We start from the raw sequence: 60,948 nt of genomic DNA, 5'->3' as shown, positions 1-60,948 counted from the left end.
CCCGCCTCGGTCCACGTCGCCCTTTCCCCGGCCAATGCCCGCTCCCGCCGCCCGGCCCGGCCCTCTCGCCGGCCGCCCGCATAGGCGGCCCGGGCGCCGGAAGTGACGCGCGGCCGGTTTCCTAGACGACGACACCGGAAGCGGGGGGTGCGCCGGCGGCGGAGGGCGGCGGTCCTGGCTGCTCGGTGGCCTCAGTGCTCGGCCGGCTGTGCGCGGTTCGCAGGCCCTGTCCGCTCCGCGCCTCCGCCCGCGCCCGATATGCGCCCCGCCGCCCGGGCGTAGCGCGGCGCGAGCGCGCAGCCCGCGGGATGAGCACGGCCGGCGGCCGGGGCAGCGGGTGTCCGCGCCCGCGGCCAGCGCCCGGCAGCCTGCTGGCGGCCGCGGCGGCGCTCTGCCTGCTGGCCGTCACGGCCGTGTGCGGGGCGGACGCCGCGCCCATGAGCCGGGAGGAGAAGCAGAGGCTCGGGTAAGGGCGTGCGGAGGGGAGGGTCCGGCGCCCGCTGGGGCCCCTGACGTTGCACCGGGTCCCGGCGGCACGCTGCTGCAGGAGCCCGGAGGAGGTGCACCTGCTCCCCCAGCCGAGAGGCGTGTCCGCGGGAGGGACGGGGCCGGTGCGGCTGTCGGCCGGGCTCCGGGCGTCCAGCTGGGACGGCGGCAGTCCCCTGCGGCTGAGGTCGCTGGTTAGGCCCCCCGGGTTAGCCAGCCCCCGGCCCGTGAGGCTGCGCTCCTCTGGCCAGAGCTCCCGACGTTTCGGTCGTGGTACCCCCAGCTGCCCGCCCGGCTCCGGGGAGCGCGCTAAGGGAGGGGACAGCCGGGTAGGCGCACGCGGAGGGGGCACAGCCTGCACTTTGCCCCGTCCCGCCTGCAAGCAGGAGAAAAGGCGGGCGGGCCGGCCACGTCCCTGGTGCTGGAGTGGACAGAGAGGACTCCTGTCCCACTGACTGCTTCCTTTAGACCTAGTCAGCTCGTGGTAAAATAGCAGTAGAGATGGCTTGATGGAACAAGATGAAGTGTCAGCCATCGAAACACAACTGCCTTTTCCGAGAGTTTTTACTTGGAAGAGAGCCGCTTGGTAACTCATGCTTGATCAGAATTAGAATGGCAGGGAGAGAGAGATCTTCCACCTGCTGGTTCCCTCCTGAAATGGTTGAACAGCCGGGGCTGGGCCAGGCCAAACCCGGGACCCAGGAACTTGGGAAGGGCAGGGAATCCTGCACTTGGGCCACCTCTGCTTCTCAGGCGCGTTGGTGGAGCTGCGTCCCTGGCCCTGGACGCTGGAGTCCTGAGCCGCGGCTTCACTGGCTGGGCCACGGCACCTGCTCCCAGGATGGATTTTTAACTGGAACTCTGCAGCCAAGTTGGCATGAGCTTTTTAGCTAAGCTTTTGGAATCATTTCCCAAAGTGAGACTTGTTCCTCAGGTCTGTCGCATTCTGTCCCATCAGCCGGCCCCCTCTGACTAACCCTGCGAACCCCAGAGACTGACCTGGCTGCCTTGCGCTCTGGGAGTTTCCCGACATCTGCAATCGGATTCATTAGTCCAAATAATGACTTATGATACGAAGCAGAACGTGTCCCACCCTTCTCCCTACACCCCCAAACCAAACAGATAAGACAAGTTGTGAGGCGAGGGCAGTTGTGGTTGCTTGCAGTTTGTGGTGTGTGGGATTTGCCAGGTCCTCCGCGGTCATGGCCTTCAAGGAATGCATTAGGGTTGGCTTGTTCGGGATTTTAGTTGTTAGGACAGTGAATTTTGCAAAGTTATCTTCTTTATTGGAGAATGAAATATAGGAGTCCACTTTCTGTCCATGTTGGCAGATAGTCTAACTTTGAAAAAAGCTGACTTACAGATTGTTTAAAATAAGTAAAGCTGTGGATCTTGTGCTAATATGCTTTTGTCTTGTGGCTGCTTCTGTTTGAGATAGTAATTATTGGGCTGTTCTGCGCTGACACATGACTTTGTTAAGACTTTGATGTGTAAGTCTGAGCATCTGTCCATGACATGCGTGCCCTTTTAGGTCCCTGCTGACCCTGGGCTGTGTGAAGGGCTGCCTCCTGTCAGCAGTGGTTGACCTTGACCACAGCAAGGTCGGCTGGGGTGCAGGTGCAGTCTCTGGGTTTCCAGTCACTGGGGTACTGATGTTATGTGGAGGAGAAAGCCTCCATTCTCACCTTTCAGCACAGGTGCCTGGGGGACACTGCAGTGGAGGTAGTTATATCAGACAGGTGTCTGGGGGACACTGCAGTGGAGGTAGTTATATCAGACAGGTGCCTGGGGGACATTGCAGTGGAGGTAGTTATATCAGACAGGTGCCTGGGGGACATCGTCAGTGGAGTTGCAGTTATATCACTGATTTTATGGGTTAGTCACCTGCAGTGGTCCAGGGCTCCTGGAACCTACGCCCTGACTTTCTGTAATCGGGTCCTCCGGAACTGTGCTCTGTGGGGAAACTTAGGAAGAGTTTTTGTCCTGGCAGAGATGGTGACATCTTGTTTTTAATGATGAGGTGTTTCCGGTGGCGGTTATACATAAAAGTTGTTGGGAGGTTTTTCAGTTTTCAGGTTGGAGTGTTCTGGATTATTTTTAGCTATGTTACTTATTATTAGGACCTGGAAGTTAGTTATTTTCTCGTAATTTTATGATTATTAAGAGTTCCTTATCTTTGACTACATTTAAAAAAAGTTTGATTAATTTGAGCATCAGGTTGAGACTGGGCTCCCATTGCCTGGTCCATTGCCTGGATGCCCCAGAGGGATGGAAGCTGGGGACCGGGACACCAGCCAGGCCTCGCCAGCCAGGGAATCCAGCCCATGGTGCTCACGGTCTTCACCAGCGACCCAGGCCCTGTAAGTTGGGGTACAGGGGTCTTACAAGGCCCACTCGCATCTTAAAGATGACAACTGCAATGCAGCAGGAGGCCCTATGAAAATGTCACCTGTTTGAACTTTGGAAAAGCAAGTGTTAAAAAGACATTTGTTCGGCTGTTCTTCTGTAGTGAGCTAGTTAGAATTCTGACCTCTGTCCACAAGGTAGCCCTCACACCCCTCACACCCCTCAAGCCCTCCTGCCCCCTCAGCCCCTCGAGCCATCAAACCCTTCTGCCCCTCGCGCCCCTCAGGCTCTCCAGGCCCTCCACCCCTCACTCCCCTCACTCCCCTCAAGCCCTCCTGCCTCTCAGCCCCTCATGCCCTCTCGCCCCCATGCCCCCTCAACCCAGGTCTTTAAGCCCGTTGTGCCCCTCATGCCCCGACGTGTGGTGCTGGGTTCTGAGCCCAGCCCAGGGTGTTGCTCTGGGCAGGGCGGCTGTGCCTTTAGTGAGCCTCCGTGCAGCCCTGGAGACGCAGCTGGCCAACACCTGGGCTTCTCTCTTTGAGCAGGAGTTTCCTTGCCACAGAAATGGCTACTGTTTGGTTTTTGACAGCTTTTTGAGAGAGAACAACATAAAATACATCTTTTGTAAATGTGAAAAGTTTTGAAAATGCAAAATGGATGTGGAAGCAGGTTTGGTGGTCTTAGCTTAAGGGGGATGTCAGGGGCTTGATGGAATGCTGGTTCCGGTCAGCCCACCGTGAGGCCTCAGGCTCGGGAGGGGCGGCGAGGGGCCCCTGGGCGGAGGTGCTGCCAGCAGCTGTGAGAGACTCGGCACCTGCAGGAGGAACAGCTGCTTGGTCAGTAATGACTCCCTTTCTGGTCACCGAGTGCACCCACAGTTCTCTCGGGTGAAAATCACGAGGCGAATTGTACCCGAGTGAGAGGAGCTGAGCTGCCCGTGTGATGCCAGGCCCTGGCTGCCAGCTGGCGTTGTCTCCTGACTTTTTGTTTGTTTCTGATTGGTATGTTTTGTAAGGAGAATTAATTTTTTTGACAGACAGTAAATAGACTATACTTAACTGTTTCCCATTTCTGCTTTTCTAAATTAGGAATCAAGTACTGGAAATGTTTGATCATGCCTATGGTAACTACATGGTAAGTGGAAAGCGTGTTTTTCCCGAGTTTCTGGGAGCTGATTGCTGTGAGCACGGGCACCTGGACGCACGAAGCTTGGAGCACCAGCTTGTTTTGGACAGAGGAACAAGGATTTGAACCATATGGCTGCCGCAGGCCTTGGGGAGGCAGTTCATTGAGGAGATAGCCGCAAGTAGGTTATGGACCGCTTGGCGCTGGCAGCAGGCTCGTTGAGTGCTGGGTACAGCTCCGTGTGTGGGTATAAGCAAAAACAAAGGTGTTATCGCTGACTTTAAGGGAAGTTATTCCCTTAATTTAAAGATGATATTTCTAGTATTGTTTCATAGTATTGTGAAGAAAGTGGAGTCAGAGAAGTGCTGGGCCATCTCTATGCACGTTGCCCCTCGGGAAGCTGCCCCGAGTGTGCCCTGCCGTGTGCACGGCTGACCCTGTGCTGGACTGTCGGAGAGCTGTGTGACAGGGCCCCTTGGGGAGAAGAAGTGAGAAGAGTGAGAATTCACGTGTCCAAGGATCTGAGAGAAGTTCTTGAAAGGGGCATTAGGAGAAAACTGCATGCATTGTCACATTTTTTTGCACCAGATAAATACCCCGGTCTGTTCCCCGTGGAGGCTTGAAGTCCCCTCATGCTGTGGTGTGTGACTTTAGTGTGCTGGTGCTGAATTCTGTCTGTGTGGATTTACACTTCCCCGAGTCACGTCCCCACAAACACAGCACAGTTCTAAAGCACACGACAGAATCCGGGTACCTCATATTTGAAGCTAGTTGGAAATCTTTTCTAGTTTGTATGTTCAAAACCTGTTGGCTTTCTGAGAATGAGAAGTGTGTAGGTTTTAGAGTCCTGTGTCATAGTTACTAACTAGGCCAAAGCCAGGAGCCAAGAGCTTTATCTGGGTCTCCCACGTGGGTGGCAGGGGCGCAAGCACTTGGGCCATCCTCTGCTGCTTTCCCAGCTGTTAGGGAGCCGTGGGTTGCAAGTAAAGCAGGTGGGACTTGAACTGGTTCCGTATGGGAGGCCTGCTGTGCCATAGCGCCGGCTCCCTCTCTAATTTCTTTGTAGTTATTGTGCCTGGACCATCAATGCCGACTGAATTTTTTTTTTTGAAATAGCTGAGTACTTAGACCAAATCAAATAATGGTTTTTTTTTTTTTTTTTTGCATTTTATTATGGTGGTACGTCTGACTTTTAAACTCCAAGGAATAACTGCATAAACTTCATTAACCGTTAAGGCACAGAACCCTTCAGGGTCTGTAAACCTCTTGGCCTTGTTTTCCCTTCCGCCCATGCCTGCTGAGTGCTGTCGCCTTTACTCATTTCTCAGCCATCTCTCTGACAGTTCCCGCCTGCCGAGGTATAGGGGCTTTCTCCAAAGTCAGGCTGGATCCTCTGGGGTGGCTGTGCCAGATCCCTGAGAAGTGGGGGCAGGGGCCGCCTGCCTCCCCTGGGGTGTCTGGCTTTGGGGCCTGGCGGCTGCAGGCACATCCACACATATGTCCACGTGTCCCCCCATGACTGTGCCATCTGCTCTGCTCGTCATCGGGGTTGGCCTCTGAAGCATGTGCATGTTGCATCCCAGGTCGTGCTGGATGTGTGCTATTCCAGCGTTCTGCTAAGAGTGGCGGGCTCTCTGACAGTCTTCCCCCGTAGAAGGGGCCTGTCGCTGGGGCCCGGTTGTTCTGGCTCAGCCCTCCCTGCAGTGCAGCAGGAATTCTCGTATGGTGCCTGGCCTGCAGGTCGTATTGACGGCGATGTTCTGGCCACGCTGTCTGGCTGGACCTGGCTGCCCACTCAGGCTGCGATTTGCCCACGGTGAGTTGCATAGATGGCGTTCTCAGTTTCCGAGGCAGCGGGAGCCTGTTGTCTGTGCCACGTTGGCAGGACCTTCCCCGGCCCCAGGCTGCAGGGGCACGGGCTTCCCTTCGTGTGTTCTCAGCATTGTGGGTGAGTGAGTTTGCAGGATAATTTTCACGATGAGAACGTCTCCCGCAGAGCCCTGAGTTTAAACAGAGCTGGTAAGCCTAGTTTGCTTGATTTCATGAAAGAGATGATTAGTCTGTATAATCCAGGCCACATGTATCTTCCTGTGGATTCCTAAATCTTTTTTTCTTTCTTAGTGATGCTTCTCTTACCCTTTGGTGTCTCTTTATATGTTTTTTTAGGGACTTGGGTTGTGGCATAGTGCACTAGACTTCACCTGAGGTGCTGGCATCTATGTGGATGCTGGTTCATCCCTAGGAGGCTCTACTTCCGACCTAACGCCCAGCTGGCATGTCCGGGATGGTGGTAGGGGACGTCCCAGGAGCTGGGAGTCACTCCTGCACGAGGCTCTGGCTCCTGGGTCCTGCCTGGCCCAGCCCCAGCACTGGTGGCTGTTTGGGGAGATGGACCAGCTGATAGAAAATTCTCTGTCCTTCCTTTTGTGTAATTCTTTTACATAAATTGGAAAATCAGTGCTTCCTAACACACAGTTCAGCATTCCAGCCGTCCTGCTCTGTGTCCTGGGTTAGTGTGCACACACGGTTCTGTGTGCGGCTGGAGTAGGTTTTGCTTTGCACCTGAAACAGCCGTACCAGTCCCTGGAGTCAAAGTCTGTTAGCGGTGAACGGGTGTTGAGGTGGGAGGATGTCAGGGCCAGTGTGTGAGGCCCCTCCAGGCTGGCCCGTGGCTGGCCCTGCTCCTTAGCCTCTGCTGGCCAGCACCCTCGAGAGTTCCCTCTCCCCTGTCCCGTCCCAGGCTTTGTGCCATATGGCTCCGAGGGTTTGACTCCAGGGGAGAAATGCAAGCAGTGTTACCCACAGGGAAGAGCCTTCCTGGGGAGGGGCTTGCCAGTGCTCGGGTCTGGCTCTGGGGCAGCCTTCCAGGTCTCCTGCCAGTCTTAGGTGCCTTCCTCGTGCCCTCCCAACTTAGTGGCCTGGAGCTGCTTTTCGCCACCCTGGGGGTCCCTGCCCTGGGAGGCGCTGCGTATGGCGTCACTGGCTTAGGGTCTGGCCTTCAGCAGGGCGCTCCCCAAGGCTGTGGGTTTCAGTTACAACACAGTTTGTTCAGTTTCTGATTTTGGCTATTTTAGGGAGACATTTCATTGGGATGTTAATTGGAGTTTAACAGGACTAATGACGAAAGTCTTCCCATGTGCTGATTTGCTCCTTTGCTGTTTGTCTCCTTTTTTTCTTTTTGAAGATTTATTTATTTTTATTGCAAAGGCAGATATGCAGAAACAAGGAGAGACAGAGAGGAAGATCTTCCATCCTCTGATTCTCTCCCCAAGTGGCCGCAATGGCCAGAACTGAGCCAATCTGAAACCAGGAGCCAGGAGCCTCCTCTGGGTCTCCCACGTGGGTGCAGGGTCCTGAGCCTTTGGGCCATCCTCAACTGCTCTCCCAGGCCACAGGCAGGGAGCTGGATGGGATATGAACTGGTGCTCCTCTGGGGTCTAGGAGATACACAGTGAGGATTTAACCATGAGGCTATCGTGCTAGGCCCTGTTTTTGATGAAGCATTTGATGCAATCTTTTTCATTTTAAAACAGGTCATTTGGTGTTACTGACTTGTTAAAGTTATTGAATATTAAAGCTTGTTCCTTTACCTCTGTGTCCCTGGAAGCACTTGGCCTGTGGTGAAAGTTGACTCAGGCATCTGTAGTGTGGCTATGCAGCTGCGCAAGAGCTGTGTGCCTGTGCCTGCAGGGGGCGCTAGGCTCGGAGCTGGGTGTGTGGGTGTCGTGCTGTCTGCTTAGTGCGGTTGCAGGAAGCCCTCGGCTCACGTGACTCAGCACCGTTTTATGGATTTCCTTGTGAGAGTGTTTGGGCGTGTTACGTTAAGTTGACCCCTGAGCATCTTACATTTCTGATATGATTGTAATTGTAGCTTTTCTGCTCTGCAGTTCTGCTTGTTGATGTTACACAGACATCCTGCAGCTTTGCTAATTGCTTTGTTATTTCTAGTAGCTTGTTTGGGTCTAAACCTTAGGATTTTCTACCTGGTCTAGCAAGTCATCAGCAAAGAAAAATTTCAGCTTTTGTCTTTCCGGTCTGTGCCTTTTGGTCCTTTTTCTTGTCTTTCTGTGGTGGCTTGTGCCAGTTGTTTACAAAAACCAAACCGGTTAAGATGTGCTGAAGAGTTGAGCCTGGTGCGATGGCTTGGTGGTTGATTCTTGGCTTGCTGTTCTATGTGGGTGCTGGTTCGTGTCCCAGCTGCTGTATTTCCCATCCAGCTTCCTGCCTGTGGCCTGGGAAAGCAGCAGAGGACGGCCCAAGGCCTCGGGACCCTGCACCCGTGTGGGAGACCTGGAAGGAGCTCCAGGTTCCTGGCTTCCAATCGGCTCAGCTCCGGCCATTGTGCCACTTGGGGAGTGAACCAGAGGATGGAAGATCTTTGTTTTTCCTTCTCTCCATAGATATGTCTTTCTGATAAAAAGAAATAAATCTTAAAAAAGAGGTATTGAAGAATCTGGAAGCTTTCAGTTCCATCTGACGTTGAGAGCAGACTTACGTTCACAGACGCTGTCCTTTGCAGTGGTTAGTTGAAGACGTCAGGGCGTCCTGTTTTTGTCGCTCCTGTCCGTTCTGTCCCTTCTGTCCCAAAAGGACAAAGTGTTTATGAATCTGATCACCTGGATAAGTGGACTCCTAGACATCTGAAAAATGGGTTGAGTTAATGTAGAGGAGGAATAAAAGGAAACGGGGGCCTGGCGCAATAGCCTAGCAGTTAAAGTCCTTGCCTTGCACATGTTGGGATCCTGTTTGGGTGCCGGTTCATGTCCTGGCTGCTCCACTTCCCTTCCAGCTCCCTGCTTGTGGCCTGGGAAAGCAGTCAAGGACTGCCCAAAGCCTTGGGACCCTGCACCCGTGTGGAGACCTGGAAGAGGCTCCAGGCGCCTGGCTTCAGACTGGCTGAGCTTGGGCCATTGTGGTCAGTTGGGAGTGAATCAGCAGACGGAAAATCTTCCTCTCAGTGTATCTGACTTTCCAGTTAAAAAAAAAATAGGAAAAGCAGTAGAGGTGAGGTGTGAAAACAGAAGTGAGAAGGTGCGTGGTTTCCTGGTTGTTAGCATGCAGTATCAGAAGGTGACAGGTGGCTGCTTGTCATTTGGTTCTTTCAGTTCAGGGAGGAGTGTCTGCCCCAACGCAGGGACCTGGAACAGAAGGCCAAGAATGTACGCAATATTGAAAATTAAGTGTGTTTGGCATTTCTTGTAACTTGCTTTATGATGATTTTTTTTAGATTTCTTTTTATTCCTGTGGAGGGAGAGGCATAGCGCGGGTCCCAAGGGCCGCGGCTGCCAGGGCCGTCCAGAGCCTCCTCCGCAGGCTCTCGGGGAGCTGTTCTGAAAGGGGAGCAGCAGGCACTCTGGCAGCCTTGTGGGGAGCAACTTGCTCACCCCCTGTGCTCTTTGGTTTTGCTGAGATCTGCCTCTGCCTGGCTGTGGCTTGGCTGTAGCTCAGCCTTGACTGGAGCGTTTGGAGGGGCACCGTGGCACGGAGGGTTCCCTGTTGTCGGCTTGTACTCTGACTGCCGTCTGCGTGCCTCTGTGCTCTCCCTTGGGGTGCTGACGGCTGGGTCTTCCTGGCTGAGTCACCCCTGCTGCTTGGTTGGCCGGAGAGACCCCGGCTCCCCCCGCGGCTGGGGAGCCTGGGCTGGAGGGCGGGGCGCTTGCCACGGAGTGCCACGTCGGCATTGCTTCGGGCCTGCCAGCTCACCTGCAGAGTGCTTTGTGGTTAACCCAAAGAAAGGGCTGTGGTTGTATTTTTATCTTGAACCTTGAAACAAAGGGGCACAAAGTACCTGGTTCAAAACCCCCTCATTTGATTACCCTGGTTTCTGATGTTTAAATAGGTCAAGGTTTGAAGTCCGTATTTAGAGTTTAGATTCATGTTTAGTTTTACACAGGGTTGTTTGCGTATGCAGGTGTTGTATAGAGCTAAAAATAATGTGAAATTTTCTAAACGGTGACTTAAAATAGAAACTTACTCAAAATTAACATTGGAATAATCCTTGTGCAAAGTATCTTTCAAAATACACTAGCAGCTTGACTTCTGAGCGTTTCTGTGTATTAAATATGAAACGATAAAGCAAAGCAGTGTGTGGTCTGGGAAGTCATTAGGAATCTGACAGGCAAAAGATTAGGAGTTGATGCTGGCGTTTAGGTGAGTATTAAAATGAGCACGTGCTTTGCTGGGCTGGGCCCTCAGCAGTGCCAGATGCCATGGTCCCGGCTCCTCAGCCCGGGCAGGTGCCCGCAGCGCTGGCCTCTCCTGGGGAGTTTGGCGCTGCCTGTGCGTGCCCTTCCTTTGTCCTTCCGTTGACCGTGTGTTGGTCTGCTGTGTGAGCGCTTGAGCTCAGCAAGGAGCAGGAATCACATGCAGATGATTTACAAGGTGCAGAAGACGCGAAGAGGCTCAGACCCAGGGCCAGTGCAGGAACTGAGTCGTGTCACGGCAGGGATGTCCTGACCGTTTCCTGATCCTCCAGTGGAAGTGAGGCACAAGACAACCAGGAACCCCAGAGGACACTGCAGGCGAGCGGTGGGCTGTGGGGAGAGCGGCTGGGAGGCTACAGAAGCCGTGTGCGTCAGCCTCACTCGGCAGCCACCTGGCACTGGTGTCAGACTCTTGGGAGTGCCAATGGAAATGCAGAGTGGAAAAGTTGACAGTGTTGAGTGTATTGTAGCTCAGAGTGTTAGGAAAGGGTAGGACCCCCCATGAGGTGGGCACTTGGTTGGCCATGCCATCCCTCTGGCTGCTCAGCCCTGGCTGCATGGCCACACTGCCCTTCCGTCTGCAGCTGCTCCCGGTGTTTATTAGGGAAGTTCCTGACAGGAAGCTTCGGGCAGCCTCGCCTCTGAGTGGGACTAGGGTGGCCTCCTTGAGTGTCTGGAACAGCCTCACGGTAACATTCCAGGACGGCTCTTCTTCCGGGGGCCTGTTGATGCCACCATGAATGTCACTTCATAGTTGGTGTAATTGAACTTTGGTCTTTGTTGGTCGATGCCCTTTCAAGGATCTCTGTGTGTAAACCGACACAGGGCTGTCAGCCTTGGCAGGGAGGTGGCACAGTGGCACGCTGGCTCTGGCGATCGGTCATTGAGAACTCGGAGGCGATGTCAGGAGCCCTCGCCAGAAGGAGCACCTGTCTGATGGAGTGAGTGCTTTGAGAACTGAGGAGCAAGTGATGAAGTGTGCCTTACGCAGTTGCCACTAGTGTGCCGGGTAGCTGAAATTGGGACAATGTTGGGTGTTTATTTGACTTAATTACAGTAATTGAAGCTTGTGCAGAGGGAAGCCCAGCCAAGAGCAGACCCCTGACGATGACCTCCCCGGCAGAACCCGCGGAGGCGGGGCCAGGTGGCAACTGGCTGGCCCGTTCTTGGCAGACAGTTGGTGGTGTTGTCCTGAACTGGGATTCGCGGTGAACCAGTGGCTCTGGTCTTTCCCCTCCGCATGAGCCTGCTGCATCAGGGCGGTCTTCAAGGGACTCTGTGAGGACAGCACAAAGCTCTGGTCTGAAGGTGGGAATTCTCTGGAAGCAGCACCTGACCTAGAGAGCCCGTGGGGCTTGTGGCTGAGTGCAGCCAGAGGCCATGGCCGAGGGGCTTGGTGCCCACGCGGGATGCTGCCGCCGCCGCTGCTGCCGCCAGGGCAGCTAGAGTCTCAGAGCTCATGTTTCCAGTCCAGCTGCAAGCTCAACACTGCCGTTAAACAGTTTACTCAGCATCTCGTTGAGCTTACCCTAGGTGGGAAGGAAGATTCCTGCATGTATTTAATCACCATCTAGGCTAGAAATGATCTGCTAATTAAGTCCTAAAGCCGCAGTCCACATTGTGGAGTGCCTATTAATGAACCAGTTTATAGTGTGAAGTGATAGAATGGTAAACTCTGTTTCTCTCTGGAAGACCAAATTGGTAAAGATGCCAGTTATTTTCAGATGAAGCTCTTCCTGTCAAAACTGCTCTGTGGGGAGAGGGAATGGGCCTTGTGGAATGTGGTGCCAGCACCCCAGATCTAAGCATGAATTAAGACCTGGCTGCTCACTTCTGATCCAGCTCTGCTGATGCACCTGTGGAGGCAGCGGCAAGTGGCCCAATTATCTGGGTCCCTGCCGCTCAGGTGGGAATCAGGATGGTGGGCCTGGCTCCTGGCTTTCCGCTGGGCCAGCCCTGGCTGTTGCAGCCATTTGAGGAGTGAGCCGGCGGACAGAAGGTGTCTGTCCTTCTGTTAGGAATTGACAGATCTTTCTAAGAGGTCAGTAGGATTCTAAGGACATTTCCAAGTTATTTAGAAAGGATATCGAGAAAGGAAAGGTAGGACCATGACGCGAACCACTGTGGAGTGAGTAGGTGCGTCGCAATCTCAGCAGCGCGTTTGGATGGTGTGAAGTGGCAAAAGGGAAGGCTTGTGTGAAGAAAGCTACCTGGAGGTGGGTACAGGGCCTGGCAGCTGAGGTGCTGGTACCTCTGTGAGGGCAGGTTCTGGCTTCTGCCCCTCTTCCAGCCTCCCAGGGAGATGGCAGGGACTGGCTCAACTGCTTGAACCCCTGCTGCCCACCCGAGGACACTGCACTGAGCTCTTGGTTGAGTTCTTAGCTCCCACTTCTGGCTATGCCAGCTGAGGCCATTGAGGGCATTTGGGGAGTGAATTAGTGGATGGCAACTCACTGTCTTGGTGTCCTTGCTTTTCAAGTAAAACAGCGATTTTAAAAAAGCGATACTTAGAAAGTGGACTGTTTAGGGGGTGGCAAATGTATTTACATTCCTAGTGAAGGTCACGTTTAAACAGTTGGAGAAACATTAGCCAGGGTGAAGCAGAGAGGGAACATTCCAGGAAATAGGAGAGGAAAAAATGACAGCAAGGGGCACCTGGAGACTGACAGACACAGGAAAGCAGTGGACTTAACAGTGTGGAGTTGCAGTGACCGATACCTCAGTGGCATTCAGTGAGTGGCAATCTGAACTGCACCAGCAGCTGGAACTCTACCAGCAAAATGTGGAAAGGGACATTCACCCAGAGCTCAGGAGGTGAACCTAGACAAAGAACTGCCTGTTCTGCTGGTCTGTCTGATTTGACCAGCAGCAGAGAAAGAGCAGCGAATCCCAGACAGGCAGTGCAGGAACAGGGTGGGTTATACAGCGTGGTTCGCCCCCTAGAGCCGACTCGGGCACCATTTTGTGTAGGAAGGCAAAGGCTATGGGACAAGACTGCACATGCACTGAGCTGGGAGTGAACTCATTGCTGGCTCAGTGAACTGCAGCAACATAGCATTCTACAGGCTCCACCCAAGATGGGTCAGGTTAATCCTCAGACCTGATGGCCAGCAGATCAAAAACACTAGTGGGGCACATCAGACACCATTTTGCACAGGGTTGCAAAGGTTTGAAGACTGTAGGGACAACAGTGAAATGTGCATGCACTGAACTGGACATGAACTCACTAAGCTTAGTGCATTGCATTGGTCCCACAGGGAAAATAATACCGAGTTTGGCATCATACAGGTCAGAATAGGTTTGTGTGGCCCTCCGACCTGACGGCCAACAGCTTCCTGGCTACAAAGGGCACCTGGTGTCTCCCTAATCCTTGGACCTGCTCCAACTGAAAGTAGGAAAAAGATTGTACAGACAACGGTATAGTCTCTGTACGATATCACAGGAGGTGGAGAAGAGGTAGGCCAGCAGCTGGTCCTATGGAGACCATTGTGGGAGTCTAACATAAGAACCCAGACCTGGAACTCGCTGGAGGGAGTGACACAAGTGACGGCAAACAAGAAGCAGTGTACCAACTGCAATACATAAGATCAAACTGTAGACCTGTGGGTGACAGAGCTTAGAAACCTGCCCCAAGGAGAAGAATCTGATAACTAGAAGTGCAATGACCAAGAGCAGAAGAAGACGCAAAGGCACAATAAATGTTATTGAAGACTCCCCTGCAAAGGAGCAAAACTCTGTGCCAATCTCAGAGTTAACTGAGGAAGACATTGAGAAATGGGAGATTCAGAATTCAAAACACTTGTTACAAAGCTTCTTAACAAGGAGAAGCACATAATATAGGAGTTCAAGAAAATTTAACGATCAGTCTGGAGAACACTCAAACAACTCAAAATCTGCGTACCATATGACCCAGCAATAGCGCTCCTAGGAATATATCCAAAACACCTGTTTCACGACAAACCAACATACATCCCTATGTTCATAGCAGCACAATCGGTAATTGCAAAAACATGGAAGCAACCGAAATGCCCATCAGCAGGAGATTGGATAAGAAAGCTTTGGTTCATCTACTCCGTGGAATACTACTCAGCTATTAAAAAAAACAAAATGCAGTTCTTTGTGGCTAAATGGGCCCAACTGGAAACTATAATGCTAAGGGAAATGAGCGAATCCCAAAAGGTTAAATACCACATGTTTGCCTTGATTTAACCTGTAATTTTTGTTTGTTTGATTGTTAGTTTTTGAACCTGTCATTGATACTGTCTCAACCCATGTGTTTTGAAGAATTGAACTTGCATTATTTTTAACATATTGTTTACTCAATACTATGTCAATTAATTCCATAACATTGTATATTGTTGCTGATGTTTTGTTGGGGCTTTTAACTGACCGGAACTTTACTCTGTTAGCTCTACCTTCAGACCAGAGAAGGTCTCCCCAAGAGGCCACTGAACTTATCTGGACAATAAGATGCTGGACTTTATGCTAGGTATATGCTTGCAATGAAGGAATCTCAACTGAACTTGAACTGTGGTTATGCAACAAGGTGGAGGAATCCACCATGGGGGGAGGGTAGTGGGAGGGGTGGGGGGAATCCCAGTGCCTATAAAACTGTATCACATAATACAATGTTAATAACAATTAAAAAAAAGTAATAAAAAAAAGAAAATTTAAGGAACATGTCACACAGGAAGTGAATCAAATGAAAGCTGATATATCAAAAATTAAGAACATAGTGGAGAAAATTAAAAGTACAATACAGAGCCTCCAAAATAGAATGAATGAAGCAGAAGAAAGAATCTCAGAATTGGAACATATTTTTTGTCACCAGGGGGAAATAAACAAAAAGGCTGGAAACAGCTAGGTCAATCTAAAAAAAAAAAAAAAAGTATTCAAGAACTGAAAGACACTATTCAAAGGCCAAATAATAAGAGTTATGGGAGTCGCAGAAGGTGCAGAAAGAGAAGCTGGGATTAAAGGTGTGTTCAATGAAATAATAATGGAAACTTTCCCTAATCTAGAGAAAGGATTGGGAAACAATACCCAGGAGGGGCACAGAACTCCCAACAGGGCTGACCAAAAGGGATCTTCACCACAACACATGATAATCAAGCTCTCTTCAATTGAACATAAGGAAAAGATCCTGAAATGTTAACGTGAAAAAAATCAGTTGACGTATAAAGGAATGCCAATTAAACTCATAGGAGACCTCTTACAGGAAACTCTACAGGCAAGAAGAGAACAGAGTGACATTCCTGATTCTAAAAGCAAAAAATTGTCGGCCCAGGATAATGTACCCAGCAAAGCTTTTCTTTGTCTTTGAAAATGTAATGAAATTCTTCCACAGTAAAGAAAAGTTAAGGAGTATGCCTCTTCCAGACCTGCCCTACTAATGATACTTGAAGATGTTCTCTTGACAGAGAAGATGAATAGCACCCACCAAAACCAAAGGCAAATGTGAAGAACATCCCAGTAAAATGACAACACAAGACTAAACCAGGGAACAACCCATTGCTAAAATGACAGGATCAAATTACCACCCATTCATCTGTAACCCTAAATGTAAATGGCTTAATCTCAGCAATCAACGTCGTAGATTAGTAGACTGGATTAAAAATCAAACCCCATCGATTTGTTGCCTATAGAAGACATATCTCACCAACAAAGATCAGCGGAAACTATATCATGGATTTTGATTTTTGTTTTTTAGTTTAATCTCTTCAAAATACTTTCTTCCTCATTAAATTCTTCAATGACTCATAGATCATACAGTAGCATCATTTTATTAAAGAAGATTCTTCATGTTCCTTTCTTCAGTGATGTATTAGTCATTCAGTAGCATGTTATTTAACTTCATGGCATTTTTAATTTCTTCTTTTCTTCCTGTGGTTGATTTTATATTGTGGCTTTTGCTTTAAGGGGATGTCTAGTAACTGTGTAATGGAGACTAGCATATCCAGATGTGAGGATACAATGCAGTATGCATCTCAACTTCCAGACAAAGACGGACTCCCAGTGAAGATGGACTCCCAATAGGATGCTGGACTCTGCCATTGTCCATGCCCGCAGTAATGGACGTATGACTGTGTATGAAGAACTATGCTATAATAATAATTTAGGGGAACTCAGTGATGGGGGAGGTAGAAGGGACTTGGGGAGGGAGCAAGGGAAATCCCAGGGCCTAGGGAACTGTATCATAAAATGATAATAATAATAAAAAAAAGAAAAGAAAAAGCAAAATAAATAATACCTGAGAATTAAAAAAAAATTCCTGGTTCACGTCACAAACAAGAATTTGGTCCCAGGCAGAGGAAATGATGTAATTATTAAAAATTATTGAGTATTGAATGATGATTATTTGATCATCATAATTCATTTTATATTTATGTAGATAGATTTTATATATTGTATTCTATACAGTTTATTTATTATGTTTGTTTATATGTGCTCTGCAGGAGCCCAGGTACATCCCTTCCAGGGTCTGTGCTGGCGGGAAGTTGGGGCTGACCTTGGCAGCTCCCGGGGGGATGGCGGTGGCTTAAGTAGCTAACCCCCGGCCAGGCTGGGATGCATGGCTGAAATGCAGAAACCGATCTGGTATCAACATTCTAAGCAAAGTTAAAGCCAAGCAAAATACAAGAAAAAACATTTTACTGTAATGTAATAGAAATAACATATAAGGAGTTGTTTGACCCCAAATGAGCAGAAAGTATAAACAGATGTTCCAGAAAATAAGGATGACTAATGTAAGAGGATGTTTATCCCTATGAGCAGGGGAACCTGAGGTGCCTTTTTTTTTTCCATCTAGAAAATTGGTGAAATGTGAACCATTGGTCATCTCCTGTGTTAAGGATTTTTTAATTTTAATTTTTTAAATTTATTTTTGTGTGTTAGTGATAATAGTCTGAGTGGGTCTGCTCAGTGTGGTAGTATCTGCCAGGGACTAACGACCCTGCAGACCAGCGGGCCTGTTTGGTCAGCAGCAGAAATACGAGTCCGCATGCGGAGAACTGCACAAGGCTGGCTGTGGCAGTGTGGCTCGCACAGCGAGGAGTGAGCAGAATTCCTGTGTGGCCAGAAGGCAGAGTGCTGTGAGGGGCAGACGCTATTCAGGGTCGAGGCCCTGGACTGGGTTCCCGGCTTTGATGTCTGGGTCCGTCATTACCCGCCTGTGTGACATGGGCTCCCAGTTATCTCATGGACGAGATGGTTGTGGTCACTGCGTCAGCTAAAGCCTGTAGAGTAGTACTTAGAACATACGTGCTCAGTAACATCAGCTAATACTAAATTGCCATTTTGCAGTTATCAAAATACAGTATCCCAGCATTGGGAATCCGTGACTCCAGTCAGTGAGCTTTTGATGGGTGTGATGGTCTGTAACTGCAATGTGAAGTGATGCGTGTGGGCGGCCGGGGTGTAAACAGCAGGCACGGCTGGGGCGTGAGCTTGTGCATGGGGGCCAGGTGATCGCTTTTCTAAAGAGGTGTTTGGTGTTTCCGTTTCTTACACATTGATTGCATTTATGAGATAAATAAAGAGCCTGCACACGGTGAGATGGCACAGTGACTGAGTAACTGTTCTCTCCCGAGTGAAGGCCCTCGCTGCAGTGTGCTGGGCCTGTCCTGTGTCTCACTGAGGTGTCCTTGCAGGAACACGCCTACCCAGCAGACGAGCTCATGCCGCTGACCTGCCGAGGCCGGGTGAGAGGCCAGGAGCCCAGTCGCGGGGACGTGGATGACGCCTTGGGGAAGTGAGTGCGGGCCAGGGTGGGGCTCTCAGCCTGTTGTGCCACAGTTGACAAGTGTGCTGGCGCTGGCTGCAGTTGAAAGATTCCCTTAGCTATTACATTGAGCTGCTTTATTCTTTCCTATAATGTTTTTGTGAAATATTAATTTATCCCTTAAAGGAAAATTAGTAAAAATTGAATGTCACTTTTAAAATCCCTCAGCTTTCATATGACTTCAACAATGCATGTAGTCATAAATGCATTCATTCTGGGGTCTTGGGGTTGTTTCTGCGGAGGGGCAGGACCCGACTCAGCGGGGTATCTCCCCGCCTGCTGGGGAGCCTCGAGGACAGCTCTGCCCTGACCGGTCTCCTTGCTTTGTTCCCTAGGTTTTCCCTGACACTCATCGACTCTTTGGACACTCTTGTGGTAGGTTGCTTCTTCCTGCTTTGCCTGGTTTGTTAATTTCACAATTTTGACATGCAAGTGAGATGAATATAATCATTAACACAGTAAGCATGAAATAGAAGCCTTTGGAGTTTAGTGTGCTTTGATCTTGGCTTCTAATAACTGTTGGGTGTTCAGTGGAATCGAGTGGAGTGGTGGAGATGCTGTGATCTCGGCTTCCGTGAGGCAGCGAGTCAACAAGGTTTGCTTTGTTTTACTACGGGTAAAGAGGGTGGAGTTATTGAAAGTAATCCTAGGCCTGGCCTAGTGCCATGGCCTAGCGGCTAAAGTCCTCACCTTGAACGAGCCAGGATCCCATATGGCACTGGTTCTAATTCTGGCAGCTCCACTTCCCATCCACCTCCCTGCTTGTGGCCTGGGAAAGCAGTTGAGGACGGCCCGAGGCCTTGGGACCCTGCACCCGTGTGGGAGACCCGGAGAAAGTTCCTGGCTCCTGGCTTTGGATCGGGCCGCTGCAGTCACTTGGGGAGTGAATCACCGGACGGAAGATCTTCCTCTCTGTCTCTCCTCTTCTCTGTATATCTGCCTTTCCAATAAAAATAAAACAAATATTTAAAAAGGAAAAAAGAAAGCAATCCTAGACAGTACAATTGATATTCTCGTTGCATAAAAACTCGGTGCAGTGATACTGCAAGTTTTCACATTGTGTGTCCGTAAACAGCAGTTTGTTTTTCTCAGTGCGGGGTTTTAGTGCCATGCGACCACTTCCTGGCTGTGCTTCTCAGCCTCTTCTGATACAAAATCATTCAGCTAATTCCTGTTCATAGTGGCCGAGTAGGGACGTTGGACTTGGATATCATGGTTTCTAAGTACGAAGTCATTCCTGTTTTTGCTCTGACATCAAAGTTGGCTCATTTAAGCATTTTCTTTAAGATATAATTCTCATTATTAACATCCCAGGTGCTGATTTCTTTTTAAAAAAGAAAACAAAATCTTTGGGGTAGTGAAAACTTGTGGAATCAGAGTTTTCTCCACAGATTGTCTCTGCTCTTCCTGGGCCTGCCTTCTCGAACCAAGGTCTCCTCCAGTTGCAGCTTGGGAAGGTCACCCAGGGGTTAATTTTCCACCCAATGATTCTGGTGGGGATCTGGAGTGGCTGAGTGTTCTTTGCCTGAAAACTGTGGTTGTTCAGGTCCTTTCTTTATTCATATTTGAAAGGCAAAGAGAGATCAGGTGGGTGCAGGGAACCCACTGAGATGCAGGCCCCACCCTCCAGGGGCCGCTGTTGCTCAAGAAACCGGGATTGAAGCAGCCCGAGCTGTGGAACCCACGGCGTCTTCACGGCCTTCACTGCTGGGCCGCGTGCCTGCCCGTGGACAGCACCTACTGCAAGGTTTCTCACTTCTCTAAGCTGGACCAGGGTTGGAAATTCACACCTTTTTTTCCCCCAGAAGCTAATGGTATACTCAAACTATATTGTAACAGATATTTTAACAGCTGTGAGAAAGATGTAATGTTGTAGGCCTAGGTTTTAGTTTAATAGTCATAGGCTTTCTGCATATAGTAAGAGAAGAGAAAAAGATGCACAGAATATCCTCAAAGACACAGCTTAACAGTGAGAGGGAACTGCGCTGTTTGCTTTTTCACTGCTTAGTACTTTCCTTTTAAAACTGATTCATTTATGTGAAAGGTAGAGCAAGGGAGAGGGAGGGAGGAGAGGGGAAGTGAAGAGAGATGGAGGTAGGGCACTCTTGTGTCTGCTTCCTTTAGTGAGCGGCACAGCCAGGCTGGGCCGGGCTGCAGTTAGGAGTGTGGAGCTCCTGCGTGCCCCCCTCGCATGCAGGTGGCATGGACCACCACCTCAGGCCGCCATGTGCTGGCTCTGCGTGGCAGGGAGCCGGATCCTCCCAGGCCTACACTGCTCTGAGGGAGGGTGCCGGTGTGGCCGGGGTAGCTTCGCTGGCTCCCATTCAGCACCCCATGGCGGCGGGGAGTCTGTGCTGAGCAGAGCTGGCAGGGAAGCCTTGCTTCCTCACTGTATCTCCTTTTCCTTCTCCGCATGGGCAGCACATTCTTAGTTTGTGCTCAGAAGCATGGACTCAGATATTGTGTATGTTTTTAAACAGCAGACATGAAGGAGAAGGCTGCGTCACCTCAGAGTCTGCCTGCTTCTTTTCAGGGCTCACCCTTGCACTGTGGTGTTTTCAGTACAGGATCCCTGGACCAGCAGCCTCAACATTAGCTGGGATTTTTTGGCCCTGTACCACAAAATCCAAAGTTGTGGGCATGAGGCCTCGGGGCGGCTTGAAACAAGACCCCAAGGGATGTAGGCGTGCTGAGTGGGCTGACCTGCTGGATGTGACACGGCACCGTTAGACGCGTGCACCACAGGTCTCCGTGCTGAGTTGGCTGACCTGCTGGATGTGACACGGCACCGTTAGACGCGTGCACCACAGGTCTCCGTGCTGAGTTGGCTGACCTGCTGGATGTGACACGGCACCGTTAGACACGTGCACCACAGGTCTCCGTGCTGAGTGGGCTGACCTGCTGGATGTGACACGGCACCGTTAGACGCGTGCACCACAGGTCTGGCGTGCTGAGTGGGCTGACCTGCTGGATGTGACACGGCACCGTTAGACGCGTGCACCACAGGTCTGGCGTGCTGACGATCTACCTCCCCAGTGAGCTGCCTGAAGGTGCCCAGCGGACTTCCGGCTCCTGACCCGAGGGAGTGCCAGAAGTGACCTTGGCCAGGCATTCAGCTCCCCTGGATCCCTGTTTTCAGAGAATCTAGCTTGTGATTTGAAGGCAGAGTGAGCAGTGGGGGAGAAATGAAGGAGATGATCTTTACCTTCTGACTCTCCACGTAGTTGCAACAGTCAGGACTGGGCCAGAAGGAAGCCAGGAGCCAGGAGCGCAGTGCTGGGGTCTGAGCACTTGGGCCGCAGCCTGCTGCCTTCTCAGTGGCGGCAGCAGCGAGCTGGAGCCCCAGGACTGGAGCAGCACTGGGACAGAGGAGGCTGCTTCCAGGCGGCTGCACCTTGCCTTCAGGTCTCGGTGTCTTACATCTGGTCTGCACGGATTGTAATGCAGCAAAGCACTGAACTTCAAACTTACCTTTAAACTCACCACTACCAGGAAATTTGTAGAGAAAATTGAAGCGAGATGAAGGGAAAGGTGAGGTCTGAGTTCCTCCTGTCTCCTAAGGAGCCTTTAGAGTGGACTTTGTGGCTAAGGGTGGGTGAGAAAGTCTCCCCAACTTGACTTGGTGGTACTGCTGTTTGGATTTTTTTTTTTAAGATTTATTTATTTTTATTACAAAGTCAGATATACAGAGAGGAGGAGAGACAGAGAGGAAGATCTTCCGTCCGGTGATTCACTCCCCAAGTGACTGCAGTGGCCGGTGCTGTGCCGGTCCAAAGACTGGAACCAGGAACCTCTTCTGGATCTCCCATGCGGGTGCAGGGTCCCAAGGTTTTGGGCCGTCCTTGACTGCTTTCCCAGGCCACAAGCAGGGAGGTGGATGGGAAGTGGAGCTGCCAGAATTAGAACCAGTGCCCATATGGGATCCCAGAGCGTTCAAGGCGAGGACTTTAGCCGCTAGGCCATGGCACTGGGCCCTGCTGTTTTTCAGTTGGAGAAGCAAGAAGAAAGCCTGGCTCTTGGTCTCCTCCCCCCACCCCCCATGTTCCACGGGGAGAAGTTCAAGGGAGATGGGCCCAGAGGAGGGTGAGATGGTGGAAGGCTGGCAGGACGCGGTATGTTGCGGAGTGGTCACTGTTCTGGCAGCCCTGGGCTCTGTGCAGGTGGCTGCCTCCGAGCTGGAAAACGGCGGGAGGTCAGTGTGAGAACCTAAATTTGCTTGTAGTTGAAGCAGATACTCGTGTCATGTTTTGTACCAAACTTGAATTCTTAGGATACTCTACAGTTGTGGCTGACCAAGCTCCACATGGCTTTCCTGGAGACAAAACCGAAAGCAGCCTTTACCCTCAGGGAGCTCGTTGAGGACTCGAGGGTCGAGTTGGCAGTCCACACCTGCCTGTGATGGGAGCATTGCCATGTGAGGCGTGCAGTCGCGTGAGGCACATCAGCATGTGGAACATGTGCCAGGCACTGCTGTCTAGCTCCTGAGAGCACAGTGCCCTGAGGCAGGATGCCCCTCCTGTTCGCAGGTGCAGAGAGGGAAGTGGGTGGCCAGGGTCGCCCATGTTGACAGGGACAGTCTGTCTCCCCTCCTCAGCGCACGGACGTCTTGGGCAGCTGTGGTTCATGGGCAGCCGGGCACGCCCTGAGCAGTCTTGTTCTAGGCAGCTGGTGGTTTTCAAGCAGAAACCCAGGCCCAGTGGCGTCGCCCCTGAACTCTGGGTTAGAGGTTATGTACAGGTTGAGGGGGACGAGGCCCAGAGGAGGGTGAGATGGCCAAAGGCTGGCGGGACACGGTGTGTCTGGTCTCAGATCCTGGGTTAGATGGTAGAATCTTCCATGGGTTTTACATACGTCTGCTCGGGAAATCTGAACTTGTTTCAACTGCAGTGCTTTGGGATGGTCCTGATGGCCCTGACATGATACCCAGACTCCGTTTCACTTTGGAAACAAAATCCCGCTGATGCCTGTGTGTGTCTGAGAAGCGGGTGTGTGGGGCCAGCACAGGCTATGCCTCTGAGATGCTGGTGTCTGTGTCAGGTGCCGTCTTGAGTCTGCCCCACCGGTTTCCACCATCCACTTTCCTGCTGGTGAGCCTGGAGGGCGGTGGAGGACAGCCACGGACCTGAGCTCCTGCGCCCCTGGAGGAGACGGGGAGTTCTGGGACCCAGGGCTGGTTTCCACCTGCTTGAGCCCTGGCTGTTGTAGCCCGTGGGGAGTGAGCCAGAGGAGGTCTGTTTCTCACTGACTCTGCCACTCTGCCTTTCAAATGAGTGAATCTTCAAAGATGAAGAGTAGCAACATGCTGTAGAGTATCATTAGGCATTTGGTTTTTTTTTTTTTAACTTCAAACATTTTCACATTTTTTTTTGTTCTGTTTGGGTCACTGTTTATAAATATGTTGTTGCTTTTTCACTTGGTGGAAAAGAACTTCATGATTTTCTTCTCTTAGGTATTAAATAAAACAAAAGAGTTTGAAGATGCGGTGAAAAAAGTTCTGAGAGACGTTAACTTGGATAATGATGTGGTTGTGTCAGTGTTTGAAACAAACATCCGAGTTCTTGGGTAAGTAAGTAATTCTGATGCTACTCTTGTGACAGAAGATCAGAGTGCACTGCTGTCTCTTGATAGTGTTAAAGAAGCTTAGCTTGGGGAAGCTGGGCATGGGGCAGCCAGAGGTGCAAGCTTGGGGAAGCTGAGCACGGGGCAGCCAGAGGTGCAAGCTTGGGGAAGCTGGGCACGGGGCAGCCAGAGGTGCAAGCTTGGGGAAGCTGGGCACGGGGCAGCCAGAGGTGCAAGCTTGGGGAAGCTGGGCACGGGGCAGCCAGAGGTGCAAGCTTGGGGAACAGCAGTAGAGCTCAGTCAAGAGCAGTCTGGGTGCAGAGCTGAGCCCTGCGCGTCGCCGACAGCACGGGCTTTGGTAACCCAGAGTGTAGCCACAGACCTCTCGGCAAGCTCCATGCAACCGAATTCATGGTAAGGCCACTCAGGGAAGCAATTTGAAATGTCAGAAAATTTGGAATTATAGCATTTATTAATTCAAGTTTCAGCTTTATTCCATTCCTTTTTTTTCTGTTACTGTAACTTGGTTGTTTTTGTCAAATGAGTCTTTGTTCAGTTAGATGCAAGACGATTAACACTGCTTTTCACAGGATTCATTCATGTGTTAGCATCTAACAGAATGAGAAGTTTATTGGCGATAAAGACTCTATGGTAATGACATGTTAAGGTCGGAGTTTTGTTCAGACACATATTTGTTAAATGTGCCGCTGGTGTCCTGGCTGTACAGAGAATGCCCAGGCCTGGATCGGGCATTAGGACGTGGCACCTGCTTTCACAGCCTGGGTGGCCACTTTGCCTGGAACGAGAGGCCGGGGTTGTGGGTAGAAGAAGCCTTCAGGTTTAAACTGCAGCCGTTGCTATAATCTTTGCTTATGTACGTGGGAGTGTTGTCCTTGCTGTGTCTGAGCTGTGGCCCGTGTTCTGTCCTTGTGACCGCAGGGGCCTCCTGGGGGGACACTCCCTGGCCCTCATGCTGAAGGAGAAGGGGGAATACATGCAGTGGTACAGCGGCGAGCTCCTGCACATGGCCACGCAGCTGGGCTACAAGCTCCTCCCGGCCTTCAACACCACCAGCGGCCTGCCCTACCCCAGAGTGAGTGACTGCAAATTCGGCTGTCTTCCTGGGCGGGTTTTTGGGGTGAATATGTGTCCCAGGCGGGGGACAGATGCCCCAGAGCCTTATAGGTTTGAGCAGAGGGAGACAAGGTTCCTTTTCCTGTGCCTTTACTGGCTGGCTGGCTTCTGCTGCAGCGCCGGGCGAGGACTCGGCGCAGAGCTGTGGCAAGAAGTGCAGGTGCAGCTGTGAGCGATAGGCAGAAGGGCCCATGCTGTGGGGTGCCCAGCATCGCATCCTCCGGGCAAGCAGAACTGGGTGTGGTGGGTGCGTGCACGGAGGTCCCTTCCTGGGGGCTTTGTGCTGAGCTGAGGGCGGGCACGGGGCTCTTCAGGAGCTGAAAAGAAGTGGTGAAGTTGCCAAGAGCCGCCCTCCACCCTGCGCCCTCTACCCTCCGCCCCCGCCCCCTGCCCTCTGACCTCCACCCTCTGCCCTGCGCCCCGCGTTCCATGCCCTCCGCCCTCCTGTGTGTGGACCTCCCACTGTTTACACCTTGACCCTGGTGGACCGCACAGTGATTTTCAGTTGCTTCCTTTTGTTGTTTTTCATCATTGTACCATGTTTAATAAACATTTTATAGAATGTTGAGACTTTAAAAATAATGAGGAAAGCCCTTTATTCTGGTGGCACGAAAGGATGCTGCTGTGTTCTTAAATTCAAGGAATGGAGACTGACTGAGCCTGGAGTTTAGAGGTCAGATAACATGCGTACAGTGTAAGGAAGGAGTTAAAGAAGCTCTGATTGTAGTTTTCAAAATGATCAATTAAAAGAACATTTTAGAAACCACAAATGAAGAGCTACTTACGCCTATGGAAGAAGACAGTAAAGGATGTTTGCCATCAGGGAATTTATAGGAGGACCATGAATTACCTGTCAGTCAGTGACGTAACCACTGTAACTACACGGCTGGCACTAAAATCGCTGACACGATTTAAGGTTTGTTTGTTTGAAAGGCAGAGTTAGAGAAGGATCTTCCATCTGCTGCTTTACTTTGCAAATGGCTGTGACAGCCAGAGCTGGGCTGGTCCGGAGCCGGGAGCCAGGAGCATCTTCCAGGTCTCCCACAATCCTCCACTGCTTCTGAGGTGCACCCACGGCCGAGACTCGAGCCTGTGTTTCTGTGGGAGCCAGCACTGTAGGCGGCGGCTTCCATTACTGTGCCACAGCACTGGTCCCTAGGTGGTGTTTTTTGGGAAAGATTTATTTATGTGTTTGAAATGCAGAGTGGCAGCAAGAAAGAGAATATGTCTGCCACCTGCTAGTTCACATCTCCAGATGTTCACAGCGGCTAATGAGAAGCCAGGAGCCTAGAATTCCATGTGGCTCTCCTGGATCTTGGGCCGTCATCTGTCTTTGCAGGCACTTTAGCAGGGAGCCGTTAGAGGAGCCAGGCCATGAGCTGGCGCCTGGCTGAGAATCTGCCTTACTGGGCAGTGGTTTGCTGCGCTGGGGTGCCCGAGGGTCAGTCTTCAGACTCTGATTAACGTACCTTCTCACATACCGTCTCCTTAAAGTTCTGTCTACAGAACATAGGCTTGGTATGGTTCTCTTACGATTTATGCGTACTTTAAGGAGTTTTTTTCAGTGTAGCAAATAGATAATGCTGATAACTTCCATGTAGGTAACGTGTCCTTACTAGTGAAAGGAGATGCTTTTTCAAACCCAAGAAGAGCCACATCCCAGATTCCTTCCAGAGTGAAGTGCTTGTTATGCTCCGGGTGTGTTCTGTCCAGCCCTGCAGTAGGAAGGGCAGAGGGGCTCCTGGTGGGAGCAGCCGCTGCAGCAAGGAGAGGTCCCAGCAGCCCCCGCGCCCGCCGCTTGCAAACAGTGTCATCGAGAGGAAGGGAGCCTGTTGGCCAGTTACTGTGTCGGTGTCGGCAAAGACATGTCCCCCCAAAAGCCCTGGGCACTGGCTCCTGTCTGGTGGAGGTGGCCGTGTCCACATGAGACAGAAATGCATCTGAGAGTTGTTGAAGGGGTGGGCGTTTGAGACCAACAGTTCAGGAATGTCTGGGTTCAACTTCTGGCCCCCACTCCCAATTCCAGCTTCCTACTAATACCCCCTGGGTGGCAGTAAGCAATGGCACAGAGAGCTGGGCCCCTACCGCCCTGGGAAAGCTCGAGCTGCCGCCTCCTGGTCCGGCCTCAGCTCCTGTGGGCATCTGGGGAGGTGGGGGGAACCAGCCCTGGGAGAGCTTACTCGCTCGCTCAAATAAGTGAAAATAGAGAACTTTTTTTTAAAGGGGGGGGGCTTAATAACTCCTGTAGATATCTGACTGAAACGATGGTAATGTGGACAGTTGCGTGGAAGAACACTTTTTATGTGATTTTGTAGCTGTCGTCTTGGTGTGGTGAGGGCTGTGCACCTGTCAGACATTCTGAAGTGCTGAAGCCACGATGACTGGGAGACTGCCCTGGTGCTGACAGGGAAGGGGGTAGAAGATGCCCTCTGCATAGGGCCTGCCTTAGCTCCCAGCTACTGCCAAGCCAGTGAGAACCTCTCAGCTTAAGCTGGTGGCACTGTCGCTGGTCCCGCTGGCTTGACCCTTGTGTTGCAGTGTCATTCATCTTCTGTCTGTTTTACTCTGTCTGGATTTTAAGTTCCTTGAGAGCAAGACAGATTGGTTTCTTTCTTTTTTTTTTTTTTTGTACCTTATCACAATATTCACCATAGAGTAGGTTACTAATAAATAATTATTGACCAGTTAATTGTGAGCTAATCTGGGGCTGGTGTTGTGGCGTGGAGGGTTTAGTCATCACTTCAACACTGGCATCCCAAATAGGAACTCTGCTTCTGGCCCAGAATCCTGGTGCATACCTAGGAAGGCAGCAGGAGCCGGCAGAAGCCGTTGGGCCCTGCCAGCCCGGGGAGGCCAGGACGCATGGAGTGCCCGGTGCCTGGCTTCGGCCTGCCCTGGGGGAGGGGTGAACCAGCAGATGGATGATGACCTTTTTTTTTTTTTTAAGATTTATTTATTTTTATTGGAAAGTATATTTACAGACAAGAGAGACAGAAAAAGATCTTCCATCCTCTGGTTCACTCCCCAGGTGGCTGCAACAGATGGAGTTGAGCTGATCCGAAGCCAGGAGCCATTAGCTTCCTTCAGGTCTTCCAGGCGGGTGCACAGTTCCACAGTTTTGGGCCATCCTTGACTGCTTTCCCAGGCCACAAGCAGGGAGCTGGGTGGGAAGTGGAGCAGCTGGGACGTGAACATGGACATGGCTCCAGCGCCCACAGGGATCCTGGTGCCTGCAATGTGAGGACTTCAGCCACTGGGCCACCGTGCTGCCAAGTCTCTGTCTCGACCTCTCTGCATTGCAAAGAAATAAATCTTTTTTAAAAAATAGAACAAAATAGAAATATTTTTATTGTTGTTTGTTGCAAATATTTATAAAAGTTACTTATATTTTAGTCGAATTTGTATAATCAAAATCTTTATTTCTGAAGATTGCTTTAGTCTAAGTTCACTGTTTTTTCTAAGAATGTTCCTTTGAGAGGCAGAGAGATGGACAGAGACCTGCCGCCTGCTCATTCGTGTCCCACTGTCCAGGGTCTGCCCATGGTCCATCACCGCCTGCTGCTTCCTGGGGTACCAAGGCAGGGAGTCAGGAACTGAAGGTGGGAGCCCACTCACGCTCAGCACGCTGGCAGCGGCTCGTTTGTGTAGGCGTGCTTAGAATCTGGTGGTTAGACACTGTTGAGCTAATAGGCAGGCAGCTGACTTCTGCAGAGAAGTTGAAATTAAATTTATGTGAGTTTCCTTCTGTAAGAGCTTGAATAATAACTGGCCTGAGAATTTACCTGTGATGTTTTGAATTAGATTATTTTGCTAATTTTCTAAATTCTTGATATCAGCTTTCTTTTTGGTTTCTTGGCTTGCTGGAAAACATTCTTCATGTAACCGGTTTCTGCTGTTTGATATTTTAGATAGTCTGGGTTTTTACTGCTGTTATTTTCTGGTTATATTTGAATACAAGAAATAAGCCTCTTTGAGAAGTGCAAGGTTTTCCTTGTGTTCTTAGCTTGGTAGTAAGGGTAATGTGATAACTGTATTTCACAATTTTTAAAACATTTCCAATACCAACTATATAAGTTTTTCTTCTCTGTGTAGAGTTACTTAATACAGTGTGTTTGGTACAAATTCTCACGATGCCTACTTTCTGGAGAGGCTGTCCAGCCTGGTGTTTGTAGCCACTGGTACAGGCTGTCTCGGGAACGGATGATGGCAGTGCCGCAGTGCTGAGCACGGACTAACACTCCTCTTTGTGCTTAGATCAATTTAAAGTTTGGCATCAGGAAACCCGAAGCTCGGACGGGCGCTGAGACCGACACCTGTACGGCCTGTGCGGGCACTTTGATCCTGGAGTTTGCTGCTTTGAGTCGGTTCACCGGAGCAACGATCTTTGAGGTTTGCTTTCATGGACTTTGATCTCTGGGTGCCGGGTGTGTCCCGTGTGCGTCGGCTGCGTGTCGCCCTCCTCATGGAAGATTACGGTCATTGTCGTGAGCTTGCTGTCATCGTGTCGGGTGAGGCTGTGTCGCGCGTGCATCGGCTGCGTGTCGGCCTCCTCCTGACCTTGTTGTCATTCCATCACGTGGCCCTTCATGGCCAGAGACAGAAAAGTTGCTGTGAGGTAGCCATATGAAATATTTTGCATTTTGCTCACAAGCTGTAAAATTAATTTTTAGGTTTATGCTTGGGACACTTTTTAGCCATCTTAGTGAATTTGGTGGCTCCTTGCTGTCATGTAGTCTTACACATAACACTGACACTTCCAGATCGACTGCTGGCTTCCGAAACCTTCACCAATCTCTGAACGCTTCTGTCTTTGGTTGGGAATATAATCTGTAAATGGGTTGACCTAAAGGAGATGTCACTCATTTTCTAAAGGACATGATATCCCTGGGTAGAGCTTGTTACGGACTAGCTATGTGCTTTATTTAAAAAAAGAATTTGAGTTAAGCATAGCATTGGAGTACAGTAGGAACACAGAACTCTGTCTTTTCAACAAGTGACTTAGGTGAACTCTTAGTCATTGCACAGAGTCCACAAACATCGGGGTACTTAGCATTGCAGACGCTGGACCTGAGTGTAAATAAAGTTAGACGATGTTTGTGGGGGCGTGTCTGTGGTTGTGCGTAGGGAGGTGTAGGGGTGTCGAGGTGTTGGGGGCTGTGTCTGTACGGGTGTATTCAGATGGCGTGAGGACAGATTCCTAGTTGGGCTGGTCCGTCCTGTCACCCTGACGTACCTGCACCGTGCCTGCTGCTGTCGCCTCTGAATCGTCGTGCAGGCACACCAGCACGCATCCCGCTTAGGATGGAGTGCAGGCCTGACGCTGCTGCTGTTTGCAGGCAGGAGCCTGAGCTGAGCGAGGCCGCTGGGAAATGAGCCGCAGCAGGGTTACAGCTTGGGTCTCTCTGAATTCAAAGCCTGTTCTCTTGTGTTCTGAAGTTCTTGAGACCTGCTGAAGCCTTCCGACGTTTAGTTTGGAACAAACGTTGTCAACTGATGCAGCTGACAAGTAGAGCCTCCATCTTACCTGACGCGGGTTGGGCAGACAGCAGGCCGTGACTCTAACACAGGCTTCCTGTTTCTGGCACAGCCCTGCTCAGGTGTGGCACTTGCTGTGCTGCTGCAACCTGGGACATTCACAGCACTTGGGTCCAAGCAGCAGGATGGCCGAGTTCTGGTAGTAACTCCATTTTAAACCTGAGTAAAGCTGATTCCACTAGATCTCTAGTCTTACTTACCAAACAAGAGCAGGGAGAAATAGAATCCTCATGAAGCCTCTTGGCTCTGAATTTCTGCCATTGGAAAATATTTTTGTTTTTTTAGATAAATAGGTTGAATCAAGAACTAAGACTGTCATACATAGCTGTGTTCTCAGCTCCCTGAAGTGGCCTTTGTGAGTGCTGCTTGCCGCATGCTGTCACGGGCTAGGCAGATCACACTTGGGAACCACGGATCGCATTAAAAATCGCTTAAATGTAGTATGCAGTGGGGAAAAAAGACGAAAGACAAAAAAATATGCATGCCGTCCTAGTTACATATCTGACATTCTCACACATTCAGCCCAGCCGACTTGCTGAGCACTCTTGGGCAGAGTTGCGTACTGCTGCCAACCTCCAGCAGGGACACGCTTGGAGCTGACTTGGGTCTTCTTGAGTGTGGGGTGCTGTTGCAGGGTCTCCATAGCAGCATGTGTAACTGCATGAGCAGTCAGTCCAGCCTGTGAGCGTGGGCTGGGGCCGTGGGAGGAGGGCCTGTGTGAGCGTGGGCTGGGGCCGTGGGAGGAGGGCCTGTGTGAGCGTGGGCTGGGGCCGTGGGAGGAGGACCTGTGTGAGCGTGGGCTGGGGCCGTGGGAGGAGGGCCTGTGTGAGCGTGGGCTGGGGCCGTGGGAGGAGGGCCTGTGTGAGCGTGGGCTGGGGCCATGGGACACGCGACTGTGTGAGCGTGGGCTGGGGCCGTGGGAGGAGGGCCTGTGTGAGCGTGGGCTGGGGCCGTGGGAAGGGTAGACAAGAGTCATGGCACCAGATTTGACTTACAGTAATTTACATTAGAAATGGTTGTATTAGGAATTTTACTAAGTTCTTAAATATTTTGAGCCTTTGGTTTTTTATTTCTTTCCTATTTTCCAAAAACATGAAGGTCCTTAAGAATACTTTTTTTTTTCCTTCCCATCTAGGAGTATGCAAGAAAAGCTCTAGATTTTCTGTGGGAAAAAAGACAACGAAGCAGCAACTTGGTGGGAGTGACTATCAATATTCATACAGGAGACTGGGTTCGCAAAGGTGCGTACACTGGGCTTGTCAAGTCACCGTTCACTCCTCCACATCTGTCGGAATAATGGGAGCCAGCATGTGGCATGATGGGTAAAGCTTCCAGGTGTGACCCTGGCATTCCTGATGGGGTCAGTTTGTCTCTGCTGTTGTGCTTCCATTTCAGCTCCTGCTGGCTTTGGCATGGCCCCGCTCTGGCTCTTGGTGCCATTTGGAGAATGGACCAATGGATGGAGAGCTCTCTCTCCCCCACCTCCCTTTCCATCTCTCTTTGTAACTCTGTGAAGGAATCAGATTTAAGAAATAATAGTAATGGGGATATGATAAGATGCAGTTCCCCCCAGGCTCGCTACGGTTTGGGTTATGTGTCACCCTTTCTGTGCGGGATTGGTGCTGTCTTTCCCTTGCTCAGCGTGGAGGTGTATTGGCATGGAATGTGGACGGAACACTGGGCCTTGTGTGGGCGAGGGGCAGATGGGCGTCTGTGTTGACTGGCGTAAGCAGCCTTCCTAAGAGTTCTGCACCTCCCGCAGCAGCGACTGGCACCCAGTGGGCAGCGTGTTGCTGGCTGTGTGCTCTCGGGCCAGATGTGGGCCTCTGTGTGTATGTGTGTCTCTTCTGGCACAAAGTAGCTGTGGCGCGGGGTGGCGCCCTGGGGTGAGTACTCGCTGTGTGGTGTGAGTCCCTGCTGTCCAGTTCCAGTTCCTGGGGGGCAGCCCTAGGAAGGCCCCGTGCACTGACCCAGCTTGAGGTCAGCCTCCTGGCTTCCATGTGGCTCCGTGCTGGCTGTTCCGGCTGTTGGAGGAGTGGACCAGCGGGTGCCCGATGTCTGTCCCTCTATCTGTCTCTCTGCCAAACAGAATGAAATTAAAATAATGCAGTTTTAATTCTGGAAATCTAGCCTAGTAATACCAAATGTAGAAAATTACTTTTTTTCGAAGGTGTTCATCATGTAACTCTTTATAGTAATGGAAAACTCAAAAACAGCCTCAGTGACTAGTGAGGAAAGAGCAGGGGCTGCTGGGGGCGTAGCACACTGCGGCACGCTTCCCGATGAGCTGGTTCACATCCAGCTTCCCTCCACTTCTGGTCCAGCTCCCAGCATAGGGTCTGGACAAGCGCTGGAGGCTGGCTTAATGACTAGAAAGAAGCCTGTGCCTCAGATAGGCCCACCTCTGGCCTCTGCAGCCATTTTTTTAAATAAATACCAGATGGAAGATATCTCTCTCTCAAATCTGCCTTTCAAATAAAAATAAATAAATCTTATTTTTATAAAAAAGCAGCTGTGCAGCCAGCTTGGAGCTGGTGGGCATGCAGATGCAGATCTTCGGTCTTATGTGATCTTTTTTTTTCTTTTAAGATTAATTTATTTTTATTGCAAAGTCAGATCTATAGAGAGAGGAGGACAGAGAAAGGAAGATCTTCCGTCCGATGGTTTATTCCCCAAGTGACCGCAACAGCCAGATCTGTGCTTATCCAAAGCCAGGAGCCAGCAGCTTTTTCCCGGTCTCCCATGCGGGCGCAGGGTCCCAAGGCTTTGGGCCATCCTCGACTGCTCTCCCAGGCCACAGGCAGGGAGCTGGATGGGAAGCGGGTCCTCCAGGACACGAACCAGTGCGGTTCCTCCTGTGATCTTCACTGCTGGCCATGTGCCTGCTCCCGAAGAATGGCATTTTTTCCCTTTGAACATATCAAATATTTACCATTTCCAGTATTGCATATTTTTATTTCTGAGTTTTATCTTTGGTTTCTGAAACATCTCGGAATCCTGGCTTCAAAATTTAGCAGTTGTTTTTTATTTTTGATCCACTTTGGGCTTCATGTTTGAATTAGCTCATCATATTTACTGTAATCCTTGACGGGTGACACGGCAGCTCATCCCTGGCCCATGCCAGTAAGTGCCACGGAGAGGGTCCCACCACCGGGGCAGCGTAACGGCCAGTGTGCCCTTCACTCAAGCCTGGGCTCCTGGCCCTGTGACCCACACCTGCAAACCTCTCACTGAGATAAAACCTTTCCTTTCTTTGTATTTTTTCATACTTGTATAAAGTATACACACTGGAGCGTACTTCCCACGTTCTCTTTCCTTCCTTTGTTCCCCTCATTGTATTTATTTATTTAGGTTTATTTTATTAGAGTATAAGATATATAGAGGACAGGAGAGACAGAGAGGAAGATCTTCCATCCGATGATTCACTCCCCAAGCGGCCGCAACGGCTGGAGCTGAGCCGATCCATTACCAGGAGCCAGGAATCTCTTCTGGGTCTCTCACGCGGGTGTAGGGTCCCAAGGCTTTGGGCCGTCCTTGACTGCTTTCCCAGGCCACAAGCAGGCAGCTGAGTGGGAAGTGGAGCAGCTGGGAATAGAACCAGTGCCCATATGGGATCCTGGTGCATTCAAGGAGAGGACTTTGGCTGCCGGTCACTGTGCCGGGCCCAGTTCTGCCTAATGTTTATAAGAATTTATTTTCATTTCACTTCAAAATCATAAGATTCACACCATCAGGTGAGATATCAGCACGTAGCAGATGGACGTCTTGTCTCCGTCCCTGGATTTGTCGGGTTAGATCCTGTGCCTCCTGACTCGGGCTGTAGCCTGAGGCTCTCTCACCTGTCTAACCTCTCTTCTCTCCCGGCCTCCCTGCCAACCTGCCTGCCTCCCTCCCTCCCTCCCTCTCTCCCTTCCTTCTTTCTTTCTCTCTTGAAGATGTATTCACTTTTATTGTAATGTCAGATTCAGAGAGAAGGAGATACAGAGAGAAAGGTCCTCCATCCACTGATTCACTTCCCAGTGGCAACAGTGGCCACAGCTGATCTGTCCTCTACTGCTTTCCCAGGTCACAGGGTGGGAAGTGGGGAGCTGGGACACGAACCAGCGTCCACATGGGATCCAGGTACATGCTAGGTGAGAACTCTAGCCACTAGGCTACTGCCCCAGCCTGTTTTTTTCTTTATTTCTTTGCTTTTTGTTTTGTTTTGTTTTTAAACAATCATGCCTGGATGCTTAGAGACTATGATTTACTTGATTGTAAGTATGGCTTGGGTATAGAAGTTTCCAGGATTCTAATTAGAGTATTTTAATTTTTAAGGATGTATTTGTTTGAAAGAGTTGGAGAGAGAGGGGAAGGAACAGGGAAAAAGTTGTTCTGTCTGCTGCTTGGTTCTCCAGATGGCCCCCATGACTCCGGCTTAGACAGGCGAGCCAGGAGCGTCAGCTGGTCTCCCCACTAGCAGGGTGTCCCTGGGCGGCAGGGCCTAAGCACTTGACTGTCTCTCACTGCTTTCCCAAGTGCATTAGCAGGGAGCAGGATTGGAAGTGGAGCATCTGGGACTCAAGCTGCTGCCACAAGAGATGCCAGTATTGCAGATGGCAGCTTCGATCACCTCGCCCTGGTGCCAGTCCCAGCATTGCAGTTGGTTGTGCCTCAGCAGACCCCATGTTTGGAGACCTGCTGGAGCAGAGGTCTGGTGTCTGCTCTGGACCCTGTCCCAGCAGAGCTCCGGCTGGTCTCTCCCACTGGTCACCCTCTGCCCTGCTCATGGTGCCTGCCCTCTGCCCTGCTCATAGTGCCCGCCCTGGTCTCTCAGAGATTTATCAGTTGTTTCTGTTTCTTGTTTTGGTGCTCCGGTCTTGGTCGTGTCTCCCTGCCTGGCAGGCCCGGAGCTTGGGTTCTTCCTGGACAGGGTCAGATGCTCATTGAAGTGCCTTCCCAAGAAAAACTGGTAAAACTTAGAGCGACTGTATTCAATGCAGTGTTGTCAACAAGGTGCTGTTGTCCATCTGTGAATGTTTGTGCCCTGCTCAGATGCTTCTTGCCTCGACCTGCCAGGGCCAGCGTGCAGGGGCCAGCGTGCCGGAGCCAGTGTGCCAGGGCCAGCGTACCTGGACCAGCCTGCCGGGACCAGTGTGCCTGGGCCAGCATGCCAGGGCCAGCCTGCCACTTCTTCCTCTGTGAAGAACTCAGGGCCTGACTAACCAGGCTTCCTGGCCTGTTTTTCAGACAGCGGCGTTGGAGCAGGTATCGACTCATACTATGAGTATCTGCTGAAGGCCTATGTCCTGCTGGGGGACGACAGCTTCCTGGAAAGGTTTAATACAGTAAGTTGGTCTTGTTTGTGCTAACCTCATGGCCAGTCTCATCTTAGTCCAGGTTTTGATAGGAACCCAGTTATTGGAAATACACCTTAAATTAGTTCATTTGTAAGTGTGTGGTTGTATGTGAGTGCGTTTTTTAAACAGTGTTCCTTCATGGTACTAGGCATAAACGGGTTGAAAGCTGCATACGTTAAAAAATATTAGTTTACAAAGTAGGGTTTCTTTAGTCTTATATAAAAAATTTTCTAAATGTTCCAATAAATGATTTGCAGATGGGAACTTTACTAATCTTCCCCCTCAGTTGGAATCCTGGCGCTCTGACCTAGGCCCGCGCCTGCCTGTGCTTGGGTCTGTGGGACTTGGGAGGCGTGAGCTGTGACTGTTGAGCTCATGAAACTAATGTAGCTGACTTCAGCTACCAGTTCACCCATGTTATGTATGTGCTGGTCCATCCCTGTTGTGTATGTGCTGGTCCATCCCTGTTATGTATGTGCCGGTCCATCCCTGTTATGTATGTGCCGGTTCATCCATGTTATGTATGTGCAATAGTGAGATCTTGTGGTTAAAAGTACAGGAAGTTTCCTGACTTACATGTTAGTCTTACCACCTTCTGGTGTTGTGACTTTGGGCTGGTAACCAGCTGTATTTATCCTGTTTCTTATATGTGAAATGGGACACTAGCCTACTCACAGGGTTACTGAGAGGTTAAATAAGGATCTTGGCCTTACCATGCATGGCAAGTGCCCAGTGATAACAATTCAATAACAAATGAACAGCAACAAAGAAGCTGTTAGAACTCCTGAGGAATCATCCACTGATTCCTGGGAGACTGTCAGGTCGTGGTGAGATGCTTTTGGCGGAGTGGGGCAGATGCTGTCCTGTGGGGACCTGACCAGTGCCTACTCTCAGGACAGACTGCGGGGTGGTTGGGTCGCAGAAGTCAGCTGTATGTCAGCTGCGAGGGGACCACACGACGGGGCCCCGGGCTGCAGCTGCTCCTGCCCGGCCAGAGTCAGGCAGTCCTCCTAGTCCATGAGGGGACGTGCACCCCAGGAAGGCTGCTGTGCTTTGCAGCACTACGACGCCATCATGCGGTACATCAGCCAGCCCCCACTGCTACTGGACGTACACATCCACAAGCCCATGCTGAACGCGCGCAGCTGGATGGACGCCCTGCTGGCCTTCTTCCCCGGTTTGCAGGTACGGGGACTCCAGGCGTGCGTCTGCCTCCTCGGCAGCTGTCTGGGTGGACGCGGATGCAGTCATTCCCCGGCGTCTCAGATGACCCTGTGGTTGACTTCTAGGTCTTGAAGGGGGATATCAGGCCTGCTATTGAAACTCATGAGATGCTGTATCAGGTGATTAAAAAGCACAACTTCCTCCCGGAGGTAAGTGACAGTCTTACTGTGCACCTGCTGCAAGTGTGCACTTCGACCTTGTCTCTGATTGGACAGCTCACCTTTCTGTGGCTCGGGCAGCATTGCCCGTGTTTCTGCTTTGCTTCCTGATTTGGGTTATGCTGGTCCTGGTTGCATGTAAGGAAAGCTGTGCAGCTAGGGGTCCTCCCCTCATCTATGCCACTGGGTAGTCCCCGTCCTCAAGGGGAGGGCCGCTCACTTGTTACCCTTGGAGGCTTGCTGAGTGAAAACAGTACAGGAGCCTTTGCCGGCCACGCCCTCCTGGAAGGCAGAGCAATGCCCCGTGTCCCCTGGTGGCCAGGGAGGAGTCAGCCTGGTGTTCCTGCCACACCCTGCAGAGCCGCCCTGGGGTGCTCAGTGCCCTCCGCTGGGCAGGACCAGGCACTGCAGAACCTTTACCTGATGCTTTCAGATGACAGCCATCACAGTGAGACTTATTTGGATTCCGTAGTATTTGCTTGCATCTTTTTTTCTAAAATCCAGCTAGCTCCATCATTGACTGAATTGAATTTAAATAGGACTAATTTTGATTATCTTAATTCCCTGTTTCATTCCATATGGAGTTTTAAGTTGTTATGAAAGAAAGAACTTCTGTTAAAATAATCCTGAAATGGAAATGCAGGTTTATGAAAATGCTTGTCGTGCAAGCAGCGTTCATGTCTTTGTCTCACGTTTCAGTCGCTTCCTGAGATGCCCCCGTGTGTATTTGAAACTTGCAGAGGGAGCGCGTTAGGCCGTGCGGCCATGCCAGTGTGATGCGCTTGCGGTAGCTGTTCCCCAGGGCACTCACGGCATGCGTGTATGTAGTTTTGTATGCGACCCGGAGAAGTTAGGTTAGTGGGAGCAGGAGGGGCTGACAAGGTGGCAGGACTGAACGAGTGGTTACAGGCTATTCACTTAGGTGGTCCAAATAACAGCCTTTGCAAAAGTAAATGAGGATTTCCCTAGAGAAAAGAGATGTTTCATACATAAACATACTGATATTTTAATGAATTACCTGTTTATGATCTAATGTGTACTGAATCTAGCAGTTCTTGCGCTAAGCCCTCTGCTGTGTGTATGTCTTCTCAGGCGTTTACCACCGATTTCCGGGTGCATTGGGCCCAGCATCCTCTAAGGCCGGAATTTGCTGAAAGCACCTACTTCTTATATAAAGTAAGAGCCTTTGCCCTCGTGCCCCAGGACCCCGTGTGGCGGGGAGCAGTGGTCGGGTTCTCAGGATTCTTGCTGAATGTTCCCGTGGTTGGATCTGCTGTGGGGTTGCACTCTAGTCCCAGGGTTATTGGCACATTCAAGTGCTGACATGCAGCTGGATTCCTTTTCACAATGTCCTGTGTGAACATGTTTGTCAGTGCTGAGAGCTGCCTGCTAAGGCATGTGTGGCCTCTGTTGGGTGAGCTGTCTCCCTGGACAGGAGGCTGACCACCTTTCAGCCGGTGTCTCATCGGTCTGAGAGGCTGCTGCTCCGACTGTCGAGCTGGGCTCTGTGTCCCAGCCCAGCGCCTGGTAGTGCAGGTCACTGGGCCCGTGGAGCTACATGTGTCTGTGTCTCTTCTCCTTTCTAACAGGCTACAGGGGATCCTTACTACCTTGAAGTAGGGAAAACACTTATTGAGAATTTAAACAAGTATGCTCGAGTGCCGTGTGGCTTCGCGGCCATGAAGGATGTGCGCACTGGGAGTCATGAGGACAGGTGAGCCCGCTGATGACCTCCCACCGCGCCGTGCCGGCCAGCGCTCACACAAGGTCCCTGCTGTCACACACTCTGCTTCCCTGTGTGCTTGCTTTGCAGTTACCCTGCACGGACTCCGTTTAAAGTGTGAATAGTTTACAGCTTCACCATAGTGCCCGGCATACATTAGCTTCTCAGACAGTTTTTAAATAATGAAAGGGCTGTGAAGTATCGGAACCTTGCTACTTTGTCATGTGCAATGCCATTGCATGGAGAATTCTCGGTGCTGGTTGTGCAGCAAGGTACTTCCCACGTGCCCCCTCACTCGATCGCTGACCTGGAGTGATGGGTGAAACAGATGATGATTCCCAGGGCAATGGGGGTGGCAAGAAAGCTCGTGGCCCTTTGCGGAGCATGCCTTGGTCAGTAGGCAGTGTGCCAATAGCTCAGTTACTCTGGTAAACGTCTGGTCAACTCCACAGCGTGTTCCCTGAGAAAGTACTGGGCTCTTTGGATGCTGGGCTGCACTGGTTTGGGGCTGTGCCTGGGTTGTGCTGGTTTGGAGGTTAGCATCATGAACATACGTGCTTTGTGTCATTGAGTTACCACAGATGGGCAGATAAACAGACTTGGAGAGGACTATGCAAGTCTATGACACCTGTCAAAGGGACATGAGAGTCACTGAAGAGTCCCTGTGTGGTGCCAGCCCAAGGGTGGGTGAGGGCAGGAGGGAGCACCTGCAGCGGGGGACTGTGGAGGCGAGAAGCGGTTCCCGCCGTCTGCTCCTAAGGCATCAGCCTTCGCTCCGAGTGTGGGGTGATGGCTGATGAGGCCTGGCACTGATGAAGCAGGTGTGCGAGTCACGGCGGGGCGGAGAGCCCTGGGTGCTATCATCCTGCGGTCCAGCTGCACGTCCACGTGGCATGTGTGTTGAATCCCCCGGAGCGTCTCAGCAGTTCTGGAGTGCATTTCTGCTACCGCCTCATTTTAAAAATGCAGAAACCAGGGCAGGACAGTGAGGGAAGCCATCCAAGCTCACAGGGTGCAGCTAGTAAGGCTGTGTCCGCTTGGCAGCTCACGCATGACGTGCCAACCAGGCGGTGCCCTTGAGTGAGTGTGAGGGGTCAGCCCGAAGCAGCCCTGCCCTCTGAGCCGCAGCATGTTTCTGCCAGCAGGCAGCCTTGGCATTGCCCTTTGTGCTGTCCCTCGCCTTGGCTCCCCCAAACGTTCCAGCTTTCTGTATAAGCCACAGGAGAGCACTGGTTGAAGATGTTATGTTTTATGGGAAGAGTGTTGAAGAAACCCTCAGAAAAGTCTGCCCCGTGTGGCGTCACCCAGGTGTGTCGTTGGGTGGCGGCGGTGGAGCACGTGGTCCACTCTGCGCAGGGAGCCCCGTTGCTCTGACTCTGATGACACTCTGTCCTCGGACTGTTCCTTGTCCGATACATTTCTGGGCCTGGCTGCTTCCTGCAGCCCGTTCCCATGAGACTCCAGCAGGCCTGCTCTCCCCACCGTGTCCCTCCTGGGACTGAGCCATGGACATGTGAGCCCATGCATGTGCACTGTCACCCCCTTAGGGGGCCTGGGTCTCCCTGGTGAGGGTGAGCGCTGTAGGACCCTGGTTTCAATGGTCCCCTGTGAGGTGTGCCATCGATTCCTAGCTCGTCTGCCCGTCCAGCAGCCTGTGATCGGCCCATGCCTGCTGAGGCTGCCAGGTTCCCCCATGCTCGTTTTCCATGTCTTCTGCTGACCTTTGGGTTGGTTTTGGTCTCTTCCCAGCTCTAGCAAGGACGTTGTCAGTTTAACCATCTAATCTCTTGGAACAATTAGACTTTCAGTGATTGGCAGTTCTGGTGAATATACCTTGAACTCTTGGTCATCCAGTGTTGACGGGTTTGGGGCAGGTCTTCCCGCCCCGCCCGCATGTGCCTGGCTCCCAGATGCAGGCTCAGGGCCTCTGCGTGCTTCCCCACCTCCAGCTCCGTGGAGTTGGGCCCTGCCCTCGTACACAGCGAGACAAGAGAGTGGCTGCCCAAATGAGAACTGGGGACCCGGTGGTAGCTGCCTCCTGCGACTGCCCGAGACGGGTGCTGCTGGTAGCCAGCTCTCACGCGCTCTGAATCCTGGTGTGTTTTCGTTTGTGTATGCTTATGGCTTTCAAGTACAGAGTAGACCGTACTACCTATAACAGTCAACTTGCTAGCCCTACCCAATTCGTAGATTTTTTTTTTAAATTTATTGTTCATTATTTGAAGGGCAGAGTGTTGGGGCAGCAGTGTAAGGGTCTTCTACCCTTCACCTTGCCCCCCTGGTGGCTGCAGAGGCGAGGGCTGGCCTGGACTGAGCTGGGCTCAGCAGCCAGCAACTCTGCCGGGCTCCTCTGCTTGTCTGGCGGGGAGCCGTTGTCTGGTTCCCGAGCACAGGAGCAGGGAGCTGTTAGAAGTGGGGCTTCCTGTGCTGCGGCACGGAGCCTGCCCAGTTCACATGGTGGTCACTGTGGCTCAGGTGTCCGTGGTTCTTGAGAGTGTCTGCTCTGGAGGGTGCCTCTCTCCCAGCTCCTGGATGAGGTGGAGTCATGAGGGCTTTTATCTTTCTAAAAAGGTGAACATCTAGCATGGGTATAATATTTGGAACAATACAGGTGAGTCTTGTGCTCCAAAATGCACAATCACTAATGTGTTGGGAGCGTGGGGTCTGTGGTCCACGCTCTGGGCGGGTGGTGCTTGCCCTCTGCTCACTGCCGTGAGACTGTGCCGCATCCGTGCCCCAGCCAGCTGGCAGTGGTGTTCTCTGGGTGCAGGCCAGCTTTAGGAAGAGTGTGCATTGAGTGCCTGCTGTGTGCCAGCATCCTGGTGGCCAGAGGTGAGAAACCACAGGCTGGCCACCGACTCCAGGTCTGCAGGCTGCCGGCTCAGCTCCTCTCCAGCGCCTTCAACATTACAGCATTGAGGGGCCGGCACAGTGGCTCAGCGTGAGCGCCAGGACCCCAGTGTCCTTCTGCTCCTGGCATTGGATCGGCTCAGCTCTGACTGTCGTGGCCACTTGGGGAGGGAACCAGCAGATGTTTTGCTCTTTCTCGTTGTAGATCTGCCATTCCCAAATAAATAAATAAATAATAAAATCACACACTTTGGGAATTGAGCCATTTGCAAAAGTATGCTTGTTTCACCTCATTACTTCTGCCTGTTCTCATCTTGACTTGTAGTGACTCCCGTCCTTTTAAAGCTGTGTTGTTTATAACCCAGATGATCGTCTGATAAGCACCATTACAATCTGTGTGATGTTATCAAGGTCTTAGTACTAGTTGAAGATTCTTGCTGGACACTTCACCTGCGTTCACACCCCCAGGTGGGCGGGAGGCAGAGGGGCAGAGGGGCCGCTGGCCTTTCTTCGAAGTCTCCTTGGAGAGTCTAGAGGACAGCTCAGGGTGGCCTTGATGCCAGGACCCATGGGGGTTAGCACTTGGAGGGGTTATTTGTTCCCATGGTGACTTTGTGACTTCTTGTTTTAGAATGGATTCTTTCTTCTTGGCTGAAATGTTTAAATATCTTTACCTGTTGTTTGCTGAGAAAGAAGACATCATCTTTGACATTGAGGATTACATCTTCACCACGGAGGCCCACCTGCTGCCTCTCTGGCTCTCGACCAGCAAGCACAGCGTCCCCAGGAGGAACACGGTGAGCTGTGACGGCAGGGCGCGCTCCTGCTGGGGCTGTGCTCTGTAAGCCCTGCTGAGGCTCCAGCAGGTGCAGGAGGAGAGGGTGCCCAGCACGTTGCCTTTTTTCTTTCCATTACATCTTATATACATCTGTGTGTTTCTCTTTTAACAATAATTTTAAATGAAAAAAAAACATTGTTTTTGTTTACACGGCTTTCTTCTGTGTTTTAGACCTCAGAATATACGGAACTGGATGACAGTAATTTTGATTGGACATGTCCCAATGCGCAGCTGCTGTTCCCTAATGACCCGCTGTACGCACAGAGCATCCGTGAGCCCTTGAAGAACGTGGTGGATAAGAGCTGTCCGCGAGGCATCATCAGAGTGTAAGCCATGCTGAGTGCCAGGGAGTGCCAAGGGCGCGTGCCTGCTAGCCCAGGCAGTGTTCTCCCAGCCTGCCCCCGCTGACAGAGGTGCTGGCATGCCGTGGCATTATTGGAGAGGCCAGGGCGGGGCTTGTTTTTTCTGACATGTCCTTACTATTACAGGAATTCTCAGGTTTTGCTTAGTGAGCTCAGCAGTTGTCGAGGGAGGCAGCACATAACAGTTTTTAATCTCTGGCACCCCATTTTATTTCATTTTTAAAAAATTTATTTGAAAGGTAGAGAGAAAGAGGAGGATATTGTCCCTCTGCTGGTCTTCTCCTTACATGCCTGTGAGAGCCTTGGCTGGGCCAGGCTGGGCTCGCTGGGGGGCTCCTCCATGGGGGCTGCGGGCAGCGTGTGAGCCATCCCAGAGTGCATGTCACAAGGAGGCTGTGTCCCAAGGGGCGCCGAGACCTGGACCGAGGGCCTCTGAGCGGGTGCAGCCCCTTGACCGCTGCCCCAGACACCTGCCCTGTGGCTCATCTTCATGGAGAGATTTTAATAAACTACCTCCATGTCTTGGTTGCACAGGAAGTGTTTCTCCTTATTACTATGATAACTGTGTAACAAAATTCAGGTTTATTTTTATTTTGGTTTTATTTTTGTGCAGTAATTTATTCTTGGTTATTAAATACAAATTTTTTGGCTTAATGTGCATTTCCTTCCGATATTTACATTGCAAAGGCCACTGGATGAACAGTTTGTAATAAGCATATCATTCCCTGTCACAGGCCTTGGCTTGCTTTTAGAATATTGTGAGGAAGGCATAGTAACAGAGCCCAGACAGGCCTCCTCTGGCTGCTTGCAGGGCATTGCAGGGGCACACACTGCGCGCACCATTGCACCAGCAAGGTGGCGTGTGTGCCGGCCCGTCTTGCGCCTGTGTTCCCAGGTGAAAATGTGTGTCCAGCTCCCTGCTTGTGTCTGTCTGCCTGTATCCGTGGGCAACTCGGGTGCCTTGAGCCTCACCTGTGGTTCCTTCCTGCAGAGAGGAGAGCTTCAGGAGCGGAGCTAAGCCCCCTCTGCGAGCCAGAGATTTCATGGCCACTAACCCTGAGCACTTAGAGATCCTGAAGAAGATGGGGGTGAGTCTGATTCACCTCAAAGACGGGCGAGTCCAGTTGGTCCAGCATGCGATGCAAGTAAGCCACTGAGTGCGCGTCAGACCCGCCCTCTGCCCCCCGTCTTGCAGCTTCCGTGGGTGGTGGCCGGCTTGCTTGGGCCTTTACACAGGGTGCTAAGTGAGAGAATCGGGGTTCTGGCTCTGGGCAGTGTCTGGGAGTGCTCTCTGCCTTTCCCTGCCTTGTTAGGGAGATGACCTAAATGGCCGATCGTCACTTCTGATATTCATGTGTCATGTTTTACATTGTTTGACTTTCCAGAAAGCTACATCTAAATTTTGTGTTCAGTCACAGAAATCAGAATTTGCATTGAGTCCACTGTGGCTAGAACGGGACGCACTGTGCTGTGGTATTGGTTCTCAGTTGAGAAGCTGGGTTGCCTTTGTAGCGAGTTTGTTCAGCAGCCTTCCCCTCAGAGCTCCCCTTGCCGCATCTCTTCCTCCTCACCCTCTCCACCAGTCCTGGCATCTGGTGTGGCACTGCTGCCACCAAGGCGCCCCAAGACACCTTGGGTTTCCTCCCTGGGACCGCATGCTGTGAACCATGCACAGCCCCGTGATAGGGCAATGCCCCACTCTGTCAGCCTGGCCCCTTGGTCCTGAACATGGACCCTCAGTCCAGCAGTATGAGGCCTCTGTCTCCTGGCAGGGCCCCTCTGTAGGCCAGCGTGGCGCCTCCCCACAGCTCCTCTGTCCTCCAGTGCACTCCTGCCCCTCTGCTGCTTGCTTTAAGCCCTGCTCTGGCTGCTTCTTCCTTGTAAAGTGCTGAGTAGGGTGTTAGCAGAGATGGCTGACACTCCTCCTCTTTCCCACACGCTCAGCTGCACCGTTGCACACCTGACATGTCAGGAGTGAGCACAGCCCTGGGTGTCCACCTTCTAGCTGCTCACTACCTTTTCTGTGTGTCAGGACTCCCAACACTCGCTGCCTTCTTCCCGCCCCTCCTGCCCTCCCTCAGCATGTCATTTTGATGTCCAGGTCACCATGCCATCTGCAAGTGTCAGGGTGCACCTGACCCTCTGTGTCCTAGCTCCTCTCTGTCTTCTCCCTCTGACGCCCAGCAAGGTCTGTGGGAAGCATCAGGGTCCACTTGTTTTTTTCCTGCGATCAGGCTCTTTCAGCCCTGCAGGCCCTCTTCCCCAGCCGCAGGCTGTGTCCTTGCAGCCTGGGTGTCTTGCCCTGTAGACACAGACTTCTCAAGGAACGGGGTCTCCCCAGGGCCTCGGCAGGGGCTGCCTTGGAGCAGGCACCAGCGATATCACGTTTCAATCCAGTGACCCTGCTGCGTGGGTCAGTTTATCTTCTTAGAGAATGGTGTATTTTTTATGTGGAAGGCAGAAAGAAGGGAGGGGGAGGAAGAGCACTTTGGTCTGTGGGTTCCCTTCCCATGTGGCTGCAGTTCCCACGGCTGGGCCTGGGGCTCCATCAGAGCCCCCGAAGAGTGGAGGCAGTTGCACCTCTTTCCAAGGGCGTCCAGGGAGCTGGTTCTTGAACTGGTGCCTGTATGCCAGTGGTGCTGATGCTACTTCGTGTGCTGCAGGGAGGGGCCTTGGGGGTTAGCTTCTCAGAGGCAAAGCCCGGGTAGAAATGATCCAAGGGATCGCTTGTTGGAACCCTGTTCTCAGGCTGTATCCGAGTGTCCAGGGACTAGAGCAGGAGACACTGATAGTTGCAGATCTCAGAAGCTGCAGGGTAAGTGGTAAGTGCCTGGGATCCCTCAAAGCTGGAAGGAGAAGCTGTGGAGCAGAATCCTGCAGCGGGAAGTTGCCTCACAGAAGTAGATGCCGCTTCCCGACCGGCAGCTAAGACACGTGCTTGTCCTGCAGGCCGCCAGCTCCGTGGACGCCGAAGATGGTCTGAGGTTCATGCAGGAGATGATGGAGCTATCAAGTCGGCAGCAGAAGGAGCAGCAGCTGCCCCCGCGTGCCGTGCAGATCGTGTCCCACCCGTTTTTTGGCAGGGTGGTGTTGACCGCGGGTCCAGCCCAGTTTGGGCTGGATCTGTCTAAACATAAGGGGGTATGTGTGCACTTAATTAACACAGTTTGGGTTTTAGTGCAGCTGTCCTCTGCAGCCGCAGTCTACCCTCCCTCCCTCCCTCCTTCTCTCCACCTTCCTCTCTCTCTCCCTCCCTCCCTTCCTCCCTCCCTCCTCCTTCCTTCTCTCCACCTTCCTCTCTCTCCCTCCCTCCCTCCCTCCTTCTCTCCTCCTTCCCCTCTCTCTTCCTCCCTCCCTCCCTCCTTCTCTCCACCTTCCTCTCTCCCTCCGTCCCTCCGTCCCTCCCTCCCTCCCTCCCTTCCTTCTTTTCGTTTGAAAGAGTTATGGAGAGGGAGAGACAAGGAGACAGATATCCTTCATCTACTGGTTCACTCCCCTCATGGTCTTAATAGCTAGAGCCGGGCCAATCCAAACCCAGGAGCTTCTTCTGGGTCTCCAGCAGGGGTGCAAGGGACTACTGCTTTCCCAGGACATTAGCAGGGAGCTAGCACTCAAACCAGCAGCCACACGGGTGCTGCTCAGCCGGTGGCTTATGACTCCTGCAGCTTCCCCAGGCAGGCGGGGCTCCCTGTGGTGAACAGGGTGTCTGTGGCCGCGGCTCGGCCTCTGTCCACACTGCCCTTGTGGAGCTGATGCTGTGTAGTTTTGCTCGAGACTCAGTGTGCAGGTCAGGTCAACTGCAGGGGCACTCTGTAAACACTGACGGAGGCGTGGCATGTCCAGAATGTTCCAGACTGAAGCTCATGCTGTATTTCTTTTTTTCTTTAAAGGTTTACTTATTTTTATTGGAAAGGCAGATTTATAGAGAGAAAGAGAGACAAAGAGAAAGATCTTTTATATTCTGTCCCATTCCCTGTGTGGCCGCAGTGGCTGGAGCTAATCCGATTGGAAGCCAGGAACCAGGAGCCTCTTCCAGGTCTCCCATATGGGTGTAGGGTTCCAAGGCTTTAGGCCATTCTCTGCTGCTTTCCCAGGCCACAGACAGGGAGCTGGGGTAACCAGGCCGTGAACCGGCACCCATATGGGATCCCGGCAGATGCAAGGTGAGCATGTTAGCCATTAGACTACCATGTCAGGCCCATGCTGTATTTGAGACTACGGAAAAAGTGGGTTGGGGTTCTATGTGTGTTGAGGTGTGATGGCTGGCCTATGAGGCAGCGAGCTAACAGGCTGTCTGTGTGACTTCTGTTGCTGCTAGACACGAGGCTTTGTTGCCAGCAGCCAGCCGTACAATGGGTGCTCGGAGCTCGCCAACCCAGAGGCTGTCGTGGGGAAGATCGCGCTGATGCAGAGGGGACAGTGCATGTTTGCCGAGAAGGCACGCAACATCCAGAACGCGGGGGCCATCGGCGGCATCGTGATTGGTGAGTCCTGTGTCCCGGGGCACCCGGACGGGGTGCTCTTGGAACTTCGGCTTTTCTAAATCCTGTTGAGTTGATTGTGCTGTTTATGCTTCGTCTGGATAGCATCAGCATGGTCGCCTGGAGACGTGGTGCTTTGCACCTGCCTTCTTCCCAAGGGCTGCGGGGCGGGTTTCCGTGCACCGCGTCAATGACAGGATGCAACGGGCAAGCTCCGGTTGCTGCCATCTGGGGCTGTGTGCCCATGCAGCTCCAGATAACAGCGTGTCCCCTTGACCATGTGCCCCCAGCAGATCGGGGTCGGTTCCCGGGATCCTGCCCGGTCCTGACAGGGCAGGGCAGTCCGTTTGGGCTTTCCAGTTTCTTTTTCCTTCCTGAGTTGAGGGTCGTTACATGATCTTACTTTAGTGTTTGCAAAAAGGGAGATTGGTTTGAGTAACATCTCTCTGAGCTCTTGTGCCCTGTGGGCTGCCCAGTGTGCTGGGGATGGCAGCGCATGGGCTCTGCCCGACACCCTAGCTGCGGCCCTTGTCTTGCGAACAAGAAGCCCTGTTCCTTATCCTTAACCTGGCATTAAGGAAAAAATGGATTGAAAGGCTGAGTTAGAGAAGGATTTGGGGATGGGGTTGGGTGGGGTGGAGGCAGCTCCTCCATTCTCTGGCTCACTTCCCAAGTGGCCCTCCCGGCCGCGCTAGGCCAGGTGAACGTCTCGAGCTTCGTTCAGCAATCCCACCTGGACACGGCCTGAGCCTTCCATGTCCCACTGCCCTCCCCGCATGGTACCAGCCCCCCCCACGGTGCCCAGGCAGCCTTGGCAGCACCGCTCTTGCTGTCTGACAGCCCAGCCCCCAGACATTTAGTTTTCAAAGAGAAGCTTTGTATTAGGATTTCTGTCTCCCAAGCTTTGTTGGTTCCACAATAGGCTGTTTTTTGGTTTTTTGTTTGTTTACTGGTTTTGGTTATATGTAAGTGATTAAATTCGGACTTAGTTTTTATTCCAAGGGACAGAAGTACAGACTATCTTAGCAGTCTTGACTTGCCTGAGACGCCCATGTGGGCTGATTGGAGGAAATTTTGCTCTGTGATGGAGATGGTCCTTTTCCCTGAACTTGGAGAGAGACGCTGAGCCTCCTGCTGCCAGCCACCTCACACATCCACCCTGGCCCTGGGCCTTCTCTGAGCACCCTGCCGCCTGTTACCTGCCAGCCTGTTCCCTTCTTAGGCCTCAGGTCCAGAGGGGCTATTCAGACCCACACTTCAGCTCCGAGGGGGTGGCCCTGGACTACAGCTGTCTACACGGTCTGCGTGCCAGGCCAAGGGCCCAGAGGGCTGAGGGTCAGCTGGCCATCTGTGGCCTGATCCCAAGGAGCCTGAGAGTGCCAGGGCACTTCCCCAGGGAGGGAGGGTGGTGGGCGGCCTCGGCACCCCAGTCAGGTCTCCTGCTGGTATTGAACATGTGCCTGACAGCACAGCAGTGAAAGAAAACCCAGTGGGGTCATTGTCTCTGTGAGAAAAGAAGGCGTCAGCTTGCTGTTTGGTAAAGCATTGTGTGAGTCAGGGTTGTCAGACGCTGCGAGTGCTTCCTGTGCCTCGCCAGCAAAGCACCTTGGCTCCAGTGCAGTCACAGCTTTCGGATGAGGGCTGCTCGGCCTGGGTGTGCGCGGCCCTAGAGCCCACTCCTGGGTCTCACTGTGATCCACAAGCTTGCGTTTCTCCACCTGTGAGCTTCACTCAGAATTGTAGAATTGTGTGTCCTGCCTTTTCTTATTTCATGCCCTGCTTATGTTCCATCAAATGGTTCATTGCAATCGCCTGTAATGGTTTATTATAGCACTTAAGTGAATGGGCACTCGGCTTTCTCTGGTCTCGGATCACATCTGCAGGAGAATTAGCTGAGGAGATGAGGTTCTTGATGCAGAGAGTGAGTGCCTCTAGCAGGGGAGAAGAGGAGCGTGGGTTTAACACAGGTGCTTTCATGTCTGCCTTGTGTTCTCTGGCCAGATGACAACGAGGGGAGCAGCAGCGACACAGCCCCTCTGTTCCAGATGGCTGGGGACGGGAAGGACACAGATGACATCAAGATCCCCATGCTCTTCCTGTTCAGCAAGGAGGGCAGCATCATCCTGGAGGCCATGCGGGAGTACGAGCAGGTGGAGGTGCTGCTGTCGGACAGGGCCAGGGACCGAGGTGAGCCTGCCTGCGGGCTGGAGGGGCCCGGGGCTGCCGGACAGGGCCAGGGACCGAGGTGAGCCTGCCTGCGGGCTGGAGGGGCCGGGGCTGCCAGACAGGGCCAGGGATGGGGTAAGCCGGCCTGAGGGCTAGAGGGGCCCGGGGCTGCCGGACAGGGCCAGGGACGGGGTGAGCCGGCCTGTGGGCTGGAGGGGCCCGGGGCTGCCTGCTCTGAAAAGTGACGTGTCAGAGGAGGACTTCAAACATGCGCCAGTAAAACATTTACTTTGTTCTGATAGTAGAGTTGGAATGTTTTTAGAGTTAGCATCTTAAATGTGGTTTATAGTTTGGACCATGATTCTGTCCAGTTGCTGAAACAAGAGACTACCTCAGGAGAGCCATTGTAACTTCTGCAAATGTTCCCCATTTATGCCACCAACCTTTGGTCTTCCACATCTTCATAGAGAAAGAGGTGTGCTGCCCCGAGTCGTGTTGCCGTGGTGGGCAGTCTCAGCAGTGTGGTTTAGGTCATGATGCCTACAGAGCCCTCAGCTATGTGTGTGACATCTGAGGGCAGGCTGTGCCGAGTGCCTGTCTGGGGGAGGGGGGAGCCCCCCGTGGAAGCCCCTGGCACCTGGCTGCTGTGTCCCCTGGGACGGAGGCCGGGGCGGTGAGCCTATGTGGCACTGCTCTGCCTGGCCCCTTGCATCCCCTGAGTGATTGCCTGTGTCTCCCAGGGCGCTGGCCCTGTGTGAGAACAGAGCAGAAGGCAGATCCGTGAGTTGTCTTGCATCCTCCCATGGCACCGATTTTTCCTTCTGGGCCCTGTTTCTGAACTGAGCTCTTAGTTTCCTGTGTAGGACACTTCAGAATGTTTGGGGGAAAGTGGAATTAAAAGGTAAGCTTTATTTTGGTCCATGTGTATAAGGATGGAGTGGGAATTAGGAAAAGAACTGCACAAGGATCTCAGCATTGGGTTGTTTTTTTCCCCCAACTGAGTTACCTTTCAGTTCCACTCTTGTGCAGACTGCTAAATTCCTTATGCGTGCATTGGGGCGTGAACAGACACAGGCAAGTTAGCATTCTGTGGAAGCCTTTGTGCCTCCTGCTTTGTGCTACCATTGGAATTCCAGAGCAATATTGAAAGATAAAATGATTCCAAGTACATTATTAATAGTAGTGCGTATCTCGCATTGAGAACACACACACACGTGCACAATATTGCTGCAGTGGAGACCTTGATACCGTCTGGATCAGTGTAATCATGTCACGTCCGATCACTTGTCCCATAATAATGATAATTCTTGGAACCCTTCATAGTGCACCTTGCTAATCATCTCTGTGCCCCATCTAGTAGGTGAAGTCACAGCCCAACAGCCACGTTGTGTGGGTGTGTGGGGGTGTGGAGGTGTGCGTGTGTGGGGGGGGTGTGGGGGATGTGTTGTGTGGAGATGGATGGGGAGTGTAGGGCTGTGGGGGTGTGTGTGGGGATGTGTTGGGGTGGGGGTGTGGAGGTGTGCGTGGGGATGTGTGTGGAGGGGTGTTGGGGTTGGGATGTGGAGGTGTGCGTGGGGATGTGTGGGGGGGTGTGGAGGTGTGCATGGGGGTGTGTGTGGGGGTGCGTTGGGGTGTGCAGGTGTGTTGGGGTGGGGGTGTGGTGTGTGTAACTGACACTACAAGCTGCCAGGCTTCCCACACAGGCCGAGCTTTCAGGTTTGGATGGCCTGCCAGCATCCTGGACTGTGACCGTGTCCTGTGGGGTCCTTGGTGAGGACCTCCCATGTCACAGTCCTGAGAGCACTGTAGCCACGCTGAGGGCTCCCCAGTGTTGAGGCTGCCTGTCTGCAGATTGGCACCTGCATCGAGGTGCCCACGCTGCCACACGCAGGGACGCCTGACCACTGCCTGAGGGCCCTTTCTCTCTGTGCTGCCCGCAGACGCAGCAGGTGCCCTGACCGCTGCCCTGAGAACCGCCTCCCCCGCTGAGCTGGCAGAGTAGAGAGAGCAGAAAGCCCGCCGTAGCACCACGGGGCCACGTCCTGCAGTCCTGTCTGCCTGCCACGCTCACCGCTGTGGACCCGAGCATTGGAGGCCACTCCAGGGCTCACGTGGCCTCCTTTTGCCAAAAGCCCTGTTGGAGAAGTCCCTAGTATGGCAGCCATGGCACCAGCGGGAGGTGCTTGTGCCTCAAGACCAAGGGTGCTGTGCTGGGTCCTCTAGTTCTCCATCAGCTGTCCCTGGGGCACCTGGGGCCACTAGGTTCTCAGGCCACCCCTCCGAGGGAGGAACTGCCCCAGTGCAATGACTCTGTGTCCCCTCCCCGCCCCCACAGTGCCCCTGCTGAATGCAGTCGTGTGGCTCTGTGTGGAGCTAAGCTGCTGGCAAAAGGATCTGATTGCAGAGGTGTGTGTGCCCACCAGGGCACTGGCTGGACAGGAGCATGGCACAGGGGGTCAGACATGTTTGCCACTTGCTCTCTGTGTGCCCCCGCCCCTTTCTGGGGACACCTCCTCATTGAGAGCGCAAGGCCTGCTCAGCACACAGCCGCATGCTGCCCCCTTGTTGGGAAGGTGCCCTCACCGTGCAGATGGCCGTCCGGCTGTCTGCAGCGCCAGCTGGGGTGCGTCAGGGAGGTGCTCTTCCCTGCTCTGCTGTTGGCAGCGTGCTGTGTCTGCCTCACTGCAGGCCCCATGTCCACTCTAACTCTGCCCGTGGTGGCCTCCTGTCCCTACACCCTGTCCACTTGGGGAGGACTGCTCTTTGAGAAACTTTTCTTAGCTTTTTCCAAAAAGTAAAGTTATAACAAGTTAGTTCAGAGCTGTGTCAAACATTTTAAGTAACCTGGTCTCCCCGAGAGTGCTGTGTGTTTTGTGTCTTGCTGGGGTCCCCCAGGAACTTGAGGTTCACAATTGCACTGTTTAGGATCTCGCTACATTAGCAGGTGAGCCCGAGTCAACCCTTGCACACTGTGGTGGTGTGCGGCAGAACTCTGCCGTGGCTTGTCTGAGCCCTTCGCAGTGAGCATGGCGGTGCCGGGCCGGGACATGTGTCCTTGTGCGTACCTTCTTCTGTACTGTTATTTCTGCTGCTGCAGAATTCGCAGACTACGGGCATGGAGCCCAGCCGCAGAGACCGTCGTACCCGCTCACTCCGCAGCTGGGCACAGTCCTGCTGCCTTCCAGGGTCTCCGTGATCAGGAAACGGGCCCCGAGGCCCGGGCTGTGCGTCGCTGTGCTCCTGAGCTGGCTCAGGTCGCAGTCCGGAGCACCACCACAGCGGGTCCCGCCCCGCCAGTGGGAGGAGAGCATGCAGTTCTGTCTCTCTTTTCAAAATTGCCTGGTGGGTTTTGCCTCCTTTAAATAAGGTGACATAGCTAAGACACAGGTGTGAGGAGGAGGCAGTGTACATGCAGCTGTGTGTGTATATCATTCTTTATGTTTTTAAAAAGTTAATTTTTTTTATTTGAAAATTTATTTTTTTTAAAGATTTATTTTTATTATTTTTTCATTGGAAAGGCAGATATACAGAGAGGAGAGACAGAGAGGAAGATCTTCCGTCCGATGATTCACTCCCCAAGTGAGCGCAACGGGCCGATACTATGCCGATCCGAAGCCAGGAGCCTCTTCCGGGTCTCCCACGCGGGTGCAGGTTCCCAAAGCTTTGGGCCGTCCTCGACTGCTTTCCCAGGCCACAGGCAGGGAGCTGGAAGGGAAGCGGGGCCGCCAGGATTAGAACCGGCGCCCATATGGGATCCCGGGCGTGCAAGGCGAGGACCTTTAACCACTTGCGCCACCATGCCGGGCCCTGAAAATTTATTTTTATTAGAGTTACAGATAGAGAACGAGAGAGTTCTTCCATTCACTGGCTCACTCCCCAAATGGCAACAGCTGCCAGAGCTGAGATGATGTGAGGCTAGGAGCCAGGAGCTCCTTCTGGATCTCCTACCTGGGTGCAAGGACCGAGGCTGGGCCATCCTCTGCTGATTTCCTTGGCGCTGAGCAAAGACATGGGTCGAAAACCGAGTGCTGGGGCTCGAACCAGTGCACAAATGGGGTGCTGTGCTGCAGGCGTTGGCTTAGCTTACCCACTGTGCCATGCTGGCAGCCCCCATTTAAAATTGTATGTAATCAGAAATACTAGGTGTTTCTGTTTGTTTGTTTGTTTGTTTGTTTGTTTGTTTTTGGCTCTCGTGTTGAAGATCATATAACCTTGGCATAATATTTTCATAAATTTTGTTGTGGAATTTTCACTGTTTTTTTTTAACGCTTTGGTCCTTAATTCACATGAAGTAATTTGCATGTGTATGTCTGAGGGATTGCACACTGGTCATGAAGCCGACATGCCTCCCCCCAGATGGAGCCCCCACCCGCCGTGAGCACGTGCAGAGCTGGGCTGGGCTGCTGGGACTGCGCTCCACCCCCACCGAATGCTTTCCAGAACTTCCTGACCTCTTGGTGGTGTGTGCTGTGTTGTAAGAACCTTAAAATAGCTGTTTTTGGCTCCCAAATGAAAATAAAAATAGAACAAAGAAATATAATAGATTCCTTTAGAAGTTAGGTTAGGAAAATGTTAAACATTGCATTTTGTATCCAAGAAGGTTATCGTCAGTTTAATCAAAGCTTATTTTTATGTTTGCATTGACTGTACCGAGTTGTTTCCGTAATAAGCTCGATGCTATTTGTGGATTTGGTTTCACGGTGGGAAGGATTGATGACCTTCCCAGCCTGTGGTTACCACAGAGCTTGGCTTCTGCCCCGGACCTTCCTTCCTCGGCGCCTTGGTGAATTTGATGTCACAGGATCTTCAGAAATTCATGGAAGTATGTTTTGTACACCAGAAATTCCATCTTTCCGCAACCTTTTTGCATTTCCCTTGAAGTTGTCCTCTGGGCTCTCCCTCTGCCTCTCCCGTGTTGTCTCTGCTGTCCCCTGGGTCTCCTGCACTCTCCACAGCTTAGGGGACCCAGGCAGCAGGGGGGTGCCGGCTCCCCGCCTGTGAGAACACGCTGCAGCGAGATGAGCTGGCCGGCAGGTGGTCAGCCTGCTGAGGGCCGCACCCAGAGCTGTGTCTTCATCTCCTTCCTGGCGCAGTGCTCCTCTGGCCGGTGGTGCAGGAGCCTCACTCGCTCTTCACGGCCTGGGGCCACTTGTGCGTCCCGCGAGCTGTGCTAGCATCCACCACTGCTTGTGCGCTGTGGTGGTTGCGGGCTCTGAGTGGGCTGCCCAGGCGCTGTGGGCAGGAGCGTGTGGTGGTTGCGGGCCCTGGGCTGCACAGGCGTGTGGCAGGCACGTGTGGTGGTTGCAGGCTCTGAGTGGAGCTCAGTGTGGCAGGCACGTGTGGTGGTTGCGGGCTCTGAGTGGGGCTCAGTGTGGCAGGCACGTGTGGTGGTTGCAGGCTCTGAGTGGGGCTCAGTGTGGCAGGCACGTGTGGTGGTTGCAGGCTCTGAGTGGGGCTCAGTGTGGCAGGCACGTGTGGTGGTTGCAGGCTCTGAGTGGGGCTCAGTGTGGCAGGCACGTGTGGTGGTTGCGGGCTCTGAGTGGGGCCCAGTGTGGCAGGTACGTGTGGTGGTTGCGGGCTCTGAGTGGGCTGCCCAGGCACTGTGGGCAGGAGCGTGTGGTGGTTGTGGGCTCTGAGTGGGGCCCAGGCGCTGTGGGCAGGTGCGTGTGGTGGTTGCGGGCTCTGGGCTGCACAGGCGTGTGGCAGGCATGTGTGGTGGTTGCAGGCTCTGAGTGGGGCTCAGTGTGGCAGGCACGTGTGGTGGTTGCGGGCTCTGAGTGGGCTGCCCAGGCGCTGTGGGCAGGAGCGATGTCCATTCTTGCTGCTGGTTTTGTCCCTGCTTGCAGGGTGCCCAAGAGGGAACTCTGCTCGGCTGACTCCTCCCTAAAGGCAGAGCCATGTGGTGGTGTGTGCGAGCTACTCCTGTTTGAGGGTCCCTTGGGACTTAACAGTGAAGCCCATCAGCCGTCAGTCTGTGTTCCTGGGGGACACGCGTCTTGAGGGCCGCAGCGCTTTTGGGGGTGATTTGCCCCGTCATCCAGAGCCCCGTGACTGTCCTTGTCTGTGAAGTGATGTGGCCGGCATGCTGATCCTCATGGTCACCCAGAATCTTGCAGCCTCCGGCTTCTTGGCCTCCCGTGTGGGTGCCCCGTGCAGGCTGGCTGTGCCGTGTGAATGCGGGGCGGTGTGTCCCAGGGCGGTGCAGCATGTCTTGGCTTTAGATACTGAGTTGTCGTCATACACTGCAAAATGGCAGGTGGGTTGTCGTTGTGTGGCATATAGTGGTGCTTCAAAAGGCAGTGGAAATGGAAAGAAAATACAAGTATGTTTGGTGCAAAAAAAATATGAAATCTATGTATTTTTATTTAGTTGCCATTGTTTTCAAATACTGCAGTATCTCTTGGTATTGACTGGCATTCATTGGAATCATCCTTATTAGCTGTTAGTCATTCTTTCCAATGGGGACCCTACATTTGTTTATGATCCTGGCACTTTGGCAACATGAAGTCCTGAACAGTGTGACTGCTGTTCCAGGGTGGCCCGCTCCGCTTCACTGCCAAGCCCAGCCTGGTGTTGGAAGTGGAGGCATGCCGGAGGGCCATGTGGGCTGAGGCAGTTTGTCTCCCATGCAGATGGCGAAATGGACAGTGAGGAGCTGCCGTCTCCCGACCAGGAGGCCGAGAGTCAGAGCGTGGAGCAGGTGGCAGCTGTCCCACAGACGCTCGACGAAGCTCATCTGGACCCTGCTGGCGAAAGCCCTGGTGCCTCCCCGCCAGAACCACTGTCTCCTACGGACCCAGAGCCAGACCCAGAGCCAGACCCAGAGCCGGACCCAGGCACGGGCGACATGCCGTCCGGGCAGACTGCCCACGCCCCCGAGGCCCAGGAGCCGGACAGTCTTGATGGCGAGTGCACAGAAGGCGACCCCAGCCAGCCGCAGGAACAGTCAGAGCCTGAGGACGAAGCCACTGCTCAGGCTAGCTGGGGTGACAAGTCCCAGCCCATAGACTCCATGTTGGCCGACTGGAGTGAGGATATAGAAGCATTTGAGATGATGGGGAAGGATGAACTCTGATTGCGCAGCGCCTCGGTAGGTATGTGACAGGAAAGGTAAAGCGATTGGCAGACACCCTCAGATGCGGCAGGCTCTCTGTGGGCGCTGCGAGCTGGCCAGAGGCCTCGGCGGGCATGGCTGCTCACCCTGGGCACCTGGAGCGGGCAGGTTAGAATTACCTTGTTTGACTTGTCCTGGAATGGAAGCCCACGTAACAGCACTGCACTGGCCACCCCACAGGCCAGTGCGGACAGGGCTCCCGGTGGGACCGGTGGCCGTGCGGGACAGTGGCCCCGGGGAGTGCCTGGGCACTCTGCTTTCAGATCTTGCCAAGTGGCCTGAACAGGTGGCAGGGGCTACACTCCCACCTACCAGGTAGGAGACAGGAGATCCTTGGCTCGTCTTGCCTCCAGGGAAGCCAGTGGACCTGGGCAGTGCCGTTTCCTGCGAGAGCAGTGGGTGGGAGCGGGCAGGGCACGTGCCATCCGCCGCAGCACTCGCAGCTCAGCTCGCTGCTGGCTGCTGCTGAAATGCAGCCAGGGAGAGGCCGCCTGGGGGCTGCGAGGCGGGCGTGGTCCCCTGGGCGGGCGTAGCTCTGCAGCCCGTCTCCCTCCTGCCCCTAGCCTTACTGCAGCCCGGGACAGCCTGCAGCCTGAGAGCTTCGGCCGGTCAGCCTGGGCGTGCCCCGGGCTCCCAGGGCCACTGCTGCTTCTGTCCCCTTGGTTTCGGAAATGCGCTCCGGGGAGTCTGTCACATTTCCTCTGAATCATGGTGTGTGGTTTGTGGGAGCGAGCACACAGCCATTGAGCCGAAGGAGCAGTTTCCACCTTCCTTTTTGGTGGTGGTAGTTTGGTGCCGGCCTTGTTGAAGTTTTTACAATTTTGCTGTTGATATCTGTAGGTAGGTAGCCCTATAGTTAAAATCATGGCTTTAATAATTTTATTTATTTTTTAAAAATAGATACGAATCAGTTCTAAAGGAATATTGGGGCGAGTTTGTCTCCTTCCTCTTGACCGGGATGTCCCAGGGAAGCCTTTCCCTGGAGGGAGGGTTGGGGACAGCAGTGCTGAGCTCAGGGCTCTGGTCACTCTGCAGCCACCCTAGAGCCCGGGTGGACGAGGCTTGTTTCAGGGGCTCGTTGTCTGCTTCCAGAAACTCCAGTGACCTGGCTGGGCGGGGAGTCACACGTCTTCGGGAGGGAAAGGGTATCTTCACAGAGCCTGTGGTCTTGACTTGAAGCAGAAGGACTAGCTCCCGGGAGCTTGTGCACGTGGCATTGGGGTCGGCGGGCAGGGCCGTGCCAGGGCAGGGTGCAAAAGGACAGTGTCCCCAGGAGCGGCTCCAGGCTGGCTGGGCACAGAGCAGCTGCTGACCGAGGCCACGGCACGTGCGTGCCCCCACGCCTCGCGCAGAGCTGCTGCTGGCTGACTCGTGCCCCTGGGCTGTCCTGGGCCATGCGGGCACGGCCTGGCTGGCGAGGCTCGGGTGCAGGATGTTCTTGTTGAGAAAGCTCAGTTGTTGAAGCGAGCGTGGAGCCGACTGTGACGCCTGGTGGTACTGAGGCCAGCTGCGGAGCCCTGACCATTGCCAAGTGGTGTTGAGTTCACTAAAAATCCCCGCCGCGCTAGGTTTGTTCTTAATGTCTTGGTTTTCAAGTACCTTTTTATAGATATTTTATTTACTTGCTAAAGATTCAGGGGATTCTGTGAGACCCTGAAGTTAGAAACATCTGGTCTACCTCAGTTACATGTTGACTGCTTAGAAATAGAGCTGACGTGATCACCAACAGCCATAAAATTGCTTGATTAAGAAAGATTTGTATCTTTACAACTGGAATCAAGTGAGGATATTATCCAGGAGGTAAATGTTAGATACCAGAGCAAAAATCTAATTCAGGTATTTTCAGGTTTTGAAACTTAACTTGTTTACCTACTAAAAACATCAAACAGCTGTAGTTTCTCTTTTGCACAGAGTCCCCTGAGCTGGCCTGCCCTGCCTGCAGTACTGCTTTCCCATGGTGATGCGGGGCAGGGCAGGTGCCCGGGGTAGGCCGGGAGGCACGTGCCCATGGGCTTCTGGAGGACCTGGTTGAGAACAAGTGACTGCCTGGCGGGCTTTTCCGCTCTTCTCCCAGGCTTGGGGAGTGAGAGCAGAGGTGGATCCTGGGGCTTGGTTCTCAGGTGGAGACGCCCAGGAGTTGTAGTTGAATGACCATCACACAGCCTGATCGCGGCAGAGTCCCACGCCCGGCCACGCTCGGGGAGCCTGGCGGGGGGAAGGTATGCGGGCTGGGGGCTGGGGTGCTGCGGCTCCCTGGGGGCGGGCGAGCTTCCCCAGGAACCCAGCAAGGCTGAAGCCAGAAGAGAGAGACACATTTTGTGAACGAGACGCTGTAGGTTCAGATTTTATAAAAGACGTTTTTAAACAAGCCCGATTTACAGCCGTATATTTTCTTATGATGTAATTTATGGAAAAGATGTCTGTACTCACAGGTGCTGTAACACCGCTGTTGGAGTTTATTGGTGACAAATGTATTCAATCTTTCTAAGGGAAACCATGTACTGTGATGTAAAAGTCTGGGCAAAATGTACATAATCCTTGTATATAATTGTGTATTTGATTATAATTACTGATTGTAAAGATTTAATAAAATATGTAAATATTCTGGCCTGGTCTTCATTTGAAGTTTCAGGGTTACCGTGCCCACTTGGTGTGTGTGCTGTGGGACAGGGCACAGAAGGGGCTGTCCGTGGACTGTGCCAGAAGCCGCACGAACACAGCCCTAGTTGGCTCGGGATTCACTCATTCCTGCTCGGCTGCCCAGCCTCACCTCCCTGCCTGACCTCCTCTTTCTGCTCTGACTGTGGCCATGGCCACGGGGACCCCTTCCAGGTGTTCGCAGACCCTGTAGGGCACCGTGGCAGGTTTCTGCGGCAGTCCACCTGCCTGGGGTTGGTGAGCAGTGGGGCCTAGCCTCCCTGCCTGCGTGGCTGCTATATCACAAGCCCCTTTTGCTGACTGATGGGCTGATTCTTCAGGTGGTCTCCTGACCTGCGATAGAGCTGGGTGCCAGGGAGGGCTGCTAGTGGGCAGTGGTGCTGGCATTGGCACTGCAGGTTTGTGTTGGTAGGAGGCCTGGCGTGTGTGTGACAGTGGGCTCTGGCTTCCCTAAGCTTGTGCTGCAGCTCAGCCTGCTTCCACGGGAGCCCCAGCATCTAGGTCCTGTAGGTGTCAGGAGCCATCACCCTGTACAGGTCTCACTCCCCACCTCACCCATGATTGGCCACTCTGGTGAACTCCCTGTACAAAGCATCAAACACGAAGACTGCTGAGTGGGCCTGCACCCCAGGCGCTGCTGGGCCCAGGCACTGCCAGCCTCGCTGCCCAGCGGCCTTGCTTGAGGCCATGACTGCAGATCTTAACTCGGATGGGCCATGCTCCTGTCCCACGTGCCCGCCAGCCACCAGCGTACCTCTCTGTGTCCTGGGCTGCTCCTCCAGGCTGCCTGGCTCCTGAAGGCTGGGACTGGAACCTTGTGGACTGAGGACTGAAGGTGTGGGCTACTTGGGCTCCATCGCCCCGAGGTCCCGGGGGTCTCTCGGCCCCTGCAGGGAGCACCCAGTTGGCTCCTGGGCCGCAGGAAGGTTCCCGGTGCCCCATGGCTGTCTCCTGCCACCCCCACAGGACATGCTGCCTGGCGTCCTCTCCTTTCTGAGGAAGTAAGCTCTTGGCTGGTTACTTCCACTGCAGAAGCGGGTCACTGGAGTGTCTGAATGGAGCAGTCATGGCCTGTGGGAAGCCCCAGAGCTCCTTGAGGTGCAGTCACAAGTTCCCCCCAACACAGAGTGCAAGAGTACACTTGGGGGTGTAGGTCAGTGTCGCGTGAGGAGGAAGGAGAGGATGAGACCTGGGCAAGAGGTGACATGTCAGGGCCACCACCTACAGCACTGGCCCCCTGTCCTGCACGGTTCGTGTCCCAGCTGCTCTAGTTTAGATCCAACTTGCTGCTGATGGCCTGGGAGAGCTAGGAGGAGATGGCCCAAGTCTCTGGGTCCCTGCACACATGTGGGAGACCTGGAAGAAGGTCCTGGCCCAGCCCTGGCCGTTGCAGCCATCTGGGGAGGGGACCAGAGGATGTGTGTCCCTGTGGGTGTGTGTAAGTGGAGCAGCGTGCATTCAGGCACATGGTGATGGTGAACCCTTCACATCCAGGTGCTGCCCTTGACTGCCAGGAATCTGTACCGGGAGCTTCCCTGCGGGTGCTGTGGCAGGGCCTGGGGGTCGGACCGTGGACAGAAAGGAGGAGATGGAAGATGGGTGGTAAACCACGTGGGACAGCGAGTGGTTCGTGAGGCAGAACCACGAGGGGGAGTGGACTGGAGGGCGGTGCTGTTGGAAGCCCCGCAGTGAGGAGCAGTGCTGTCCCTGCAGGAGAGCAGACATGCTCGCTGCCCAGGGCTGGCGGGGTGATGCCACCAGGGACTCGCATTGTCCCGTTTGCGCCCCTCATAACCCGTGCGCAGTCAACAATTGATGACAGTAGTGTAAGCGTGTGACACTAAGACAAGCCGGCGTGCATGTGCCT

General features: G+C 52.8%; 1 protein-coding gene across 2 annotated transcripts; it reads left to right on the top strand.

The window, feature by feature from the left end:
• The first annotated feature begins 293 nt into the window (after positions 1-293).
• Positions 294-59,028, top strand: EDEM3 (ER degradation enhancing alpha-mannosidase like protein 3). 2 transcript variants are annotated; one of them, XM_040985365.1, is made up of 20 exons: positions 294-466; positions 3,921-3,966; positions 17,810-17,910; positions 18,276-18,315; positions 23,390-23,502; positions 24,439-24,592; positions 28,888-29,022; positions 31,304-31,409; positions 35,398-35,495; positions 36,567-36,692; positions 36,797-36,880; positions 37,982-38,065; positions 38,479-38,603; positions 42,094-42,259; positions 42,472-42,626; positions 43,654-43,750; positions 45,612-45,803; positions 46,981-47,146; positions 49,145-49,330; positions 55,942-59,028. In XM_040985365.1, exons 1-20 carry the CDS (start codon positions 309-311, stop codon positions 56,382-56,384), a joined length of 2,775 nt encoding a protein of 924 aa, XP_040841299.1. In that variant the 5' UTR covers positions 294-308; the 3' UTR covers positions 56,385-59,028. The 2 variants fall into 2 exon arrangements, with proteins under 2 accessions (XP_040841299.1, XP_040841297.1); XM_040985363.1 differs by having other exon boundaries at positions 43,654-43,807.
• The last annotated feature ends 1,920 nt before the right edge of the window (positions 59,029-60,948 follow it).

Source organism: Ochotona curzoniae, unplaced genomic scaffold (genome assembly GCF_017591425.1).
Source record: "Ochotona curzoniae isolate NIBS_2020 unplaced genomic scaffold, NIBS_Ocur_1.0 contig_430, whole genome shotgun sequence".
NCBI classification, from domain to species: Eukaryota; Metazoa; Chordata; class Mammalia; order Lagomorpha; family Ochotonidae; genus Ochotona; species Ochotona curzoniae.
This window is presented reverse-complemented; position numbering and strand designations above follow the sequence as displayed.

Bases quoted from the DNA above. Each gene is read 5' to 3' on its own strand.
- EDEM3 (XM_040985363.1), top strand. From the start codon at position 309: ATGAGCACGGCCGGCGGCCGGGGCAGCGGGTGTCCGCGCCCGCGGCCA. The intron at 23,503-24,438 runs GTAAGTAAGTAA...TTGTGACCGCAG, and splicing joins ACAAACATCCGAGTTCTTGG to GGGCCTCCTGGGGGGACACT. The intron at 47,147-49,144 runs GTGAGTCCTGTG...TTCTCTGGCCAG, and splicing joins CATCGGCGGCATCGTGATTG to ATGACAACGAGGGGAGCAGC.